The 60,948-nt window shown below is 44.0% G+C and overlaps 1 protein-coding gene across 6 annotated transcripts; it reads right to left on the bottom strand.

Moving 5' to 3' along the window:
* Positions 1 to 565: 565 nt before the first annotated feature.
* LOC135944687 (homeobox protein prospero-like) lies at positions 566 to 56,690 on the bottom strand. Of its 6 annotated transcripts, none has more exons than XM_065491808.1 (8): positions 53,971 to 54,435; positions 50,015 to 50,085; positions 37,121 to 37,178; positions 10,681 to 12,891; positions 9,701 to 10,458; positions 8,560 to 8,832; positions 6,196 to 6,355; positions 566 to 5,414 (listed from the first exon to the last, which is right to left on the bottom strand). In XM_065491808.1, exons 4-8 carry the CDS (start codon positions 12,643 to 12,645, stop codon positions 5,235 to 5,237), a joined length of 3,336 nt encoding a protein of 1,111 aa, XP_065347880.1. In that variant the 5' UTR covers positions 12,646 to 12,891; positions 37,121 to 37,178; positions 50,015 to 50,085; positions 53,971 to 54,435; the 3' UTR covers positions 566 to 5,234. The 6 variants fall into 6 exon arrangements, with proteins under 6 accessions (XP_065347880.1, XP_065347879.1, XP_065347876.1 ...); XM_065491807.1 differs by having other exon boundaries at positions 9,701 to 11,325; positions 11,467 to 12,891; XM_065491804.1 differs by lacking the exon at positions 53,971 to 54,435 and adding an exon at positions 56,043 to 56,690 and having other exon boundaries at positions 9,701 to 12,891.
* Positions 56,691 to 60,948: the final 4,258 nt, after the last annotated feature.

The following is a 60,948-nucleotide window of genomic DNA, read 5'->3' as shown; positions in this document are numbered from 1 at the left end:
TTTTATCGGCAGGATGCCTTTTTATTCAAAAAGAGGGCGACAGATCTGCGGAGAATCAGGTTTTGACGCATGTGCGCGGCTAATGGATAAAAAGTTTATCTGCCGAGATGGCAGAGATGAATATTAATTGCAAAACGCTGTTGAGATTAAATCTGAAATTATGATATTCGCAAATAAAATTTGTTAGCTTATCGTATTTCCTTTTTTATACCTTAAAATAGGAAGCAAATTAATAGTTAATTTTAATTAGCAAATTAAACTCATCTACAGAAAAAATAAACTTTTTGCGAATTGAATTTTTATTTTAATTGAAGTTCAGATTTGTCGCATCAGTGGGCGCGTCAAAGCTTCCTCTATACATAGTAACAGTAACCGCTGTCAAGCGCCAATATTGAATTACTGCATCGTGTGGTTATGACCTCCAATGTAATGAGAGTAAGCGATAAAAGGAACTCGAGATAAAGAAGGAGACGACGTTGCAAATTGTTGCCATGCCGAGTTTGTCACGTCCGCACTTACTGAGCAGGATAATATCGCCAGTGAAAATATTGAAACTGCGAAAGAGTTTGTTTTTCGCATGTGTATGCGCTTTTTATTTCATAGACTACAAACTATCATTACTATTAGAATAATGATGCAATACAGTAATAATTAATTACCTGTTCATATTACAAAGTAACAAAAAGGAAAATGCTCATCAAATCTTCCAATCTCGTGTTTTTTCGTTTTTCATTTCAACAAATCCTCTTTTTGGTTCACCGTTTCATCGAGTGAAGTTTTCCTTTATATTTTCTGTTCATTCCGTTTGCCTATTTTTCTTCCCTTTCGTATTTGGTAAATCGGTAACACGAAAACATTTCAATAATTGTGGTACACAGCGTTCTATTTCTTAACAAGAATTGCGTGCCGTCAGGGCAGCGTCGGAGCGGCTCGAAACACCCTCTAGCGATGGACCAAAAAACTTTTAAGTCGTCAGATCGAATCGCGCCGCGTGCTTTTGGTTGTGGAGTGCTTGGTTCTATGGAAGGGCCCAATTTGTTACTTTTGAAAATAATCAAACATTTTCGTTTTGGAAGGCACTTTGAGTCGGACGTTCAAAAATGAGCCCATTTCTGCCTTTTTGATCTGTGGGTGGATGCGCGCGCGCGCGTCTGGTTCTCACGGGTATAAAAATGTGGTGCCTGTTGTCAAAAGAGTCTTTTGAAGTAATCAATTTCGTCATTGATCGGCCGGTTCTATTGTTCAACTGTAATGCTCGGTGGTTGGTTTCTGGTGTGTCGCCTGTATTTATTAAGTTTCGCAAAAATTGATAGCACTCGGCGTGATTCGATTCTCGTTATTCGGACGAACAAAAAAATATGTGGAGGTGCAAATTAAAATAAAATAACACGGTTTATGGGCTTGTGCAACAAACGAAATGTATTAACCAATAAATACGTGAGAAGTCAAACAAAAGAATAATGCGTTATGGTGAAGCAGCACCAAAGACATCAAATTGTACGAGTGTGGAAACAATACAGAAAGATAGTACATCATGTTTTGCAAATACAGCTTAATTAATTTGGTGAACTTAAAATTAAAATATAATAGGCTATCATAATTGGTGCACAATTCAGTTTTCTTACATCGTACAAGGAATTTTACAAAATGCGAGAGGATGACAATAGATTCTCGGACAAATCATAATATGTTTAAATCAATGGCTCCATCCTTATCGATCGACCTCGAATTTTTTTTTCTTCAGTTAATAATAAAACGCTCATTTCTTATTAGTTCCTGCACAACGACAATAAACATTCTTACATGAATAAGCTACACTGTACACCCAAGAAAAGAATGACTATCATCAATTTCATCATGTGGACTAGATGAGAATTTTATTCCATGTGTTTTTGTTGTGTGTGAGTTGTGTGTTTTGCATCTTATCATCTGGGGGGCAGTAATCAAATCTTGTGATTATTAGATTTGTTATCTTATGATAGGAAATAACCATTGTGGCAAATCAAATCGCAATAATAAATAATAATGGTGGTCAAGCAAAAAATTTTGACAGTCAGCGCGTTGTTCCATTACTGTTGTTGTTGTTGTTGATTCTGTTGTATGGTGGTGGTGGTGGTTTGAAACAAAAAGTCGAGTGTGTGTGTGTGTTGTGTGTATTATGTATGCTGCGGTGGTATGTGCGTTGGAAAATTAATAGCAAAAGCAAAGAATGAGAGAAAGCAAATGCGAAAAATTTTGAACACGAGGTCAAAATTTTTCAAGTCCAAAAGTCTGCGGTCTTTTGCGAAATTTTCGTCTGCTCTCTGTCACTTTTTGTTGTTTAGTTAGTTGACACTTGTTTTTTACAATAAGCATATGTTCTGACTGATTAATCTTCTTTTGTTTTGCTTTAAATTTACATTTGTGTTGTTACTTCACTCTATACGAAAATATATAATAGAATAATTTAAGGCAGATTTTGGTTATACATACATTTATAAGGCGCAAAAGGTGCTTTCTCCGTGTCAAAATGGAAAATAATCCTCTCTTAAGTACCTCTATGTTGTACTTATGACTTTTTAGATTCACTTTTGATGTAAAACTGCGGGGAGCGTGTCAAAAGATGTCGCGAACTTATCGGGTATTTTCGTTTTTGATGCGAGGAATCTAAAAATCCAAAAGTTTTGCACCGTCTGAACAGAATGGAGAGCTAAAAGTCGGAAACAAGAGCATAGTATTCGGGGGGGTTGGAATTAAAAGCAACGAACGCAGCGTTTGAGATTCGCTCGTTCCGCGAGAGATAGTAGTGTGGAAATTAACGAGTGAATGTGTGTGTATACATGTATTTTGTAATTGCAGCTGACGACTGGAACGACTCCAAATATGTGTGTAATACAAGAATAGAGAAATAATGAAGGAGAAACGGCCGGCAACTGCGTGCAGATGCGGCCGCCTCTCGCGCAAAATTTTTCTATCCAAGTTCCAAAATCGAAAGCGCCTCCACCATTATATTTGAACAGGAATTAATTAATCAAATTAATCAATTACAGGGTGATACAGTACTCGTTATCCTAGGGGGGTAGTCCAGTGGGGTGTGGGTTTGGTGTAACAGTCACAATTAATAATTAACATTGTGAGAACGCGGGTTTGGGCAGGGGGGCGGGGCGGGGTTGAAAAGTGTGTGTGTGTATGTGTGTAATGCGTTAGATTGCCTAATAACCGAGCAATTCCAAAAAACAGAGAACATCCAGTCTTTCAGAATCAATAATCAATCAATTAATCAATAATAAACAACACTGGCTTACGACTGTAATACAGTTATTTGTAATATTATAGCGAGAGAAAGAGAGATAATCATGAGTAACACGGCTATGTTATTACTTAATCGTTATAAATTAGTACGCTATGTGTTTGGTTTCGTGAAATGCGTGTGTGTTTTATGTGTATATGTGTTGCTTTTGCTGGTATAATGTGTGTGAGTGTGTGTCTTTGGGATTAGCGGTCGGCTTGCACAATATATATGCCTCCTCTCAACTACGGTTTGGTTCACGCGCTTGCTTTTATACAGAACGAATCAAATCTGTTGGTATTTGATCTCATTTGTCATCAGTGTGAGTCGTCACAGTTTTCTGATTCACCAGTGAAAAATGATCCGCGTGTTAACCGCCGGCCAGACCACCTTCCGCCACATTGTCGTTTTCGGCAGCCCCCGTACTGCTGGGGAAAGTGGCCGGACCGCGGCGACAGTGAGGAAAAATCAAAGCATACAAGAATCTAACGCGTGCGTGTGAGATTGATCGAGTCCAACAGACAGACCTTGTATTGCTTCAACTTTTAGTCATCATCATCATCATCATCATCGTATTCATCATCATCAATAGTCATTGCGTCTTTTGTTATGCGTAAGATATATTTTTACATGCAGCTTTTCATGGACAGACAATGTAGAGGAAATGAAAAACCACTTCAAGTGACTAGATAGATAATCCCTAAACGAAATGGTACAGTATGTAAATATAAAATTAGGAAAACAACAAGTCCATCATCATCTTCATCGTCATCATTATCAGTGTGTGTTTTGGTATCTCCTTTTTTTAAAAATTTTAGCAGTCGAAAAAGGACACTTTGGTTCTTATAATTTTCTTTTGTGTTCTAAAATGCCAACTCCATTGACCGACAAATCAAGAGCATCCTCGCTAATTTTGCTTCGAGTAATCGATAATTATATTTGATATTTACAAACGGAAGGTATACTCAATTTCTTTTCCTTCGTTTAAATAGTCATAATGCAATCTTTTTAATATATTAGACAGAGAAATTTTGCATCATTTTTGTGTTTGTTCACTCTGCTGCACTCTTTTTAATTAATTTTATGCAAGTGTAAAGTTAATTTTCATCATCACTTTCATTCAATGCTCAAATGTTCGTTGGTCTTCAGATCATACCCATCTTTTTAATTATCTTTAGTTAATAATAATCAACATCTACCACTTTGACCATTTTTTAAATCGTGATTATTGATATTCAAATGCGAGTTTCATTATACTTGGATCAAAAATTTGAGCAGGTTCTTTTGCTTGTCTACGATTTATTAAATAAATTCTTGTACTCTTCATTATCTAAAGTTAAATACTCTCATTTGTTAGATTTCAATTTATGTAAACACGACAATCAAGAAAAGCTGTAATGTGTCGGCGTCCGTGCCGACACACCCAGGAGTGAGTAAAACGGGATCGCGTCCGACTCCGCGAGTTCGAGCCGTCGGCTGCGTAGGACGTCGCGGCCGGACGAACACGATTCCCCATGAAAGAGAACAGCATGTGAATAGGAAAGACAGCAGATTGACATTTAAAATTATTAGTTGCTACATCAACAACTTAAGAACATCGTTTTCCTCTCTAAACTGCTAAATTCTCAGCTACGAAAAGGTCAGAGCCGCGCCTTTCAGGCCTAACTCCGTGACTCCTTTTTTTTGTGTAAAATCCGACGCAGATGATGAATCATGTCAAGCCCTTATTCGTGATAGTATTTACACGGTTGCATAGACCGGGCGGTGGCCCGGGGGTGCCGGCCGACCTTTCGTGGCGACTGTTTTTCGGGGTCAGTTCGCCGGTCGGCCGGGCCCGGGGTCAGTGCGCCGCCCGCCTTGCGTTTAGCCTCCCTTAACAATTAAGATATGCTTATTGTGTGAGAGATCAGTGTGTTTGTATTTTTGCTGTCTGAATTGTAGGTATTTACATGCGACGGGGCAGTATTTACTCGAGCTGCTCCAGGAAGTTAGGCGTCTTGAAGTATTCGGGCACGGGGTCGTCGAGCCGCGAGATGACCTTGTAGATGGCCTTCTTCCACGACTGCTCCGAGTCCTTGCCCGTTTGGATGGCCTTGTAGAACTCGCGCAGGGTCTGTTCGACCACGTAGCGGAAGTTTGGAGGAACCTGAGAAAATTTTCGTGGGTCAGACACAGGTTTCCGAGTTTTCGAACGCAACAAAACAGTTCTAAGCAGGCGTTGGTGATTTCAATCCAGCCTGCTTTGCACACTGTTTCGCGCGCTGCACCGCTTTGCACTGGAGGTTGGGAGGAGCCGAGCGAGATGGCAGTGAGTGTGCGAATTTTCGCGAGGAGAGGATGTGAGCACACTCGGCGCATGAATGCGATTTTTTATTCTGACGTCTACGACTGGGTAATGAGATTAATTAATTACCAAGTGAAGAGCAGCGGGGAAAAATGCTTGCTGTGCAAATTGCGCCCTCTTTGCGATAAATGAGGGATTATACTCGAAATACCGAATGCGGCAAGGGGTTTTTTGTTTCCCTGCCGCCGTGGAATCCGCGAATCAGTGCCGTTTAATTAGAGTAATGTATGCGTAAAACGGAACTTCTGGAAGGAAACGTTTTCCACGATTTTATCCGATCGGAACAATTTCAAATTCTGACACTCACGTTTTAAATAAAATACCATCTTAACGCCCGGATGGTTATGCAACTGGGGGGACATACACGTAAAGCGGTCCAGTATATAACTATGACTACCTTCATGCTGCGCATATCAAAAACTCCACCAAATCAAGAACTGTTTTTTAAATATCTAAATTGAAAAGTAACATATTTTTCAAGTGGAAATTTTTGAAACAAAAACTCGAAGCGTTTATTTTTAATATTGAAATTAAAAATTGTTAAGAAGCACACTGATTACAACGGGTGGAGTGAAATGCGCACCTGAGGTCCGCATACCTCAATGTGGTTGTTGCGGTTGTAGTGCAGGTTGAGAACCCTGTAGATCTCAGAGTCGAGTGACACGTGGATCTCGTCGACGCTCTTGACGCCTTCAGTGATGGCCTGGCGGGCATACTTTTCCATCTGGATGTAGTAGAACTCCCTGAGAACAAAACGCAAAAGTTGAGTCTGGAAAGTAAATCAATCGACGGGGGGCGAAAAAGAACTCGCGGCGGAGGCGGTCGGGAAAATGCACGCGGATTTTTCGCTTGCTTTGCATTTGATGATGATGAGGATGCCAAGTGAATCTCTGCTCTTGCGAGTCAAGAGAGCATTTTGCCAAGTTTCGAAATACATGCCGCGTGGAGAGCCGAGCCGCCGAGGAATTTTTCAACTATCGATTTTGCGTGTGCACACAGTCATATATATTTCCGCAAAGAAAGTTGGCAAGTCTGAGAGCTCCGTTTAGGCGAAGAGAATGAGCGAGAGAGCAAGCGGGCGGGCGGGCGGCCTGTGAACGAACGAACGAACCATTTTTCCTATCTTTATTACCATGCCATATGGGTGGGTGCAAGCGGGCAGATGGCAGTTTGGTTGCCGACCGAGTGAAGAGACTAATCGGCCAGAGTCTGCCGCTTTTCCCCGGGGCATCTTTTTCAAGCGTAATATGCGCGTGATCAATGCCGGGGGAGGTGGAAATTGAAGAAAATCACTGGCTAATTCGAGTTATCATTAAATACGCGTTAGCACTTCGCCAGATCCATTAATTTATAAGGTATGCAACCTGCGAGACGCCGGTGTCGTTGAAATTGCCTATTTTCTCAAAGCAGGTAAAATTTCACTGCAAACTTGAAAAAGGCCTTTAATTTAAATGTAAATTTATTTATAAAAAAGAATTTTCACAAATTTAATGTAAAGACAGGACAAATTTGTCTACGTTCCTCAGAAATTATGTGTTGCTTGCTCCCTCAAGTGCCATAATCACCCTGCTCGACACGCCGCGCGGCAATCGGCGGCAAGGCGTGGTGGTGACGCTACTTTACCGTTATCACCTGCCCTTTCCCCCTTCGCGTGGCGACCAGGTGTGCAGGAGAGCGAGTACGCCAACGTCCCCAAACATATAATTCCGACGCGACTTGTTGGCTGGCGTGCATGCATTATGCGATTCATACACATACACACGCTGTTTGTTTCAATTAAAGCCATCTCGCGCGCGCATTATTTTTCTGCCGCGCGCGAAAACTTATCTCGCCAAGGAATTGAAGAATGCCGCCACCGCCGCCGCCGCCGGCGGCGCAATAATATACGTGTGCATGTTGTGTATTTTTAAGTAAAGAGCTGCTGCTGCTGCGACGTCCTCGAGAGGTTTGAGCGTGATATTTTTCCCGAATATCATTAAAATCCGCGATACACATGTACACTAACAGCCGGGAGACAATGGCACGGCATTCTCGAAGGAGCAAACAGAGGGATTCGCGCGCTCGCTGCCAACACGTTCGTCGTGTCCCGCGGGACATTCGGCGACAAGACGAACCAAGTGTGAATATAATATTGCGCGCGAGGAATATACAAAAAGCACCGCGCACAAAACAACACCGCTTCCATCAAATCTTACTTAATCAAAAACAAAAAGCTGAAAGCTCACTTCGAATCGCTGCCGCGGAGATTTACAGCGAGTGAAGAATATGAATTTATGAAATAGCTCGCATAATTATTTACTGATAAATTTATGCGATGTATGCTTGTTGTATTTTTTGAAAAAACAAACAGAGTTTTAAAAATAATAAGCAATAACTTAAGCACGAAATATTCGAAGGTTGAAAACCTGCACAACGAAAGTAAAAATAAAGGATGAAGTTATTTTTAAGGGATGAAAGCGTTTTCCTTTTCAAGCGAGGAGGCGCTGGTAATTGCGATTGTGTGCGGCAATTAGGACGGAAGAAGCGCTAATTAAGATTGTAATTAAGCGTGCACGGAATGAAGGCACGCGAGCACGGCGAATGCGCTGCCGGTTGCAGACTTTACGGCTCGCAACTCGATTATGCTGCTCATTCTCTCTCAAATGCTCATTTGTCCGTGCATGTAAAAAAGTTTTATTACCCAGCCCGCAGCATAAAAACTGCCCTTTCGGCTGAAGAGGGCGAAAGAGAGAGAGAGAGAGAAACTTGGCTGCTCGCAGCCGCCGCAACTCTGCTGCTGTTGTGTGTTTGAACGCGGAAATTTTTCTCATTAAAATGAGCTTTGCACTCGAGTAAAAATAATTCAAACTTCCGATTGCAGTCGGCGTGCGCTTGGTGGGGTCGGATCGGGATCGTCGGTTCGTCGGCCGAGGATTTAATCGGCTCGATTCACGGATTCCGCACTCACCTGAAGTTGGAGAACCATTTGACGAGCTGCGCAGTGTTGTTCTTGTTGAACTTGATGTCCGGGAAGTACATCTTTAGCACTGCCGAGCTGGGGTACCGTACCCAGAAGAACATGAGCTTTGCCTTTCTCAGGTGCATCGGCGTGAGGGTGGAGGAGAACGGCTCGGACAACGAGCCGAGACTGTCCTGCTTGAGCAGACTCAGGTAGTCGCGGATCGACTTCTTGCCTGAGTCTCGAACCGGCGAGGTGAGTCTGGTAGGACACGGGAACCAACTAAATTAGGACAGTATGCAAAAAGACACGTCAAAAACAACGCTACTGGCTACCATACAAGAGGTAAAAATGTAAAAAATGTCACCAAGATTAAAATAAACGGTCATGCGGCGCAGGGAGAATAAATTGCGGGCTCGAATATTCTGCGAGATCGATCCTCGTGAAAACGTTATGCAAATCAGCGCGAGCGTGAGTGTATGTGTATGTGGATGCGCGCCAAATTAATCAGATTAGGAATGTTGCGGTGTAATATAATCTAATAAAAGGGCCTGCTCTCGGCAGCAAAAATATTTGGCTGCTTTGCTTGCTCTTTGGCGCCCTAAATAGGTAAGAAACACGTAGAGAGAGGGTTTACGCGCTTTGTTTTCCGTTGGGTAAAGACAAACAAAGACTCTTTGTATGGTTTCTCACGCGTAATAAAAATGATATCTCAAAATGAACAGCTAGGGTTTCTAATTCAATTCTTATTGGCGAAGCCCCGCGCTGATTATAAATCGGCGGCGAAGCCAGGCAGCCAAAGTGCGAGAAAAAGACATGCGATGCCAGCACAGAGAGAGACAGCCAGCACCCTTCGGGGCGGATTTGCACACGGAATGAAAGAGGATATCCAATCAGACTAGATGAGAGTGGGAGGAGAAAATCGGAGCAACCAAATTAAAAACTCAAAAAGATACAATTATTTATTTAGAAATAAAATCTTGTTCTTGGATGCAATGCTAAAATTCCCAGTTAATTTTCACTTGTGAATTGAAAATATAACGAGGCACTCGAGCAAAGCCATTTAAAATGCTTCGAACGAGTTAAATAACTAAATTATTTATCTTTGAAAATTAACAAAATAATAAATTTGGGAATTAAGGATACTCACCGCGAGTTGGAGAACGAGAGAGGCGGTTGCATTCCGTCGAAGGGGCTGTCGGCCTGGTCGAGGCCGCGGTCGTCGGCTTGCGAGGCCGAGTTGGGCCCGGCGGCCAGGCGGCCGTAATCGGGCGTGCCGTGGGCGGCCAGGAGCGCTGGGTGGAGCATCGAGGGCGGGTGGCTGAGCGGCGACTCTGCGTCGCGTCTGTCAGGTGGCGACGACGATACGTGCTGGCCGTAGAAGGGGCTGTAGGGCGAAAAGACCTGCGACTCGTGCAGGCTGGGGTTGGGGATGGCCACCGAGGTGGGCAACGATACGGGCAGCATGGGGGGCGGCGGCGGGTGGTAGGGCCTGGGCGAGGGGCTGTTGCTGCTGAGGGTGCTGGCCGACGTGGACGGCACCAGGCCGTACTTGGGGTCCATCATGGCGGCGACGCCGCTGGGCACCGGCGTGGTGGCGCCGGTGCTGCTCGGCGTGCCCGGCGGCGCCTCCTGCGACAGGATGCGAGAGACGGTGCGCGGCGTGATGCGCGTGTCGGTCACCTTGTGTCGCTTCTTCTTGGTGCTCACCACCAGGCTGATGGCCTCGTTCTGCTCTGGCAGCTCCGAGGGCTGGTGCTGGTGGTGTTGGTGGTGCGGCGCCGACGGCTGGTGCGGCGACGGCGAAACGCGCTGGTCGAAGGGGCCCGCGAGTGGCCTCATCGGGAACGGAGACGAGGTGACTCCGTTGATGGAGACGGGCATGGCTGCTGCACTGCTTTTCTGCGGCTGGAAGGATGAAGACTGAGTGTTTACTGGGGCTCGCATCATCTCGCTAGGGTTAGAAGGGGTGGAAGAAGGGAGGGAATTTGCCACGAGGTTGATTGGGAAGGCAGTACCGTTTACTCGCGCTGCGATACTGCCACAGCCTAGCCCGTTTCCCGACCCCGAGGGGCCGGCGAGGGTGCCCGGGGGTGGGTTACCACCGGCGGCGCCGCCGCGGTCAATTACCTTGGTGCGCGGTGACTTGCGGTCGAGCAGCTGGCTCGCCAGCAGCAGGTCCTTGTTGAGTTGCTCCTCGGCCTGCTGCTTGTTCGGCCCGGTGAGGAAGCGGCGCTGCTGCGCGTACCGCGACACGATCGTGTCGATCAGCAGGTTCAGCGAGGCGCTGATCTCCGACTTGAGCATGTCCGCCAGCCCGTCCAGGTCCGCGGGCATCGGCGGGTTGCCGGCCCTGAAGAAGCCCGGGAAGCGCTCGTGCAGCTCAGCGTTCTTGGCCGCGGCGGCGGCCGCCGCCACGGCCAGCTGGTGCGACGACGGGTGGGCATGGTGGTGCGGGGGCGGTGGAGGCGGCACGCACGGGTGGTGGTGCGGCGCCGGGGGCGGCATCGGCGGCTGCTGCTGTTGTTGCTGCTGCTGCTGTTGCTGCGCCGCCTGCTGTTGCTGCTGCTGCTGCTGAAGCTGCTGTTGTTGGTGCTGTTGGTGTTGCTGCTGTTGTTGTTGCTGCTGCTGGTGATGGTGGTGCTGCTGCTGCTGTTGGTGGTGGTGGTGCTCGGCGGCCTCTTTCAGCCGCTGAGCCTCCTGCTCGAGGAACATCTTGTGCCCGACGCCCAGGTACATGGCGGCTGCGGCCGCTGCGGCTGCTGCGGCTGGATTCTGCATGGCAGGAGGAGGAGCAGCGTGAGAATGCGGCTGTGGTGCAAAGGGGGGACCGCCACCGGGAGCTACGACTACCGGCGGCGCCGCTGTGGGCGCCGCCTTACTGCCCTTATCAACAAGAGTGCATTGTTCTTTTACCGTTTCTGGTTCGGCCGTCGGCGTCGGCATTTCCAGGTCGACGCTGTTGTCGTCCTGGCAGTCCGACTCGAGCTCCATGCGGTTGCACAGCTGCGCGTACTTCTGCTGCATTTCGGCCAACTGCTCCTGCATGGTGCGCAGTTGCGACTTGAGGGCGTCTTTCTCCACCCTCTTCTGCTTGAGCACCGGCGGCGCGTCGTCCTCGGCGTCGTCGTCGACGGCGGCCGCGGCGACGGCGGCGGCGCCGTAGCGCGCGCTGTCGTGCTGCTGCGGGTGGTACAGCTTTCGCTTTTTACAGCCGTTCACCTGCACGGGCAGCGAAGGCGAGGCCCGCATCGACGACACAATGTTCTCCACTCGGGCCCGCTTCATTTCACTGCTGGTGCTGCTGGACGCCTTTTCTTTGCTCTCGGCCTCCATGCAGTCCTCCTTCGAGTTGTTGGACGAGTCCGAGTGATACGAGTCCGAGTCCTTATTCTTTTTCCCGTCGTCGGCGTCACTCATCTCGTCCTCCTCCTCGTCGGACACTTCCCGCTCTTCACCTGCGGCGTGCGCCGGCCCTGGCGAGTTGGCCGGGCTTCCTGCCGAGGCGCCACCCACCTCGTCGGCCCCACCTTGCTGTGATTGCTGGTCCGACTTGATGTCGTTGTTGTTGTTGTTGGTGGGAGAAAAAGTGGCCTCGGAGGCTGCGCGCAGTTCCTGCTCCAGGGCATGGATTTCTTTTTTGCGGCCCTGCAGAATTTCGCGCAGCATATTCTCGTTACCTGCCACTTGATCCATGTCGAAATTATTGCCGTTCAATTTGTTGTCTTCCACCGCACTGGCCATCAAACACTCGGCGCCGTCGGCTTGCTTCATCTGCCGTCCGAGCAGCTCGTTCAGCATTTTGGAAGGTGCGAAACTGGAGCCACTCGTGTTGGCAGCGCAACTGTTGGCAGGCGGCGGCGAACTGTGCGGCCCGAAGATGCCGCCGAACTGCTGCTGCTGCTGCGGGCTGAAGATAGCGCCGTATATTCCGCCGGCACTCATGAAACTGGGACGCGAGCTGAAATTCGGGATCGACGAGTAGCTATTCCTTGGCTCGCCAGCGTCAACACGCTGTCTGGTTCGCTTAGCCTTCTTCAGGAGTTTTTCACCGTACAAACCGAAGCATTCAGTCTCCTCCTCAGATGACATCATAGAGTTCCCGACTCCGATTGGACGATTTTTCACCTTCCCTCTCCACTGCTGTGTGTATGTGTGTCTGAGTTATAATTTAGTTCCTATTGTTGGTAAGAAAAGTGGGGAACCGAAGGGGGAGGTCAGCTGCTTAGGGAGGGATACACCGCTGTCTGCCTGCGTGCTGTATGAACGATCTACTTCCTTTCGCTGGCTGGCTGCACGGATCGCTGCCTCTATATTCCGCTGCCACCGCCGCTACTGCTCCTGAAAAAATAAAACAAGGTGGACACGTGAAATTAAAATACGTGCGAGTGCAGGCGGCCGGCAGCCCGGCCGCAAAATACATGAAAATGGATATATTTTAGCCATCTCTTGTTGCTTCTGCAGCCCTTTTCAGAGGGTGGCATTTTAGGGGGAGCCGATCGGAAATATATACTGATAAAGCCAAGCGCGCATGCATAATATTATTTCCAATTAAAACACCCTGTTGACTTTTTAAAATCGTGCGAACTGTTGAGTGCGACGGTCAAGCAAATTTCTCTATGGTCAAGTAATTTCAACGCCTGCAACGGGAATTGGCCAGCTGGAAAATCAGCCTCATGATGAGCGGCGATGAGTCACTTATTTTCCAGAATCATCTTTCTGTATCACGAGACACTTATATTTTCTGTTCATAAAAACGGAAGTGGATTGGCGTGCGAATCACCAGCAGCCACCCCCTCGGCCACGTCACCCACCCACCCACCCACCCTCTTCATGATCAATCACTTTTTTAGTTTCACGCTCGCCGTATATATATATCGAGGCCGGCCAGATCCATCATCTTATCGGGGGCACGGGGATGAAATGAGAAAGAGACCCTCTGCGCTCGTCCGTTACTGCACAAAAGTGCACACACACACATTAGGGGGAGTAAAAAGCGTCGCTTTACGCATTACGGTAGGTCGTCATTTCTCGAATTACAAATTAAACGACTCTAGGAGGCTGATTGATTGAAAATATTTCTCCCGCTGCTCTATGGCGCCCGGCCGTTTTCGTTTTCTCGCTCGCTCGGTCAGATTACTTTTTTCGCTTCACAAAAGAGCGCGCGTGCTGAGTGACGGCTGTTTTGTCTTATTTTCTTTTCATTTCGCACACATATCCACACATCTCGGCTGCATTAATTGCAAGAACACATGCACACACAATGTTGCTTCATTGTATCCTCGGCTGTCGCTGATAATAAGTCATTTCATGCGCTCTTTTGTTTTCGAAAATGCAAAACACACACACAGAGTGCGGCGGCGGCGGCGGCGGCGGCAGCGACGCCGGAGCGGGGAAAATTTATTAATCATCATGCCGAGCTGCTCTCTTTTTCCCAAGTCACGACTGCTGCTGTCACGGAACAACACAACAAGAAAATAAGTGCGAGAATAATAAGGAGGCGCCTGCATATGTCACATGCGAATGTGTGTGTGTGTGCGCGCGTATGAGCAAAGAGAAAAGAGCGGCGGAGAGAGAGCGAGCGCTGCCGCCGAGTTTACATACCACCCCAAATTACTTGAGGCGAATTTAACTTTTTCGCCGCTGCTTTTATTCATAATATCACACATACACACTTCAACGGAGCTGCGTGTGTGCGTGCGTATGTACAGAGCATATTATTAAGCAACTAGTGAATGACATGCCGCGAGAGCCTTAAGCCAAAGATATTCACAATAATGTGTGTGTGCGTGACGCGCGCTGCTCGGGAAGAGTCACAAAAGCCTTATTCATTAAGGCTCGCAAATTAAACCCTTTCCTCTCAAAACCGAAAATATGTCGAGGGATGAGACGTACGTCGCACAAAAACACAGCACAACCACCACAAAAACATTTCAGATCTGTTTGCTCCGCTTTTATTATTATTTTCGCTGCCGCGAAATTGGCCGCTACTTGCACACTTTTCAGCCTTGATTCTTAAATCACCCTATCAGTGTCTGAATTTATAATAAATAAATATTTATTTATACCCGATCTTATATGTATATTAAAAATTGTTAACCCATGGGAATCCCAGCTTTTTTCTTTACTCGACCTAACGACGAATTCCTTGCATTGAGCACAAAATATACCAAAGACCAAAAGTGACGTTTCTCAGCCTGTTCAACTGGCTTGCATTGTTATAGATTTTCCAGGAATGTCAAAGCAATTGGGGATATCTGAGTATTTCTCACGCTTATCAATGTCAAAGATGTCAAAGGAATTTTTAATGAATTATAAGTTACTTTTGGTGCAGGTGATGGACCAGTGCTGACCCATGCCAAGTTATATTCTATGCTCTCAAGAGACTGTTATAACAAAGGTTTGGCACTTAAGTAAAAGATTGCTGGTGCATGCATCCGAGGAGGCGAAAAGATGTGTTTTGGGCACAAGCTCCTCTGGGACCTACATATATGTTATCCGCTCAGTCTTATTCATTGTTCATCGGGACACATTGCATACGCACAGGATGTGCTGATCAAATGTCAAGATTTAAATTTATCTTCAAAAAGTGCTTGGCCGGAGTTACGGGCACAAATGTTTTTGACTTCCGAGTAGTGAAATATTGGAACGAAATGCCACATACACTTAAATCTTGTTCAACAGTTCAGTTCCCATCGCTTTGCAGTGCGTATGTGTTCGCAAATTTTTAAAGTGTTGAGAATTCTAGTTTGGGCCCATTCTGACATTGCTCCTAGGAGCAAGTTGTTTGCCAGGAATGGTGCCCTTTCTCACTTCATTTTTTCTACTCCTGACTTGTCTTATTGATGTATTTGTATCAGTGAGAATAAACATCTATATATAAATTTTTCAACTCAACCTGATTTCAACGAATTCTTAATTTGTTAGTAAGAAATAAAATATTTGCTGTAAATTTGTGTTAGTGCAGACACACAAAATTCTGTACAAAAATTGTCCACCTTATATGTGCCATTTAGCAACCAAAATGTACGATGTAAATCTTTTTGGCAGGACAAGAGCGCATCAAATGAAACTGCTGGCCCCATTTGTAACTGTTGAAGTGCCCGAAAACTGTTTTCAAGTGCAGAGCTACCGCCTCTGGAACAATCTTCCGCCGAATTTGTGTCTCAACGGAAACCAAAGAGCATTCTAGGAATTTTTAAAAGAACAGTACCTCAAGAAATATTGAATCACCTCTCTTTTAAACAATTATGTTCAAACTGATATTATTTTGTCTGGATATGGCAATGTATGGGGCAAAATAGCCCTGCAGAACCATAATAAAGATTACTTTGAAACTAAATTTGAGTTGTTGCTCTCGAAAATTTTGGTACATGAGAAAGAGCCATGCACATACCCAGCTTAGTAAATGATAGATTACTTCCTCTATAAACACACACACGTCACAATGATTGGCAAAATAATGATCCGATTCCCATCATGATGTAATATTATTTTGCCATATTTGCACAACCGATTTTCCATTTCTTTCACACAATCGAGTGAAACATTAATCATTTACGCAGCGCCCCTTCATATATCTCTCTTTCATCAAAATTATCGCGCACAGCTCTTTTTGCTGTGCGCACATTTAATGACAACGCGGCCGCTATTGTGCTTAGCCGCTGTTATTTTTTACCCCTTTAGCATGCTTTTTCTTATTATATATATATCGCGCATTTAACAGTCCATCTGGCACCTCAATAATGATCTCTCATTCCACAACGCAAACTCTTCCGCGCTCTCGCTCTCATTCGGTTCTTCGAAATGTGTTTTCAGCAGTGCATTATATATTCAGCCGAGATCTCTGAATATATGTCTCTAGGCGTTATATATTTCCAGCAGCCACCAAACTCCTCTCTCTCTCTCTCGTCACACCATCCGTATTGTTATGAGCCGCCGTGCTTGGATGGATCAAGATTAAAATTTTGCCAATAATTCAACCCCTTTTGTAATAAAAAGGGCGCACAGAAAATTTTCTATGGGAGTAAAAAAGCGAAACGAACGATGATGATAATAACGGAAAAGAGAGAAGAAAGGCAACATATATAATCTCGTATGTGAAGGGTTAAATTAAAACACACTCAAGAGGTATTCTCATGTGAATAATAAAAAATCTTCTTGAGGCTATGCACGCCGGGCCTCCGCTCTCCGTGTGCTAAAATGTGGAAAAGTCAAACTCAAAGTTGAACCGCAGCAGCCAGAGCCTGCCGCTCGGCGGCTCTATATATTCACACACGAATAAAAAGGAGCGAGAGAGTAGAGGAGTGGATATGTGTGTGTGTGTGTTTAAAAACTTCATCTCAACGGCGTTGAAAGTCTAAAATTTAAATACGCGGCACTACAACAGTGATTTTTTTCCTCGAGATGTGTGAAAAGATTTGACCTCTTCTAGCTCCGCAACAGCCGCCCCAGCGCAACTCGCGGCTCTTGCCCATAAAAGTCTTACAAGGGGGTCTTTCTCTCTCTCGAACGCACGCAACCACTGATTTCTAACGGTTTTCCTTTCAAGAAAAATGCAATTCACATTAAAATAAAATAGAGGGGAGGGCTTGAATAGCACGAGAATAAAACGTCTTGAAGGAGTAGATAAAAAGGTGTAGCGGCAAAAACCGGAAGGTAGTAGTGGAGAGACGGGAACTAGCGAGAGCGAGATGTGAATGCAAAGGCAGCAACCCCCGGTTGAGTCGCCCTCCTGCTTCTTTTATCTTGTAAGACGCCAACGGACTTTTCCGATCATAAAGCAGCCGCGCGCGCGCGAGCTCAGTTACCTATATGCTAACGCGCCACGCATAATGTCATTCAAGCATCAAAACGGAAGAAGGAAGCGGCGGGAATAAGAAGCTCTAGAAAACCAGCTTCGCACGTTACCGCGCCGATCTGTTAAATCATTTTTTCTTTCTTTCTTTTGTGTGCTCAAACGGCAGGAGAAGCTCAAGAAGTTGCACACCAACGGACTTTCTTGCAAGACGTAACAGCTCTTTTGAATCAGAAAGTTACATATTTTAATAATTCTAATATTAAATTGGCATAAATTAATCTCCTCTAGTTAGTAATTTTATGCTCTAATAATTTTTATTTTCTGGCATTTATTTGTCAAGCTCCATCAGCTGAAAAAATTAATTGTTATAATTATTTTAGATCCCAATTACGCAGTGGAGGTTTAAATTAAATCGAGCGCAGCTGGATAAGCCCGCATCCAAAGAGGAATTGAGACGTTAAATTATCCTGAAACTTGGGCAGTTTGATTTAGTGCTGCCGTGTCTGCTCTCAGCGGTCCTTCCTCCCTCGATGCGCGCGGCGCGTTTATATACATTAACCGCGCGGGAGGTAATCACGGTTGAAATTAATTTAAGTGCGCCGCTCGCGCTTTGTATATCGCCTCATGAATGGTGTTAAGAACAATTGGCCTGGATTGCGCGTCTTGGTGTGTATCCGGTGTTGGGACACACACACCAGCAGCAGTGTCGCACCGCCGCGCGCGCTTGTATAATGGGCAGGCACACACACTGCATGCACCATGGGAACTTGCGGGGACCTTTTAATATCAAAGCTCCTGCTCTGCGCTCTTGTGCTGTTATTGCTAGTTTCCTCTGCCGGCGCTCAAGTTTAAGTTTAACCCTTTTCCTCTTTAGCGGTGCGGCGTATATACGTATGTGTACGCTTGGGGTGACGGGAAAACTCCCGTCCGGTGCCGGGATTAGCTCCAGCCTCGCCTCCTTCGCGCCAAAAATAATCGCAAGGATGATTTTGCTTGTGTGCTAATAAATTGAGCGGATTGATGTTTCTTAATTAGTGATGTGGTGATCGTAAAAAAACTTTATGCCTGTTAAAAATTATCCAGCCGATCTGAGGTTAATTATAAAAAATGATTATACGATTTACTTCAATGGCTAAAATTTAAATAAGCCCGTTGGCTCGCTTTGTTAAGGCATTCTTCGAAGTGTCAAGGCAAATGGAAGAGGTGTGCAGTTAATTAAGCGACTCGAAATGCTCAAATAGCTCAACAAAAAGCACCAATTGCTGGTTGTCGCACCTTTCCAGCGGTTTTATAGGACAATAAATAAAAGTCAATAAAATAAAAGCGAAAAAAATGCACACATTCGGCCCAAACTACTTTGGGCCCAATATTATTCGCTTTGGGATGTTATTAGGACCCAGTGATATGTGTTGAGCAGAGGCTTTAAAAACCAGACTGTTCGTTTAAACATTTTTCAATCAGCTCAAAAGCAAAATCACGCGTTCCGATCCAAATTTTTGTTCTTAAATGTATAAGCCTTATATCGCATTTTGTATTTGACGTGGTTTAAGAGTTTTCTTATTTTCTTGCTGCGGAATTAACGCAATTTGTGATTAACGGTGGCCACCCTTGGTTGCCGCAGAAGCAATGCGGAGAGACTCCCTCTTTTTCTTGTATTCTCACTCAAGTCTTCTTTGAGGTGAGAAATATTAATTAAAGCAGGAGAGGAGCGGCTGCTGTGTGTATATTGAGTGCTGTGGCGGCGGCGGCCGTTGCTTTAACTTAATTTTCTTCTTTTTACCGTCAAGCAAGAGCCAGCGAGGCGAGAAAAAGGGCAGCTTCTTTTCAAGGCTCGCCTGACCCGGCTTAGAAATTAAGTTGACCCTGCTCAAATACGCCGGCCGCGCGCACTCTCTTTGCTTTTTGACATGTGACTGAGTGACGTGCGACTTTGAATATATGCCTCGTGTACTTAAAATTAAACGTTGTAAGAGAGGCAAAGAAGAAGCGTCCGTGCCGTGCCGTCTCTCTCATCTCTTGTCGTCGGCCGACTGAAATATATATAAATAAATAAATATTCGTCCGGCGCGCTCTATGGATCCGCGGTCGTGATTTAAAGAAGATTAAAAAACGTTTCTCCGCCTCAAGACAAGAGGAAATATTGAGTTGTGCGCCTGCTAAAGGTAATGAATACAAATCACCGCGTGCTGGTGAGATAATAAGGAAATGAGAATATCTGCCGCTCTGGCAGTCAGAGAAGAAAAGACTGCGATGAGAGCAGAGAGTAGCAGGCAATTCTCTCTCGCTCGCTCTCGTGTTGCGCGCCCCGCGGAGAGGGACGCCACCGTGTAACGCATTTGCTGCTTGCTGTCATGTTGCCAATTGTTTACGTTTCCTTATTAAATGTAAGGCACGCTTTGCTAATTTTTTATTTATCCTCCTCCAATTATCTTCAATCAAAAGAATGAATTGAATTGATTCTCTCTCTGCTCCTGCGATGTTGGATGTGCAACGAACGCATCATGAGCAGCGCGCACGCAGGTTTGAATGAGAGAGGAGGAAGGCGATGATTGAGCAGCACGACTCATTCCAAATCACCCACTAGAGATATTTGATATTTTTGTAATTTAAAGACGCCCATAGCTGTCACTGGAGGAGTTATTTTGGTTGGTCAATGCTCTCTGATGGCACAACAAGTATTAATTGATATCTTCACGGTTCCATCAATCATTCATCGCACCGCAGGAAGTAGATTTCGACCCGTGTCCAAGTCACCGGGGACGGACTTGGACCGTGATTATTTGTTTCCGTACATATATGCACACGTGAAAAGTGTTCTCGCCCACACGCACACACACCTCGCTGGGTTTGATCGCGCGCTCGTCTCAAAGCTGCATGACTTTGCGCCAATTAGCTTCCTGTTCAGGCGGATGTCAGGAACCTTTTCTCTTCCTATATGACTATAGTTTTTAATTTGCCCACCGCAAAACAATTCCGATTTTCCAGCCGCGTGTCCAGGAAGATGCAATCCGCCCACCGTGCGGAGTTTTGTCGGTCCTCTTTCCGCTTATCACCCAAATCTAGCCAGTCAGCCCGCTTTGATGAATCTCTCGTTAAAAATATCACCTGAAAATTTGCTGCGTGACGTTTCCGCTATATTTATTTTGAAGGGAATTTCTTCAATTCCTCTATCCCGTTTCAAAATACTAGAGGAATGATACTGCAAAAGCCTGGGAAATGCTTGTTGCCAATGCATAAACTCGTCCCTTAGGATTCAGTTAAAGCCTAAATTGACCTAAGAAGCACTGTAAATTTTTGAGAAAATTGGCTGGAAAGTTGCCGTGCTTTTCAAATGGTAATGGCTGTCTCCTTACTTGAAATCCGATTTCATTTCAAAACCGAGAGTTTCCCCAATAGGTGGCATACACCGTTGGACAGATCTCGACGAGGGGAATCGGAATATGCCAAGAAAATATGTTGAAGCACAGTAAATTTTGGAGAAAATTGGCAAAATTTGAATTTTTATTGTAGGAAAATCCTTTTTAACTATTGCAAATTGTTGAAGAAATTGTTTATCGATCAATTGTTTATGGCATTCAACCATTCAAATAATTTTCAATTGTTGCCCTGTATCATTCCACACGATGCAGGCCCAATTTACTGAACAGCATAATAAAAAAATAACATTTTTCTTAGTTTCTTTTGAAAATGATTAATTAAACCATAAAGAGGCTGAATCAGTTCAAGTGTTCGAGCCGGAAAATATCTCTTTAGAGGGCTTTTTGGTGCACGGAAGATATTAAATGATTTTCGTCTTGAGAGCGGATGAGGCTTTTGCGCACGGAGGATACGCTCGGTTTAGGTGTCGCATTACCATCTTGGAGGATGCGGGCAGCACACCGCACGACTAGCGTGCATACATTATTGTGAGAACGGGCATATCAAGCGAGTTCATCACCCCACAGCGCCGCCTCAATTGGCGGTGATCATTTGGTGACTCACACGCTTTCTTCGCAGCCGTGATTCCAACCCTGCCTATGCCGTTGCAAGACTGACAGTATGGTCGTGTTTATTTGCAGCAGGCGCGGCTGACGGGGTGCAATACTTAAGTGTTAGCCTAGGTCTGCGCGTTTGATGATAATTGCTCGGCTTTGAAACGCACGCAAATCATACACGTTGAGCATAATCAGCACGTTTATGTTTAATTACAAACATAAACCGGCCGGCTGCTTTTCTGTCTGAAGCAGCCAACTTTGGTTCTCACGCAGTCTTGCATGTTCACGTCAAATGCAGCGTTTAAAAATGAGCAGCCAGCTCGAATTGGCGAAATTTGAGCACGAAATTATTTGATTAAATCAATAAAACAACCTCGGAAGTAATTACCGCAGCATTGTGTGCGTGGAACTTCTCGGTTAAATTGTTTATTTCATTCACGAAACCACGGAAGTAGCGGGTGGATATAAAAATTTCAGGTGAATGGAGCCCCGAATGAATGAGAGGGCGTGTGTGTCCTTTTGAGCAGCATCCGTGAAGATCCCGGCGTACGTAAACGCTTGCTGGCGAGACGAAATTTCATTCATTCTCGAGGCTCATTAGCCGTGAGCACACAAACAATATGTCACGCATGCGATGGGCACCGCGATTCCGTCCTAGATGAGCTTCCTCGACCTCGCTCTTGTGTGACCGCCTACGCCAATTGATACGCACCGGCACTTTAAATTTCAAACACATCCTGCCTTATCTTTCCGCACATTGAGGATGGGTACACTCGTATATTAAAGAGCTTTGCGGTTTTGTAATTAACTTAAATTAAATTTAAAATAGCACAACACACAACTTCAATTTTATATCATTTTGTGTTTTACGAATGAAGAAACGAAAGTGAAAACTTGCCCGACCCTCTTATAGATTATTGAAAGATGTGGGTATTATTAAATTCAGCCAATCGTGCCGGCTGGTTAGCTGTGGCCAAAACGATGCGTGCTATTATTAAAGGCCTACCGCAACATGCAGCGGCGGGCAGATGTCTTCAATGATATATATGCGACCGGGAAAACAATAAACACATCTTTGACCGGGCCGATCGTCCCAAATTGGAGAGGAGAGAGAGGGATTAAATGTGTAAAATTCCCTCTCAAGGCCTACCGCACGCAGACTTTTGTTCTGAAGGGCGGCTGCCGCCCCATTGCCATAACCAATTATCAAATCCTCACTGTTGGAGAGAGGAAGAAAATCGATAAACGCGCACATATGACAAATAAAATATTTAGAACTCTCATATTAACTCCCCTTGCTATGCGATGGGTTAAAGCACTCTTCTGCTGTCATCAACTCTCCAATGACAATTTAACCATAAACTCGCTACGGGGAATTTCGTCCAAATTATATATTTTTACCAAGGTTAAATTCCTTACCTTGAAGGCTTTTATTTATTCCACCATCTGTGCCAGTTCGGCACGTTCCGGATCGCAATAAAATTTATGAGATATGCCTCCTTGAATTTCACGGCCAAATTTATCATCCCTTATAACCTCAAGATCTCACTTCTTCAGCTGCTCGTTTTGGCGAAAATTGCCAGGCAATGACTTTTGGAAAAATATGTGCATTCTTTTGCTCAATCCTCACTCGCCATCTGACGGTGGGCTCAAGGCGGCCCGGAACACAAAGGCATTTTTTAATTGCCCCTGCCGCAATTTTTTCTTCTTTTCTCATCCCCGTGCGCGCACATCAGCATAACACACACAGATGATCGATCTTTGTTCCCTTCTCGCGGAGCGGTGAGCATGCACGACTTGCATCTCTCGCGCACATAAGACTAATGACCCTCCTCCCTTTTATTTTTGCGTAATTTTTCTTCTTGTTTAAGATCGCGTACATGCAAAAGGGTTTCTGCTACTTCCTTTTTTGATGCGAATGAGCGAGCAGAGAGAGAGAGAGAGAGAACGAGAACGAGAGACACCCCTTCAGGGTGATTCGCCACCGCCGCCGCCCAGACTTTTCTTTTCTCTGCGAGAATAAGGGACGCTAAATATAAAGTAGTCTTGAAGGGAGAGAGAGCGAGAGAGGAAATGCGATGACGATGAGAGGGAAAATGAAGAAAATTTGCAAACACACACACCACACAAAGGAATAAATGACTGGGGTACAGTAATGGGCAAAAATGAGATGAAGGCGGCGTCGCCGCGCCGCAGTTTTAAGAAGATGATGATGATGAAAATACTCATGGCCGTTCGCTCTCTCGCATCTCCTTATCCTTTTAAATGTGAAGATATCGCAAAAGCCGAAAAGAGAGAAAGAGATTTTTTTTATCATTTCTGCACAACCTCTTGAGGCGCAAATTGCTCTGGGCGAAAAGTTATTTTAATGCGCATCCCTCATTATTTATTGAATCTTAACAACTCGCACAGAAGCTTCGGCTTGTATTTTTTCATTTGTTTCTTCGTTATTAAAAGAAAATGCTTTTTCATTTCAACAGGAAAAATTTCCACCACAAGCAGACATATTATAGACAAAGCGCCTCAAGTGAGAACCACCCTTAACCTGGTCCGCGCAGTTTGTCGTATTTGTTTCTTTATCTCGGCTCTCAAAGAAATCCAGCACAGCCGAGTGCACTGCTTCTCCACACATAGAGTTGCGTTCACCGACGCGGACAAGAATAATTTGCATTCGTTTTTCCGAAAAGGTGCATGACGACGTTCTAATTTGTTTTTCTCTGTGCAAATCTCGGAAAAGCAGGAAGCAGCCGCGCGGAAAATCGGCGTGCGCCCTGTCCGCGAATGCGCGCGCCAAAACAAAATGCTCCACACCGGTGAAAGAGAAAGAGAGAGAGAAAAACTCGTCTAATTGACGTGCATAGTAATTGAGTTGATTCCTTTCATTGAGGAGGCGGCGTGGCGGCTGCAGCCACATATACGCTTTTAAGAGTACATATTCAGCATCCCACCAAGAAATTGGACAGGTTGGGCCGAGTCAGACGAGTCGAGTCAAGTTGGACCAGTTGTGGACGGTTCCAATCTGGTAATAAAACTCGCGTACTTGTCCTGTCCTTCATAAGGACGAGTCAAGTCGAGACGAGTGTAGGACATTTGAAAAAATTGACGGTTTTAATTCAAGATTTTTGTAATTTGAGGGTGGCAAAGTGGTCCTTTTGAATAGTAGTTTAAATTTCAACTATTGAAAAGGTGGATATCCTTAAACTTAAAAGTGGTTGGGACGAACGCGTCGAGTCGAGTCAAGTCCAGTTTAGGACATTTTGAGCGATACCACTTTGGGACGAGTCAAGTCGAGACCAGTTTTAGACATTTGTAAAAAATAATGATTTTAATTCAAGATTTTTGTAATTTGAGGGTGGCAAAGTGGTCCTTTTGAGTAGTAATTTAAATTTCAATTATTGAAAAGGTGGATATCCTTAAATTTAAAAGTGGTTGGGACGAACGCGTCGAGTCGAGTCAAGTCCAGTTTAGGACATTTTGAGCGATGCCACGAGTCAAGTCGAGACCAGTTTCAGACATTTAAAAAATTTGGTGGTTTAAAATTTAAAATTTTAAAATCTGAGGGTAACAATGTGGTCCTTATTATTTTTATTTTAAAAACTGCGTTTGACATTGAAATATGAATTATATTTTGGTACCTTTACCTTGTTTTCAAACTGGTTCATATATATTTTATAACGTTATTGACGAAAGGACAAATCCCTTTATTAACAATAATCAACATTTTAAATTACCAAACTTTAAAGAGGAATGGTTGTGAATTTCCCCGGAAAATCCTTTAACCCTTTAATCGATTTTCAGCAGTTCGGTACGCGGACGGCGGTCGCGCGGGCGCCGTTTCGCGACCTCCTGCGTCGAGCGCCGACCCTCGCAGCCACCCGCGACACCTCGGGGGTTGTTTACATGTGTGCCAGGATGCTTGCGGAGGTAATCAGCGCCGCACCGTAGCGTCGTGCGACGCGCACGCGGTGCCCGAAGTGGCGTGCGCGCGTCGTTATAGTGCGGCACTTGGAAAATTTCGAGACGTGTGCCGCGGTCGCGCGCACGCACTTTCGCGACCTCCTGCGTCGAGCGCCAACCCTTGTAACCACCCGCGACCCTTCGGAGATTGTTTACATGTGTGCTAGGATGCTTGCGGAGATAATCAACGCCGCACCGTAGCGTCGTGCGACGCGCACGCGGTGCCCAAAGTGGTGGGCGCGCGTCGTTTTAGTGCTGCACTTAGAAAATTTCGAGACGTGTGCCGCGGTCGCGCGCACGCACTTTCGCGGCCTCGTGCGTCGAGCGCCGACCCTCTCATCCCCCCGCCACCCCAGAGGGGTAGTTCACCAGAGTACCCAGATGATCGTGGACGCGGTCGGCGCCGCACCGAAGCGTCGTGCGACACTCACGCGGCGCCCGAAGTGGCGAGCGCGCGTCGCATCGGTGAGGCACTTCGTAAATTTCGAGCTGCATCTTCGCATTGGGCCCATAGCAAAGGGTCGTCTCACGCAGTTTTTGTTCTTAAATTTTCAAAATAAATTCACGCATGGTATCATCAGTAATTTTAGATCTAACAAAATCGGTGCTCGCAAATATTTCTTTATTAATTCCATGAATTCAATTAAAAGCTGTTAAAACCAAACAAATTTTTTACTATACAACTCAAAATGATGATACCTTTTTTGCTTTTTAAAGAAGCCCCAGAATTAAACGGTATATAATTAATTCCAATAAATTCAATTTAATATCATAATTTCTTATAACAAAATATAAATTGTTTAGTCTTATTTTATCCTACCGAGAAACGGGCAAATTTGTAAAAGGTCTGGTTATAAAGGACAAAAAGGGGCTAAAAATTAGGATTTTTAGGAATTTTCAGCCTGCTCGCGGTTGCGGCGGCTGCACACCATGCACATGCATGCACGTGCTTGCATGGTATGCCTGCAGTCAGTGTGCTGCTGCCTGCCTCTGTTATGGAGCGGGGGAGAGGGCGGCAGGCAGCAACCCAACGGCCAACGGCAGGACTGGCGAAGAATTCCTTCATCGCCTTACGCGTCAACGGCCGTTCGACACTTCGACAGTTCAAAGTTTAATCAATTAGTAATGGACAACGGACGCCGCAACTCGAGAGGACAGTGGACAAAGTCAAGGATAAGGACAAACGGGCGTCCCGTGGTTCGAACGGATTGCCTGGATCCTACGATCAATTGGGTGAGTGTTGTTCATGTTTGTTAATAATTATCTATCTACATAAAATAGATTATCGTCAAAAGAAATCCTACAAGATCATGCGCTATTGCTTATGAATGAATAATTACAGTTTCCGCCGCGTTACACACATTATTATCTAGCCCGTTCTAATGAGAATCCCATTAATATAAAAATATGGCTGGCGAAAACTGTGCAAGTCGCAGCGAAAAGTGTAATTCCTCCACAATTTTTTATTTTATTATGCTGATGAGAATTTTTTCTATAACATTCTTAAATAATTATATTGCACAGTTATTATTATTTGCTCGCGTTTACGTACACAATGTACATATGTAAGGCAAAGTTACAGATTCTGCCGGGTTACAAATCTCGCCAGTTCTTATGAAAATCCATTTATTTTATACAAGTAGGGGTGGCGAAAACTGTAACTCGGCGGTTGGAAACTAATTTTTCCATACATACAAAACCTTTTACCGATTTCACTCTCACTCCTTCATGCATATGTATTCATAAATAAAAATTTAATGATTGATTGTTGTTTGATATCATGCAATAATGAAATTCATAAAGTAATATGAAAATTAACAGGGTTGCATTTTGTATTTGCTTACCACCTATAATATTCGTAATATTAGTTTTTTTTCATGAATGTAAAATTGCAGTCAAAATAAATGAATGTTCCTTGGATTCTTTTTAATTGCTTACATATATGGCCCTTCCTCTGTTACGAATTGACACCATTTTAAATAAATGTTTTCCATTTAAACTCAACCCTATTGATTTATTTATCGATACTTTTCCATTTTTCAGCTGTTAATTAACCATGATGATGAGGAGCAGCAACCTGTTGCGGTAGGTGGACCCTTAGGAATTGGGCTTGGCCTTCAGGAAGCTGACCAAATCGCTCGAGACCAGACGCACAGGAGACCTCAACCCTCATCCCTCATCAAAGACTAATTATTGTAAGCTGCAAGAAGTGAAGTGAGTGCGACGCAGGTGTGAGTTTCAAAAATTAGAGGTCCATTGTATTTGGGAAATATTCGGTTTCCTGGGAATTCCCAGGAAATTAATTTAGACAATGCCATTGGTAGAACTTGACATAAAGAATTGAAGGTGGTATTAGGAGAATAATTAGAGCCTGGGTGAACATAACTATTTGTATGTTTATTTTTATATGTATGGTTTTAAATAATTTTTTAGGTTTATTATCCTATATTTTCAAGTATGAGTCTTTTAAGTTTTACCTGGAGTCTATCTTTACCTGTATGAAAAACTTTAATATTTTATGGCTGCATTAATAATACTCAACACATATTCCCACATTTCATGCCTCAGGGCACTCCGGGAGTGCTAATACCATTATTTATGGTTTTGTATTGAAACAATTAGTAAAATGTAATTCAACCACAAACATAAGCTGTTCAATTCTCTGCTAATATAATTATAGGACATTTATTGATAATTTTAATGGGTAATACACCCTTAGAAGTTTCATAGTATCTCTTTTGATTTTGGGTCAGATTGGTTAATTAATTCCCTGGAAATTCGGATCCCGAGCTGAAGTATAAGTGGTTATATGAGAATCGGGCCAGGCTCAGGTATTATTTTCGGGACAGGAATCCCGATGAGCAGCTCCAGGGCTGAAGCAAAGCCGCCGTGGATATAAGGGATATAAACAATCATAAACATATCCGACATATCCATGAAAATATGCGGATTCGATCTCCAAATTTTGGATGTCTATTTAAGGGTTTTTTTGGCATCAAATTTTTAAGGAGAAACTTATGTTTGCCTAAAAGTACTTGTAAAATAGATCGAGAAATGCCAGGTTTGAAACTCAGGAATGGGGGACGCGGTCTAAGAGCTACAGTCCACCTTTCATTCACAGATAACTCGATTTTCGGGGATTTTAGAAATAACGAATAAATAGGGATTCTCGAGCTTCAAACCTGGAATTTCACCATCTTTTAAAGCAATCAGTTTTTTCCAATTTATTAAGCAACTTTAAGTGGCAAGAAAATAAATAATCAAAATTTTCTTGCTTCCCTCCCCTGGTGCATGTTATCAAATTTAGCCATCTTGCAGGCAGTTTCAAGCGAATTTTGAAATTTGATGGGCGATAAGTACATTGGACGGGATTTTCAGCGTGGAAATATTTTCTTGCCACTAATAGTTGCTTAATAAATTGGAAAAAACCTGATTGTTTATAAAGATGGTGAAATTTCAGGTTTGATGCTCGATTGCTCGGGAATCCCTATTTATTCGTTATTTAAAAATACCCGAAAATCGAGTTATCTATGAATGAAAGGTGGACTGTAACTCTTAGACTGCGTCCCCCATTCCTGAGTTTCAAACCTGGAATTTCTCGATCCATTTTATAAGTACTTTTAAGCAAACATAATTGTCACCTTAAAATTTCGATGCCAAAATATCCCGTCCTATCGACTTTAAAAATTTGAAGTTCGAATTCGCCTGGAACTGCTCATCGGGATTCCTGTCCCGAAAAAAATACCCGATCCTAGCCCGATTCTCATATAACTGCTTAATATTTCTGCTCAGGATCCAAATTTCCTGGGAATTCCCGGATAACCAAAAATTTCTCGATCTCAATGGACGCTCTATTAAGTGTCATACAGTAGAATGTTACCCCTGGCGCCAGTGTATTGCCGGCGTCGAAATCTAAGGACTGATGAATTTAAAACCGTTTTATAACGAATGAGGAATTTAAAAGAATTGTTTTAGGAATAATCCAGTGATGATATGCGATGACACACGATAACTTAATAATATAAATAATATTTATGTAGGGCTGTGGTATGAACCTGCTGATGGGTCTTTGAAAACAGTAAGAAATAAATATGATGAAATTTCAGTAATACTAATGAGCTCATTTCATTTTGCTATTTTACCTAATTTTTTAAGGTTGGGCGAAATTTGTGCAAAGACTAAGCTTAAGAAAGGCATTTCTGGCTAGGGTCTTTGGACAAGTTACATCCGTTCCCAGATAAGAGCCTAAAATAGGCCTAGCAGGGCTGCAAGGCCCAGCTGGGCCGCGGGGGGCCGTGCGGTCCCAAATGGTGTAAAACCCGTCCCACTCGTCTCGACCAAATCCCGTCCCACTCGTCTCGACCAAATCCCGTCCCACTCGTCTCGGCCAAAACTTGACTCGTCCGTCTCGACGGTAATAAAAGACGTCATAAAAGCGGTCAGAATAGAAGTCTCCAGGACCAGTGGACGAGTCACGTCTATGACGTCCAAAGGACGTCTCTTTTCTTGGTGGGATGACGTTTGCACATAGAAGAGAGGAGGCGAGAGCTGCAGAAAACTCACTCGACCAGGCTGGCCGACTATATATATGCTGCACACGGCAGATCAACAACAAAAGGCGGCGGCTGGGCACGTGGGGTGGCATTTATCAGCAGGCACAAGATTGATCGCGCCGCATCTGCAGCTGCGAGTTAAAAGAAAGCCCCCCTGAGTCTATTGATTACAATCGACGCTCCCCGAAAATCGGATACAAAACTAGCCAGCAGAGTGATCATCCTTCGCAAAGCTGTGAAAACTGTATCTATTTCCTCCAAATTCCGAATTAATTTCAAGAAGAATTATACCTAACTTTTAAATCAATTAATGTAATCTTTTCCAAACGGCGGATTTATCGAATTAAAACATTTTTCTCGTGCTGGAAGAATCTATGAAAGTGAAACGTGTCATGCAGCAACGCTTTTTTAAGCATGCGTTTCATTTTATTTACGAGGCCGCCGCGCTTTCCTGTCTGCAGTCTGTGCGAGTTTGGTGCGTGTCAGTCACGTAAGCTGTGTGGGATCTTGGTGGCTGCGGTTTAAGGGGATAAAAAGGAAGTGCTCAGGTAGAGAAGAAAAGGAAGACCCTGCGGTCGAGGGTATCACTCTTGAATTAGCAACAGTTTAAACGCGGATAAAAAGCTCAATTTTCTAGACATTAAGGCGTGCGCGCGCGTATATAGGTCTTCCTTGTTTCCACAACAATGGGGGAGCCGGCAGACGAACTGCCGATTCCAATTTTGTTCGTTTTGTTTTGCTGCTACTATACACAGCAGATATCGCCCCGCAACGGCGGCAGCTTTGGAGAAAAGATCCTTTCCCTGGAGAGCAGGATGTTATTTGTGTTCCGCAGCCGATCGCAATTTTCAAGGGGTTCTTGCCAAAAATTTCTCATGTGGAAATTTATGAATTGAAGTGCTCTTCGCTTTATTAAGAAATATTTTTTTCCTTCGCTCTGTAATTGGTTGAAGATGAACCGTTCTTAAAGCGGGCATATCGAAAAAAAGGGGTCACTTATTCCACTTTTAAAATTATCACTCTTGATAACTGGTGCAATTAAAAGTAAATTTTCATTAGATATGTTGATAAACTAATAAATTTGCTAGTTCCAGCTCGTTAAAGTATTTTTCCGGCGTGAGTTGAAATTTTCACGCCGCGTCTTCAAGGTGCGAGGAGCGTGTTAAATTCCGATTTCCTTTTAAACCTGCTGCACCTTCACTTATGCATAACCCAGCTGTGTTTGTGAATGGCGCGGCAGGTCTTACACAAATCTCCCCTGCTTGAGCAGTTGAATTTTATTTCCTTCAAGGTGCATGCAAGTAGTCTTTTCACGCTGCCGCGACGTCACACGTACACGCCATATACATAGGGAGCAAGCAAGCGTCGGTTCTACGTCACCGATCTTGGTGAAAGAGCAGCTGCACGAAACCAGAAGTGCAGTGGCCAAGGGCGGGAATTCTGCGCGCCAAGAAAGGGTGTTTTTCAGCAGGGGTCGACGCTAGCCTGTATTTTTAATGCGGCCCCCTGCTTTATAAATAGAATTCCGACTTTTTTTTATTCTTTTCGCTGCGAGCTGAGTGACACGCGGCTTGCAGACGAACACGCTCGCCCCTGTTCTGCAAGTACCTCCCCCCGCTCGTGCAATTACTACACCGCGCGCGTAAGTTTTTCAGCTGCAAATCTCTATTGAAATAAGAATAAGTGTAAGGGGTGGTATTAAATAAAAAGAAAGTAGCAACCCCCTAGCTGCACATACACCACACCCCAAAGCAGCTGATAAATGGAAATATAGGCCAGCTGATCGGCCGCGCGTTGTTATTAGTACACACAGCAGCATCTCACTTTTCTCTCTCTCTGGATGGCTGGCTGGCACACTTCTGAAGGGGTGGTTGGCTCGATTCTTTTTATTTATAAGGCGCATTGTGCCCCCCTAGTTCCATTCATTTGGCACACACACACGGCGTATAATACGGGCAGATGTTATGGAAGCAATTTCCAATGCGATCCTTGAGCAGCCACGCTACAACTCCTCCACCCGTTCTGCCTGTTTGACACGTGCTGCTTATTTCTTTTTTTCCTCCCATTTGCATCTGCCCGATGCCTGGCTGCAAGACAAACACCGCCGTCTAATTTTCGTCGTGGACGCGAGCCAAATTTGCAGCGAACACAAGAAAATGATCATAATTATTGCAGTGTATACTCGAGGTCGTGCATGTAAGAACTGCAAAGCGGCGGCGGCGGTGGCGGAGGCCGACTGCCACCCCTTTTCTTCTGCAGCAGCAGCATCCCCCGAGGCCCCGTGCCAAATGGTCTTTTTATTATAATGTTTTTCTGCAGCGCTACTGTGTATATAATAAAAGTATCCAGAAGGATGTGCAGCCACATGCAGTCGCCGATTTTATTAGCGGAGGAAAGGATAATTCTGATTTATTAGACGGCACTCGCGTTTTTCTTCTTTTATTTCCCGGCCCGGTTTGTGCGCGGCAAAGATTTGCACATTTGCTCGCTCTTTTGTGAAATTAGAAAATCATCGCTGTGCGGCGAATGTTCGCGAAGAGGAGAAACACCCACAAAGAATGAAGAGAGAGGAGAGCCGAGTGCGGCATCACGATAGCTGCTTTTGTCGTTAAATTCTGCAATTTGCTCAAAAATTATGACATCTGAAAACAATTTCTTTCTCCTTTCATCGCCACTTGACGAAAAATAATAAAATTGAAAGGAGGCAGTGACCCAGTTTCATATTATCTTGTGGCATCTGCTTTTCATCTCCTCATAAGGACGCATCACCCAGCCAATTTCACAGAGCATCACGCTTTCTCCGAGATTGCGACTCGCCCCCCTGACAGCGGAGATTGAGTTTCTTATACGCACACACACGTCACGATTTAAAGGCCTTTTCACTCAAGATCAACATATGTTCTGATGACGTAACGACTCGATTTACCTGCTTCCTCCCCTCGCAGCTTACTTAGAAGAAAAGCGGCTGCCGCCTCTCCTGCTTGCCTGCTTCTTTTGCATTTTTATTTTTTCGCAACCCTTCTTTGATCGAGGCACAAAGCGCACCGCGACTGAGCGAGCGTACGCGTTGTTGTGATGTTGTGTGTGTGCCTCGCGCGTTCTTTCAAATTCAAAAAAACATCACACAGGCTGCAGTTTTCGCTCTCGTGTGTGTATGTGCGGCTGCATTGTTTCCTGCTGCTGTTATATTAACACCTAATTATGCTCGCACTTTACATGCCCGGCGCGCAAAAGGAGCGCAAACCGCGTAAGAACGCGCGCCAGCAAAGGAGGCTCGCTCTCTCTCTCTTGCACTCTCGTGGAATTTCACGCCGGGCCGCGTTTTTAATTTACTTGAAAACAAGACCGATGCTTTTTAGCACCGCAGCAGCAGTAATTAGCATTAAAACATCAAATGAAAATGGAAAATTTTGTTTACCACCGTTTCTTTTGTCATTTAAGCGCCGTATTCCTGCAGCGTTGTGTTGTTTTACATTTTTCTCCACGAGGTATACAATTCGCCAAGAAAGCTATAGCTGGCTTTTCAAAGTCTTATTCGGCTTACAACTAGCAGGCTTCCATTTAGAATTTTCATCGAGGGACGTTCACTGCAGTTAATAATAATTGCTAAAAAATCCTTCATATATATACATTTTTATTTTTAAAATTGGAATAAGTCTCTGCACAAACAGAACTAAAACATGGATTTAAAAACTCTCATCGAAACCTGCGCTCCAGCAAAATTGTAAGATCAAGCTTTGACAGATCATGGTGAATATTCGATTCTCCAAACTAACAACAATTCCTCGATATATGCAACTGAACTGGAAGGAATTTACTCTGTTCAGGTTCCTTACCCTTTGTATTGGCGTGGGAAAATATTTTAGATGAGTTTCGGCCACTTTTTCAAAAAACCCTTCAGCGTATAAAAGAGTCACATTCTTGGATGACACACACACACACACATATATATACTTTCAATGGAATATGTTCCAATTCTGGCATCGCTTGACGTTAACATTTTTACTATAACCATGCAAGAAATTAAGATCAATCATTTTTTTGTGAACAAATATAAAATAAAATCAGTGAATAGATACCAGAATTTATTGGCGCGTGTTCAGTGTTTAACCTTCTCAAAGCGATTATACTGTATAGTGTGTGGAAAACCGTAATCTTTATATTTTCGCTTTCCATCCCTGGCGGTGCACAATATTATTCTTTCTCTTGGCTTCCGCCTCTAATTTCTGTGTGCGCGTTTGAGGGCCCGCAGCTGCCTGTTTGTTGTAAGCAGCAGGGCACGTTGGCAACAAAGGACAAATTATGTCGTTAAGAAAAATAAAGGAGCAGCGGAGCACCATTGCGCTGTTCTCTTTCATGCGCCCGCGAGATCTCGCAATTTTTCATCAATAGTGCACGTCGTACAAAACGGCAGGCTGCTCTTCTGCTGGTGAATTTTATGTTTGTGGCTGCAGGTGTTTTTTGTCCAAGACATATGTCAGTATAGGAAAGAAGATACGCAGGCTCTGGCTCGCGAGGGGCGTATTAAGATACACATTAAGCAGCTTGTTATGCGATGGGGCGTAAAAGAACATTAGCTGCAGCGATAAAGAGCCGTCGAGTGTATCAGCGGCAGCAGCGGTTCTTTGACACGAGAGAAAAGTAAGACGTGCGCGTGGAAGCAACTTTGATTAATATTAATTATGCATCAGCTCGGCGTCGGTGCTGAGGTTTAATTAAATAATTACGCTGGATAAAATTGCCAGCGGAAGATGTCTGCGAATTCTCTTTGATATTAAACTTAATTATTTTAAAGACGGAGAATGGAAGGAAGGAGTTTTCTTACAAATGGCAGCACACATCAGGTGACATATTCCACAAAGTTCAAGCGAGGGCAAGTTCTTATTGAAAAGGCAAAAGTTCAAGCAATCTATTTTTCTCACAGATGGAAACAAGTCAGTCAAGCGTGAGAAAAAAATTCATCCAGGTATTCTGCACCCTTTTGAGTACAAAACATATCCGCTTCTCCATCTTTTCTAAAGAAAAGGTTTTTCACCTTTGAGAATTCTGCATTCAGAGAAAAAAGTATCTATTGAGGTTTGCTTCGCAGGAAAATAACAATCGAGATGGAAAAGGAGGCATATATACCACCTGCCCTTGTTTGTGGGTCTTCTTGACCAGCGTCTTCGTTCTCTCTCTCTCTCAATGCCCCGGGCCCAGGGCCTCAAGGGAAAAAGGGTGACAGCTGCTTTTCTATATACTGCGGTGCTGCTTCCCGCTGAGAAAACTTCAATTATAAGAAACGAGATGATTGTATGCAGCGAACGGCCTGATTGGGTTTGCTCTGATCTCGGGCTGCATGCTCAAAGGATGATGGTTTTGCTGCTTATGAATTCTAATAAAGCGAAGCACGCTCTTCGCGTCATCTCGGCACACAAGAGCCAAAGTTGTTTGTTTCTTATTTGATAATCCATTGAGTCTATATACAGCCGCACATGTAGGAAACATCAAACGAGATTTTAAAGTGTTTGAGCACATCGTTTAATACAAAGCTGCTATGCTGCTGTTATACAAAGCGAGGAAACTTTTAATATTGCGCGCACAGAGCTTCAAAACCGCTATCAAACTTTTCTTATTCTCCAGCAGCAGCAGCAGCAGCAGATAAAAAGCCCACACATGTATCAAGTGAGAGTCTAGCTGCACTAATTTGCTCCATCTGCTCAAACTTTTTATTAAAAAGTAGTTACAGAAATTCATAACGTCCCAACGGCCAAAGTCAAGATGACCCATATCGAAAGCCGAGCTGCTCGCGCACGCCTCTGTTCTTTTTTCACATATATATAATTGCTTGCGCCATGCATCGCGGGCGAATCCGTTAAAAAACGGCCGGTTCATATTGTTCTGCGTGAGATATTACGAGCGAGCGCATGTGTCGTGTTTAAGCAGGTGATCTTGAAGCCGCTCGCAGCCAGCCACCCCCTACAAGAGCCGTTTAAGGTAAATTAAAATGCAGGTGAGATATCCATATGGTGTCTTATGAGCAGCGCAAGGAAAAAAACGCCCACTGTTTCAACGAACGAGCCGACCGACCGACATACGCCCATAATGACTCGGCAGAGCAGGCCCTACGAAATTTAGACGGTATTGTGCGCGCGTTTCAGCGGCCGTCTGGCACTTCTTCACGCTTGTAACTCTAATTTGCTCCCAGATGGCAATTAGACAGAAGTGTGTGGGCAAACGGCGGAATAAAACTCGCGATGAATAAACGTACTTAAAGAGTATAATAGTCTGTCTGCCTCTTTTCAATATATTATACGTGCGCATAGGCCGCTGGGTTGAGTGAGATTTTAAACTTCAATGAAAAATAATAAGCATTACCGCGTTTTAATCTATTAGCTAAAAATAGGTACAAATTCTTTTCCTCGAATTCCCCATTCAGAAAATTCGTTAAAACGTGAGGCAAGATGTTGAGGAATTTCTTTTCTTATATAGAAAACATGTCAATTACACATCAGTTTGTTTGCAGTGTCCCGCGTTAGGGTGGTCCAACATTTTTTCCTTTGTACTTTCAAAATGTATAAGCAACTTGACTGAGTGCCCATCAATCATTTGAAAGAATGCAGGTAAGGTGATTTCCCCAGGTAGCTGAGATCTTGATTTAGTTTTGAGGGCTTTAGAAGCAAAAACGAAAACTTGTGAGTGACTGTTTTTTCTATAACTTTGCCGCCAAACTTGATTTAGCAAATTATGTGTTATTTTTAAATTATTTAATTTCATCTGTGTGTATATTAAAGCAAAGAACACTAAAAATTAATATACGATTAGAGACTAAATAAAAATTTATACTTTCGCACGGATGGCGCAACCTTCGATTAAATTTCAATTCGGCATTGTATGTAAATGCTCACATTTTTGTAAGGCAAACATTATTTTTCTATTCACGCCAAGCGCCATCGATCTTCATCTTGCGTCTTGCATGCTTTTGTGGAGAAATGATGGGATCGAGGATGCCACACACTTGAAAATGGCTCAATTTGACCGCATATAATAGTATAGAAAAGTATCGAGTTTTGCGGCGGCAGCGCGAACAGCGGGGCAGCTGACCTTTCCTGAATATATGCGTGATGCATCTGCGCGCCCTTGGAGGAGGAAAATATTCCTCGCATCCCTTAGTCACGTCAACAATAAAAAAGGCTCCTTTTGCTATACCCTTATATTCCTAAAGGAAATCTTTGAGACGGCAATGCACATTCCGAAGCAAACACAACAACAACAACATATCGAAGGGAGAGGTCAAAGACACTTACCTTCAAAAGAAGCAATGATTTTTTCGGGCTTTCAATGATGCTGCTGCTTTGGCAAAATCTGAAACAGCAGACGAAAATACTGTCGCTCAATACAAAATTCGGATTTAAAATATGTATTTCAAGGTTGAAAAATGAATAAATATTAAGATTACTAATTTATTTGTTTGCGCAGCCTCCCACGACTTGAGAATGATGCTGCGTTTTGAAATATATCGATGAGATATTTGGATTCCAATGTTTCTATATTGCGTTTCCCCCGCTTGTTTCTTTGCCAAAAGAGATGTCTGGAAACTACCTGCATAAATTAGCACTGTCTCGCACCCCAGCTCGTTATTTTCTCCTTGCAAGGGTTGCTTTGCTTGGCCTTCTCATGATATATATATACGCACATTCTTTTGTTGCCGGTCATTGCATAATTTAATGCCGAATCAATTCGCAAAAACTTTTCTTGTCTCCCCCGCGGCTCCAGGGAGCGGCACGACTTCCCCCGGCCTGCGTTGCCGTATATTTTCATATATATTTCACTTGCATCCCGTCGGTCTGCAGCAGTATCATTTCTTTTTCACCCTTCATCTCTCGCTCGCTCTCTCTCATTCTTTCTTCCTCTTTCTACCCCCTTTTCGAGCAGCCCTTTACTTTTTTCAAACGCACATATAAGATGCTGCTAGTGTTTCTTGCTCTTCCACCCCGAGCTCTCTCCTCGTCTTCCCCCAGCGCAGCGCGGCGGATATATGCAACACACAGTGCACACACACACGAGCACGCACATACATTAATATTTCCTTCGTACTCGGCGTAAGAAGCTTTTGCACGAGCGCAGTCTTTGGCGAAATTAGCTTCGTCAAAGATCTCTTTTCTTTCCACCCCTGCCTCCTTACGTGCACGCGTGCATTCAGCTCTATATTCTAATTACTTTCTTTTGATTTCACCGAGAGCCTCCACCCCACAGCTCCCTCGTTACTTCCCTTCACGTCGTGCAGCCAGCCATCGGTTTGCGAATATTTCGAGTATAATGTGTGCCCCCCGCGAATACGATGTCTGGAGAGTTTTCCATCGGGACTACTTAATGCAAAACAATCAAATGCGTGGCGTCCCTCCACTGCCGGCATGGAAATGTTTGCAAAAAGTCACGATTGGGTTTGGCTTTAAATATTTGCTGTTTTTTGCTGTACAATATGAATGAAAACCCTGGATTTAGCGATAAATATGTGTTTTAAGAAGAGTTGAATCTGAAAAAATGACTCTTCACATCATTTAGTCTAAATTGTCACGTGAAAACAAACACAAAATAAAATCACCAGCCTATTTCAATTTGGTTAAATTTGCAATCATTCGACCTTAAATTTGGCCGTCATGCAAACGAGCTTGTGCTGGGGGCTATCGATGGGAGCAAATGTTTGCCCACGCCGACCAAATAATGAAGGATCCACCTGAACGAGAAAATCAACGTTGTCACGAGAGAGAGATAACAAAGTGAGCTTTCGGCCGATCCCCTAACAGTAGGCGGACAAAATAACATGCGAGAGAGCACTGGGCGAGCATCGCAGCCGGAGAAGAAAGCAGAGAATCACGCGCGGAAGGAAGGCAGCGGAAGGGTCTTTGCATCAGCTCGTCTCGGCCGTGCATGTTTTGTCTTCTGCTTTAGCCCCGCCGCTTGTTCTTTAATTCCTTCCCTTTTCTGCGTGCGCGCATTAGCAAATATCCACGACGACGACGCCGGCTAATCTATGACAATGACGGCGAGAGAGAGGGAATAATTATTTATCAAGGCAGTACGGCGCACTAATCACGTCTGCCACAATGGGTGCGGGACGAAAAAGGGTTGCTATGGTCCGTGCATCAGCCGTGATTCTGCTCCTCGCCGGCTCACCAGGGGGAGGCAATGAAATTTCATTTTCTTGTGCAAACACCGCGCCCGCCCGCCCGCTCGCCGGTGTATGTACAAAGCTCTGTGCGCAATATACTCTCTCTCTTTCTACTTTTTTATATTCGCAAGGGAAATCGTTATTTTTTACACACTCGACTCCCCCGCCACCACGACGGCTTCGGGGGCCCTTCATCGTTTTTTGCAATGCGCTTATACTCTTCTTCCGCATCTCCTCTGCCCAATAAATCACTCAGCCGGATGAAATTAGAACAACTACCACACGAGCAAGCGTCAACCCTTTTCTTCGGCTTTTCACAGCATAAAAGCAGCCCAAAGACACAGCAGTTTTAAATTATATTATTTGAAATATTTTCTTTGTTTTGCGAATAAAAAAGAATTTTATTTAAAACAAAAAATCTTGCAGGAATAAACCAACCTCACGTGAACCACTTTTGATATCAAGACCGCGAGCCTCTTTTCTGACTCACAGCTGGTTAACCCATTAATCTTAGCAGGGAAAAGAATAAATCACTCACCGCGCAGCCTGTGTAATCCAGGTGCTCAAGATTCTGTTTATTTAGCGACGCGCGTGTGCCGTTTTTTTATTGCTCTGATCTCCGGGAGTGCAGGTGATAGGTTTTGATGCTTTTAGTTTCCCAGCATATAAATCAATCGCAATCTTTTTAAAATATTCCGCGCAACGTTTTGAGATCAGAGAAGAGAAACGTACACAATCCCAAAGCTCCCATGTTTTTGTGAGCCGACGGCTGTTAAATCTCCAAGGAAAAGCGGGCTGACTTGTTGCATTGCTTTTTGTTCCGCGGAAAAGAATAAGAAAAAGACACTTGTTGTCAGCGCCGCAGCGCTCGGCTTTCACATTTAAGAAAGGCAGCGCGGTGGCGGTTTTTCATTTCGCGTTTTATGCTTCATTTTTCTCCTCGGGGAATTTCACGCTCTGAAGACATAAAGAAGAGCATCATCCCTCTATTTCTTGGCTCGAAAATCACTTTATGCGCATCGTGCAAAGTCAAGAGAGGGCGAACATTTTCTTCTTTTGGGGGAGTTAAGAAGAAACCTGTTGAATGCTCCCATCTTAGCTGCGGCGGGCGATAGGAAGGAAGTTTTATTACACGACTTTGGGGATGTCTTACAACACAAAAGGGGCAGATGCTACTCCCTTCCTTTTACAGGCTTCGCTGAATAATTTCACACTCTAACCGCCGGCAACGTCAATTTAGCTCTGGTGGCGTCAGCAAGATAAATAAATGTTTTTTCTTCGCCTCTCTCGCAAGTTGTTTTAACAAAATCATTTCCGTAAATATAGATTAAAACGCAAGTTTCGCAGACCTCATGATAGAGTGATCGACCCTCTTGACATCATAAATTCGCTCAATTAAATAATTCACCGACAATGCGACACGAGCGGATGGATGCACATCCACACGCCCACTTGAATGAAGCGAGAAAGCCTGCTCCTCTTCATTGAAGACGACAACAAAAAAGGCGATCCATCTCGCGCGACGGACAAAAAAAGCGAAAAAGGTGACACTTTTATTTATGGGCGGGCTGTAAGCACCGCGCTTTGTATGTCTACCTGTTGTTATGTGTTTGTATTTTACTCGATGACGTCACTTTCGTGTCGCCTGCCTTCTTTTAAACCGCGCCGTGTGCGCGCATTCTTATATAGAGCGCCAAGTGACACACTGGAAGAGCTGGAGGGCTGCCGGCTCTCATTCATAAAAGAGGCGGAAGGTGCTCTCAGTCAGCCAGCAGTCAGGCATTGTGGCTGCTACTTGTGTTACATAATATGCAGTGTGATATAAGAAACGGCGGCATGTGGTCTTTGGGGAGCAGGAAAAGAAACACGCGCGGCCACATTCCAGATCGCAATCTTCCTCTTTTGAGCAGCACTTCCGGTGCCCAAGAACATATTAACTTATTGCTGCACCTGTCTGCCTGCTCTCTGTGATTTGATTTTATATTATTTCCGAGTATACGCGTGATTTTTTATTTTTTATAGCTCGATTTCTCGTCCCATTTTCTCTGATATCTCGCCGCGTCATAACTCGAGCGGGCTGCAAATGACGAACGCGCACGCCGGTGTTTATCTTGCAAGGAATATATATAAAAAGGATGAGGAAAGGTGCGGGTGGAGGTGCAGGTGAAGGGCCAAAGATGCAGTCTGCGGGTAGGAATTATGTGCGTGCGCGCTCTCTGTTGTGTACCTCTATTATTTTATTTCTGGCAAGATTGCGAAGATCAGCTTGCCGCGGCAGCTGACGGCAGCTGTCTTTGGCCCAGTCAACAGCCCTCACTGAGCAGTTCAAAGAGCTGTCACGGGTTCCTCAGGGTTATTCACCTATTATGAGCGTGACTTAAAGACGAAAACAGGTTTGAAATCTCTGCTATATAGAGGAAAAATAGTAGGACTTGTCCTCTTTTAAAAATTATTTTACTCCCGTGCGCCAATTTAAAAATTTATTTCGCAATCGAAATCGAGAAAGGAAAGTAGCTATATAACTGTGCGTTTTATTATTCTATATAACAATCAAAGGCTCCAAGTTGTGAACCCCGCATGGAACATGCACTTTCTATTTTGAAGATACCCGTATGATAATAATAAAACCCAAAAACCCGACTTGAGCCGCTGTCACAACGAGAGCACACGCGAGGTGGCAATTTAATTTCCGAACGAAAACACAACTTTCACGCGCCGTTCCCAGCTCTTTAACTCTTGGCTCGGGAGCGAACTGTGTGACATTCCCATATTGCACCATTACAGATTAACGCCGCAGCAAAATTCCGTGAGAGCGGAAGCACAAACACTATGGCATATTGGAGGGCGCCTATGGAAAAAATTCCCTTGGACACAACTGAGTGCGGCAGTGCATGCAGCCCGCGCACTTTTCACCTCTCTCATTAAATTTAGGAGGCACACGAATGAAAAGATATTCACCAGGCGGAACTACGGCCGCTGGCCATGGTGAAGGGGGGTGCCTTATGTCCTGCGAATACTTCCGATATCACGCTATCATGGCGATCAGCTCGCGGATCACACCAGATGATCAACGCCGTCCCTTCCCTCCCGCATATGCACACTAAAAATGAGCATATTGAACTCTTCTGGCAAGTTAGAAAGTCCAAAATGCTTCCACCACAAAAAATAACTATGCAACTTATTTATTTTTAAAGTGGAATGATACTGGGCAACAATTGAAAATTATTTGAATTGTTGGATGCCATAAACAATTGATCGATAAACAATTTGTTCAACAATTTGCAATAATAAAAAGGACCTCCCTACAAGAAAAATTCAAATTTTGCCAATTTACTCCAAAATTTACAATGCTTGAACATATTTTCTTGGCATATTCCGATTCCTCTCGTCGAGATCTGTCCAACGGTGTATGCCACTTATTGGAGAAACTCTTGGTTTTGAAATTAAACCGGAATTCAAGTAAGGAGACAGCCATTACCATTTGAAAAGCACGCTAACTTTCCTGCCAATTTTCTCAAAAAATTGCAGCGCTTCTTAGGTCAATTTAGGCTTTAACTGAGTCCTAAGAGTTGAGTTTATGCATTGGCAACAAGCATTTTCCAGGCTTTTGCAGTATCATTCCTCTTTTTTTTTAGAATGCTCTTTGTTAAAAGTAGATTTTTGAATTTTTCTTTATATTCTCTCATTGTTTGAATATGCATGTTGCACCTTTCCTCTCTGATTTCTTCTTTGAAAGTAAATACCACTATCATTTTTACCTCTTGCTCCTAGCACAACAAACTCAAACACAATTCGGCACTGACAGACATTAAGTGATTGATGTCAACACGAGTTCGCCGTTAAGTGCCGCCTCTTAAAGAACAAAGGCAGCTGGCGAGAGCTGCGTTTTTTACGCTGTTTCACCCAGGTGCACAAAGGGCCCAATGAGAGGGAGGAGGATGCACGGTTCCATTAAAAAATTCATCCCATGAGTGTGCACACCGCGCCGACTTGGCAGCTGAATAGGTTCGATTGCAAAATTGATGCCGTTTCGGATCTTTCTAGGCCGCGTACGTGTGTGCAATGCCGTCGGTCGGTCGCCGACCGGAAGCACTGGCAAGAGATAATGCTGCTTGGCCACAAGGTAGAGTTCCGGTCAGCAGCATCCATCAGCAGCAGGAAAGGGCGAGACGAGATGATTTACCTCTGAAATGAGCTCTCTCTCTCTCTCTCTCTCTCTCGTTTCGCGTTCGTTGCCATCCACTCGGGGCCTCCCATTTTCGAATCTCGCATCAGTTCCGCGGCGGAAAAGGCACAAAATTGCTTTCGCCGCCAACTGTGCAGCCAATAAACCACAGTTTGCGGCTGTGCTGGAATTCCAGCTATATTTTATTGTTTCCCTATAGATTGAACCAAGGAATGATACTGTAAAAGCCTGGAAAATGCTTGTTGCCAATGCATATAAACTCATCCCTTTTAGGATTCAGTTAAAGCCTTAATTGACCTAAGAAGCACTGTAATTTTTTGAGAAAATTGGCTGGAAAGTTACCGTGCTTTTCAAATGGTAATGGCTGTATCCTTACTTGAAATCCGATTTAATTTCAAAACCAAGAGTTTCCCCAATAAGTGGCACACACCGTTGGACATATCTCGACGAGAGGAATCCAAATATGCCAAGAAAATATGTTCAAGCACTGTAAATTTTGGAGAAAATTGGCACAATTTGAATTTTTACTGTAGGAAGGTCCTTTTTTATTATTGCAAATTGCTGAACAAATTGTTTATGGCATCCGACAATTCATATAATTTCCAATTGTTGCCCCATGTATCATTCCACTTAACCATAAATAGAAGTTGTTTTATTTGTAATTAGAAAATTGTCCTCATAATTTTGAAATCTCTCCAACCAACTTAATTCAAAATATTTAAAATATGTTTTTTTTTAAATGGCAACATAACGCAATATATATAATCATGATTTTAGGGAAGGAGATTTATTCGTGCGATGTTGGCTCGTAAAAGTGATCAGAAATCGTGAAGGGACTTTTTGAAACTACGTTGCGAAATGTTTTCCGCACCAGGAAACGCGGCAAGGACGCGAAAGCAGCATCACAGCGAGTGTGCTTTCGCAGAAGCGGGGACGCGAAAAGGGAGCACCAGCAGCAGGAAAGCAGCGGCCCCTCGTAAGGTCAGTGAAACTTGGTGGCCAGCATCACGCAGCAGCAGCAGCAGCACCACACACACCGCTGCCTTAACTTCCGGTGTCGTCGCAGAGATTCGCCGCTTCTATTGTGCACGATATTTCTGTGCAGTTAATGATGATTGGAAAAAAGGGAAATAAACAGAGAGAGAGAAAGAGAGGCTGCTGGGTTGAGTGCGTGATGCAGCATCAAGATAGATGAGAGAATAATGCGAATATACACAACTCCCGCGCGTGAGTGTGTGTGTGTGAGCATATTATAGACATTTATTTATAAAACGCCCGCCGCCGCGGTGATGCACATTGTGAGGCCTTTTGTTGTGCTCACTTATTTTGTGACCACGCCTACGTGGCCGGGGAGGAGTTTTATAGTTGAGCACCAAATGAGCACCACCTCCTGCACCTGGTCTTGCGATGGAGAGCGGAACTTGGTGATGCAGCCAATTTCATCATCGCGCTCAACTGCGATTCGACACTCAGGAGCACTTCGAGCAGAAATATGGAGCGTCCGTGGAAAATTCATATTGGTACAGCAATTATTCGAGGTCTAAAAATTTCATTTGATTTGGTTGATTGTCTAATTATTCTGAATTTTGGTTATATTTATTGTTGGGGGAAAAAGAAAGGGAATGATATAAATACCAAAATATTTTTTACATTTGTTATAAAAGGCATTACTATAGCAGTGACAAGACAATGGGGACATTTTAGCATTTCTGGGAACTAAAAAAGGCTGCCCAGTGTCAGTGGTAATAATAGAAAGTGCTAAAATAGCTCAGCGGGCTGGTAGGAGGCACCACTTGCTGGTTTTCGCACATTTCCAGCGGCTTTAGGGACAAAAATGTTTATTGCGTTTCAATAAAAGACCTCGGTGTGAGGAAACATATTTTTGGCTCCTCTGCGGCCACTCGGACCCATGGGATGTGCTGAGCTCAGGTTTTTTTTTTAAAATAGTAGAAATAGCACATTTCTCTGCTGGTTAGTATATTGTACGTTTTTGGATGCACCAACGGGCCAGATTGCAGATTTTCCCACCAGACCGTCAGACAAAGGCCGGGTATTTCCCAATCAGACGCGATGCGCTTTTCAAACAAACGCCAATTTTCAGACAAACACACGGGAAATTTATACGTGCGTGGCAGTCCATGACTGCAGTTTGACGGCTGGCGGGGGAGCGCATTCGCAAATCGAAATATCAAAAATATGCAAGAGTAGAAATGCAGTCGGGTGAATCGATCGGAAGGGGTCGGCGCAGCCCTGTATACACACACACTCATTATTATACACATATACACATATATATCTCGGCGGCGTCGATAGGCCTAGCCGGCAAACGAACGGAACGAACGAGAGAGCCAACGATGGCTGATGATGATGGATATTAGAGTGAAGCGCATGCAGCCGCAGTCGGCGCAGCTCATTTAATTAGGCACTGCCTGCAAACACGGCGCGGCGGCGGCGGCGGCGGGCGGCGGGCGGGCGGCATTTCAAACAGCAGCAAACTTTTTGCAATCCCCTAGCTCAAATACACAGCCGCCCACCCGCCCCAACACATATAGCAGCATGAGCCTTGGCTTTGAACGCGCAAAACTCCCCATGGCAACCGCATTATGTGGACTAAAATAATAAAATTTTAACATGTCGCAGAAAATGAACGTGTATCACCCGGCACGGAGCCGCCGGCGATAACTAATTGATAACGCCAGCCTGCTTTTCTGGCTTGTGCGGCCGCTATGAAAAATTCGCGCAAAGCTAATTAGAGATAAACCCTTTTTTATTAAAACTTTCCCCCTCATCGTGCAGATACAAAAATATGTATAAAAAAATGTGTGCGCGCCTCTTAAGAGATGAATGCAGTTTAAAGAGTCACGGGCCGGCTATTTCCAATCACGTTGCCATAGAAACCAACGCCGGCAGTCGGCAGCAGAACAGCTCTTTTGATCCTCGGCGCAAAATACTGCTCTCCATACGTACATATCCAGTTTAGCTGCTGAAAAGGGTGAATATGATGCAGATTTGTGTAAGCGCGGGGCAGCAGGGAAAGAAGAGAGCTCATCCGCGCGCCGACGGCTGATCAAATCATCGCATCATCATTCCGATCTACATGCTCCCGCTTTTCTCTCTCTCTCGCTCTCGCTCTGCGCTCAACGGATTTAGGCCTAATCAATTTATAATTCCTGCGTGCTTTTCGAGAGTCGTATTATTTTTTATTTCATACTCGCGTGCACGCATACTGCGCGCAGCCAATGGCCATTTACTCGTGCTGTGTGTGCGATCCGGGGCTGGCGAAGAGTGCTGCTGGCCCTCACTCGCCCGCCCGGCCGCTTGTGAGTTTTCCGTGCAGATGAACCGGCAAAGGGCTGCAGTTTCATGCACTGCTAAATGCACGCCGGCCGAGAGGACCGTGCAAAGCAGCCACTAATTAACTTTGCTGCCCCCTCGCCACTTGCTGCCGCGCGCCCGTGAAGTGCACGCGCAAAGTATTGATTGCGAAATGAGCAGAAATTTCTGCACGGAAGCAAATTTGAGCTGTCGCAAATGATACGAATTTTGTAATTTATTGATATTTTTTTAGTTAAAAAATTCCATTTTGTTTGCTGTAAATTAAATATTTAAAAATATATATTTATTTTATTAGTATAAATTTTGGGTCCTTCCATTCTATTTTTGTATTAATTGGATTATCGCCAAATTTTCTGAAGTATCATTTTGGTAATGGTATTCAATGCACCACAATTCCGCCCAATATCATTTAGGTTTCGGGGATTTTTTGTTATGAAATTTATCCCTAAAAAACGAAAATTGACAGCTACTCTCAGGTTCTATACATATGTTTTGATGAAAAAATATGTTTTAGTGTCCTCTACAACCTCATAGATGTTAAATTAACTTAATTATACTTACTTTTGTACTTAAAAATGAAAAGAAGCCCAATATTGTGTACCTTTTTGTGTAAAAAATTGGAATTTTGTATAGTTTTCCAAATAATTGGCGATTCTTGGAGGCATAAAACCGCATATTGTTTTCGACAAACAAAAATCAGCTATTATATCTTCGTTTTTAAACAAACTATATAAATATATATGCGTTTTGAACCAAATAGTTTGTTTTAACATCTGGTACAACTTTTTCATCTAAAAAAAAACCATGTCAAAAACACCATAACTTCTAATTCCTTAATTATTCCTTAAAATAGAAGCACCCCTTCAATTCAATAGGCTTGCTCTCAAGCTATATACATATTATATAAGGTACGTTTAGTGAAAAATCACGAAGGTTTCCGAGGCTGGAGCGCTTGACACCAATGAATTTATATAAATTTAATGAAAGGACCTAGTATAGACTTGTAACGCAAACTAAATGTTAATTTTATCAGCTATTAATACAATTTAGAATATTATTTTCCTGTATTCTTAATGATAATTTGATTCAAATTTACAGCCGGAACGCTAATTAAAAATAAAATTTCAATTTCGGCAGCGATTTAGTACGATTACACAATTTTTAACAACGTTAAAGGGCAGTTAATTTGTTATTTATAAACAAATAGTTTATTTAAAGTTAAAAATAAAAAGAGATTATATAATATCCAGGATAATAAGAACTCATTGCCATCGGGGAAAGTAGAACGAGCAAGTTTGCGAGAAGGAAGTTGAAGGCTTGGTTATTCGCCAAGATCGCAGCAGTGGTGCTTCGCGCACGTTCCTAGGAGGAGCAAGCGGCGCCTAAGGTAATAAATCTTGGGCGAGCGCTCGCCATTGGCTGCCGAGTTCGCCTTTTCTTGGGAATCTGCGTAAGAAAAGGCGCACAAGGCGGCGCCCATTGGCTGCCAATTGAGCCGCGCGCGCTCCAAATTGGTGCTCAAAGTCCGTGAAGATGGCAGGCGGCCATGGGAAAGGGCCGGCCGCGGCGTGTGTAGTATATACGTGCAGAGAACTATATACAGCTAGATGTAGAGAGTAGCATCCTGTTTGCAGGCAGGAGCCATCGCTGCCGCCACATTAGCCTTTTTATTATTTCCTGCAAGTGGGCCCGCGGAGAGCGATTCGCCGCCGCGCCGAGATTGCTGGCGAGTCCGCTCGTTCGCGGAATTGCACTCGGCAGCCATCATTTGTGATCGCGTTTTCAGCACGAAAGTAGTACACGCGCCGGATGCACGTCTCTGCTGATAAGAGCAGTGACATTTTGCAAAAATTATGAGCCACGGAGAAAAATTACTGGTCACTTAGGACGATTTATGACTACAAGCAGACGTAAAAACAAAATTATAAATTAACAATTAAATCATAGAAATGAATTACTCAAGTCGCGGCTGGTTGTTTTAAATTAAAGTTTATGAAACACATAGGCTTCGATGCAAATTAAAGAAGGGGGAGAAGTCGATGATATAGTCCTGTTGTAAGCATCTGATAAAGGTGATTAGCATTTAATTAATGGCTTTGGGTCACTGCCCCCTAATGAGCGATTATTACTGTTACTTTCCCACCAGCGGAGCCACTCAGCGAGAATTGGCTGCTCCGCAGAGTTATACATTTCTGCGCGCGCTCTCTCTCTCTCTCTCATTTTATTTTTTTGTACACGCAAATGAGAAAAAGATGCAGTGTAATTTTTAATAAGGAGCCGGCGAGATGAAGAAAATCGCGCTCTCGTTACCGCCACGCGCGCGGCCCTCTCCTCCAACTAATTTGCATTTTCGCGGCGTAATTAAAATTCCTTTTGCAAGACAGGACTACATTGTAAAAAATCCTGTTTCCCCGCTAATAATGTCGACAGCATAAAAGACGAATTACATGCCACGCTGTAAAAGAAATCTTCCTCAAACTCTCTTAATTAACTTGTCTTTTCATCACAAGAGAAAAGTTTTTTTTACATTTCCCTCCGTTCGCTCTTATACTCTCATTTTCCGCGCTACAATACGCCGCTCGCTGTCGTCGTCTTCTTCCATTGGAATCCGAGCAAAAGCAAACTTTTTTCCTCCTTTTGATAGCTCCTCTAATTACCCGACGATGTACACGCACGAGCACCACCCCTTTTCGCAAAAGAGAAGACCAAGAAACACGCGCGTGTAGCACCCTCGTTTTTTGCATTATTCCCGTTCCTTGTTCAGAATTAGATTTCCGCACCACCCTTGTACACACACGACGCGTGTGTATGTTGTACACCTGATGCGTTATCTCCAGATCGAGCGAGTTGCACGATGTCTTATCTAAAGTCATCAAAACCAGAAATAAAAAAACCGAGAATAATTCTTTTATTTTTCAGTAAATATGAAAAGCTATTAAAAATATCTCTCTAATTTATTTTATTTAATTTGAATAAATCGTTTGACACTGAAGAAACCCCTGTAATTTCCTTTAATTGGAGTAAAATTAAACCATACAGCATTTTTAAATACAAGCACCAAACATTTGATGCTAAAGCTATTCTAAAATAAGAAGAAGTAAAAATTTGCGTGTCATACCGAGCGATGGGAGAGCTTGCTTTACTAATTTATCACCGCGGACCAATAGCAACCCTCTGCGTGCGGGAACCAACATGATTGCTAAGTCTTGCAACCCCTGTTTGCGAGTGCTCGATTCTCGATGCGAATTTTCGCCAAATTGTCTCTCAATTCATCCACCGCGCGTTTTTGCACCGCTCGTTCGTATTAATTACGCGGCGACGGAACAACAACAACAACAAGTTCTCTCTCTCTCTCTCTCTCCCTCAGACTCTTTTCACTTCGGCGTGTTGGTAAAGCAACACCTTGATGATGCACCCCTGGCGTAAATGAGAGAAAGCCGTGCGCGTCGCGCGATGCTGAATTATGATTAATTAAAAAAAGTAAAAAACAGCACACACGCCACTTACTTTGTCAATGCTGGAGCTGAGTGCTGATGAATCTGCGGTGAATGGGATGTTGCTGCTGCCTTCTTAAACCTCTGCAACACACAACAAACAGCAATTGTTCACTTTACTAATTAATCTGCCAAGAGAGAGTGACAAAAATCACGGTTTCACACAAAAAAGAACGCTCTTGTAAAACGAGTCTCGCTTAATTGGACAGCCGCACGTAGGGGAAATTGTTTCTAAGTTTTGAATTTAATATCATCCAAGCGAGTGCTGCCTATTGTGTCGCAGAACGGTAATTATTTTAGCCCACCTGCTGAGTCGCAGTTCTTATCTTATTAAGTGCAGTAAGAATAGGGGTAATAAATAATGCAGAGAATATCGCATTATTTGTCTGAGGAGAGATGTTAAGCGTTTTAAAAGTGGTCCTTGTATATATGCTTTTGTTGCAGTTTATATATCAGTTGGGATTCCCACAGTCTGTGCGACGAATTAAATATTTAAAAAATTATTCGTCTAGATTTTTAATAAATTATTCAGCTATGGTTGCGTAAGTAAAAATTTTGCTGTCCTTGAAGGTATACTTTGGATATAATTTATTTTAAACTATCAGATATTTCACATTTATACAAAGAGAGACCATTAGATATATTTCACCACTTCCTTTTCTACTCAGAAGTATATATTGAAGATTAAAACATTATATATTATCACTAACACAACCGAAATGCGGGTTCGTGTTGGTTTTAAGTGTTCTGTATTTTGACATTATACCCGCTCGCTAGCGTGTTCAATAAAACATCAGCGAGCATATTAATAGGTCAAGATAAATAGCAGCGAGCGAGCGAGCGCACCTTATGTGCAGCACACACTTTCTTTTCTCTCGCAGTCAATGCGGGCTGCCCCTTTTAGCTTTTTTTAATCTCCGCCGTCGTTTCGAGAGTCATGAGTCAGTTCTATTTAGTTTCTCTTGAGAAAAATCCGTTAGCGGCTAATTTGACTCTCAAGATTGAAATCTCCTCTTTGTAATTGTTAAACGCACAAGAAAAAAGCTTTTGAGCATTTTTCAACAGCGGCTCGACCGGTATACAAAAGAGCGTTTTTTTATTACGAGCAATGCCGGCGGAACAGAGATTTCGAGTCGCAGCGTTTGAAAACAAGCTCACAATTCGGTGAAAAGGGACGCTTCACGTCTTTTTCAATTTGCAAACAACAACACCTCCCGATTTTTTACTCAATTCTAAGAGACATCGTTTCTCTTTCTCTCTCTCTCATGTGTGTGTATGCTCACGTCAAAAGCAGCGCTTTTTTATTTTCGCTCTTGCGCTTTTAATCTTTTAAATATTTGAAAAGAAGCACGTTCGTCTCTCAGCCTGCATATTCCGTGTTGCAAAATCAAAAGCGATGAGGAATGAGACTTTTTGTTGCTCCTACACTCCCGTTAATATAGTATGTATTATATGCAACCAGCAGCAGTAGCAGCAGCAACGTGTGTGTGTGTGTGTGTGTATCGCGGAAAGCAGTCGCGCGCATATTTATATTGAATGCTACCGTCGAGCTGCCTTTTTGATGTTTCATTATCTCTGCGGAACCCTTTCTTCGAAAACCTCAACGCGATTCGCGATTTCTAAAGCACAAGCCGAACGACAAAAGGCAGAAGAAAAGTTAATGCACTTGTGTGTGAGCGCGAGTCGACGCTACTAATTCAAAAAGGCGCACCCATCAGTGCGATTTTCCGCCACAGGTATTTCGCGTTCTATTGAGATTGCGAAATTATTTATAAAAAGGCGTTTCGCTAACAAACGCACACACACACACACACACGAGACGACGTGCAGCTTTGAAAGCAGGCGGCGGCGGCTGAAAAAGCGGCTCGCAATTTGCGGCGCGCCGGAGCAAGCAAATAAAGTGGCGTGCGGGTGCGATCGCAAACTTTAATTAAACTTGCATTCCTCCTTGATTGACCCGGCGTCCCCTCGAAATCGATTTCTTGCCCACACACTTGCGATTAATAGGAAAAGTTGTTGGGCGAGAAAAACAATGACATTTCCAAAGAATCGCCCATCATTGCCGGTTAAACTGGCGCGTGGAAGCGTGCCAAGCGCGGTCTGTTTGCACCCTGGCAGTTATGCCACCCGCTCGACTCGTTCGTTTGTTCGTGTGTGTGTGTTTTGCTATAATTGAGAACTCAACGTAAAAATAATGCTCTCGCGTGAGCTTACCGCGTCAAGCAGATTCCGTGCACAGATTACACACAGCCATCTTCCGGTTCGGAAACGATTCAGATCCGGCGCCACCTTCGTGGAACGGATTTTCAATTTGCATTTTTAATAGTCGTGAGAGTTTTGCATGAATATTTTCGTCCGTGCTTTGCATACAAATGCCTAGAGTGGCAGCAAAACGTCGATGAAAGCAATTAAATGGTTTTCAACGCCATTTATTTTGCTATAAAAATCGTGGTAAAATTATATTCCCAGTAAGAATTTCTAAAGTATAAAGAAAAAAGCGGTGTAAATTTTCCAAATTCCTCAAGCATCAATTTAATTATTCCATTTTCGTTGCATTAACCAGCCCGTTGGCTCGCATTGTTAAGGCACTCTCAGGAGTGTCAAAGCAATGTGAGGTATTTGAGCAGTTCGGAGATCTAATACTGGCTACCCAATGTCAGAGATGGCAAAAAGTGGTTAGTTTAGTGACTCGAATTGCTCAAATTGCTCGACGGGCTGGGAGGCGCACCGGCGCCGACTCGCTACTTGCTGGTTTGCACCTTTCCAGCATGCGTGATTTGGCTTCACGGGACAAATGTCTAGCGTTTCAATGCAGTCCTCGGTGCAGAGGCAAGTGGCCCTTCGGTTGGCTGGGTCCCTGTGCGGCCTGGTGCGCCCATGTTATCCGTTCGCGGTGTTATTGGGACCCGGGTTTCAGCATTCGTGCTAGTGCAGTGCGCGCCCTTCCCGGTCCTCGGACGGACAAGGATAAAAAGAGCAAAAAAAAAAAAAAAAAAAAAAAAATCTAATCGAGGACACTGGTTTTCCACTTCAGGAAAAAACCAGTTTTTCGTGGAGGGGAGTTGTCCACTGTGGCCTTCGGGGGTAAAACGTAAGAGGCCTCAGTAACGGTTGAGCCAGCAGCCGAGAGACTAGTACTAAGGTGTAGTGGTCATCGACGATGCGTAGTTGGCCGCGCCGCCGCCGCGAGGGTGTGGCGCCACGAGCTGCAGAGGCGGTCGTCGTGTTTCCGAGAGTGTCCGGGAGAGTACGCCCCGAGAGCCGTTTTTCCGAGGGGTGGGTGGAAAAAAGGAAGGGTTGCGAGAGCTGGATGCTCCTCCTTGCGCGTGTGCCTTGTGATTTTTGATTTACAACAGGTAAATGACAGGCAGACGGAAAACGAAGTGAAAAAGCGGCCGGGCTGCGAGAGCACAGCCAAAAGACAATTAAGGCAGGTCGCCCGTTTTCACGGCACGAGAATGAGAAAAAAAAACAAAAACAGAATATACGAAGAAGAAGAAGGAAATGATAATCATTGCAAGAGCGTAGACTCTCCAGAGGGATAATTTTAATTTTCTAAATTATTTCCCGACGCCGGTTTTCATTAGTTGGCGAAAAGTGAGTGCCGAGAAATTCGCGCAGACAAAAGACGGCGGCAGCTCGCGAATTATCCGGCAGAATAAGAAAAGAGAACGGGGTAATAGGGGGTGGTTTGATTAAAATAAGAGGCAAGAAAGACCAAGAGTCTGGGGTGAAATCGGCGGCAAGCAGTCGCCGCGGGGTTGCATGCGGGAAAAAAAAGTCGGAAAAGAAAGGCAAAAGCTCCCTCGTCCTTGTCTCTGAACAGCCAAGACAGCGAGCGTGCGAAGAAACGCCTGTGGAGAGCGAGACGTAGGCAACCGGCGCGGCCCGCGAGCCGTGCGAGTTGCCTACGCAAGGAATTGCCGCGGTGACGCGAGAGAAATGGGGAAAAAAGTGGCAAAAACTCACCTCCTCTCTCGGTTGTAATCAGCCCCGTGTGCCTCACACCCGAACCAAGTCGCGCGGCTAACCGTCCAGTGAACAATTTAGTTTTTCGCCACTTCACGTGAAAATCCAACCACCGAGTGCCGACGTCCGCTGGGGTTAAATGGTTACTCCATCGCTAACTCCGATTTCAGGCTAAGTCGAGTGCCGGTTTCATAAAAAGGCAAGTCTATTGTCGTCCTCCTTGAAGTTCTTCCGGCTGACCATCTTCAGCGGTCACCCGACGAGGAGCCAAGTGTGCGAAACTCGCATCGCGGCCGGCCCAACTCGGCGCAAAAACGACAAAGTCCGTGGGTGCGTGCGTGAGGCGCTGCGGGGAAGATGCTTGCGAACCGAGTTTGGCGCCGCGACTGCCGGAAAAAAGTGTCTAGTGAAATTTTTGAATTTGCACTTGCTCTCTCTTTCTCTCTCTCTCCGCGGCTCGCGCTGCTCGCCCTAATGTAATATAAGGACCTGCGCTGTTTTACTACTTTCCATCCCTACTACCAACAAACGCCAACTTTTTTAACCCCACCCTTATACTTGTAGGAGTAGAGAGAATTTTCTACTTTTCCGAATAGAAAAGGCAAAAAATTACCCCCTTTAACTTCCCCGCTAGAGGGAGTAACGTCCATGCGCGGAAGGGTTGGCACTAAAAATTGGGGGTGGATACCAATTTTTGACACTCGTCCCGACTTTTCTTTTTTTCCCCGATTCCCGCCTGCCCGCCCGACTACGGCAAAAATACGCGTACACGCTCGCTGCTCATTTTACTTTTGCTTTCTGCCTGCAACAACAAAACAAAACTCCGGCACGACACCTCGAAAGGAAATTTTCGCCGCTTTTCCGATCGCCTTTCCCAGCAATAAAGGCACACGCGCGCATCACCGATTTCCCCTCTCCCCAGCAGTAGTGCAAAATTCTGCCCGCAAGCCAGGGCTAACATGCACAGTGCCAACTATTTTGCTATAAAATCCTTCGTTTTCGCACAAAAACTATATACAAATAGTATAATTCCCTCAAAATTAATGGATAGATTGAACAAAAATGTTTACAGAATTATTAAAACTAGCGTGACCACGAAGGAATTAGAATTATCGAAATAGATTCGCAATTTAATGGTTTGGGAGTGCTCTGAACGGCTTGTTCGGCGAAATTTAAAGCCTTTATGTGCAAAATAATTTTGATTTCACACTAAAAACTCGCAATATACAAAGGATTGGATGCTTTCAACCGAATGAGTTGTCCTAAAAACTAAAATAATTCGATGGACTACTCACAATTAGCAAATAATCGTTTCAGTTTGAGGGAAATTTCAATTTAAAACACTTCACATCTGCATGTCGAGGCAAGCGTATACGGCAGTCGCGGGAGAGCGGAGGAGAGAAAATTTTCTAAGTCCCGCTGAGCTCGGCTCTGAACGCACGCCAAGCTGAGCGTCCCGGAATTTAAAAATTCTTTCTCGGTTTGAAATTGGAGTAAAATAAAATCGGCAAATAAATATTTTTATTGAAATTTAAAAATTTTGCGATCTTCTCGATTATTTTTTTATCTATCAAGAGTCGCTTCTTAGGAGATTTTCTTTGATATAATTCAAACTTATGGTAATTTTCATTATCAGGGGGTGATAAATCCAGTTTTCTAGCCGCGAAAAGCGGTTTAGAAAGCGGAAAAACCGGCCGAGCGGCGCGGCTGACTGCGAAAAAGGGGTTAAGAGGAGAGACGGAAAACGCGTCTCTCGGGCGAGGAGGGCTCGGCGGCCGGCGAACGGCGAGAAGAAAATCTCGGCGGCGCCGGCCGGGCCAGCGGGCGCGAAAGCAGGTGCCGTGTCACCTGGCGTGCATCTAATTATGCCGACTATGCCATTGACGATGCAGACCGGAAGTGTTCATAACCAATAACAACAGGCAAACATTCCATGCGCATATGAAATTACGGTATACACACACACACACACACACGTACAGTGATGGACCGACGGCGGCGGCAGCGGCGGCGGCGACACACACACATTAACACACACGATGGCGATCACGCTGACGCAGATCGGGACTTACCAGGCGCAGTTCGGCGGCTCGGCGGCCGAAAATCTAGTCGGCGGCCGGGCAAGGCGAAGAAGAAGCAGAGCGCTCGAGGTGTGCCGCTTTTTTGTGCTCGGCGGACATATCCAGCAGAGCGAGCGGAGCACGGCAAGTGTCGTCGCGTGCTGCGAGCCGAGCGTGCGGCGCGTGCGAGCGAAGGAGACGATCTGAGAGCAACGTCTTGGAGTTTGAGTACAAAATGTGGAAAACTACAGAGAGTGGGGCTTTCGCTTAAAAAACACACGGCAGAGAGCGCCGGAGAGAGAAGGGAAAATATAAAAGGTCCTTATAAACATGCGCATGTCTTCCCGTTTAAGTAGCGAAAATCGGGCCCAGGGCTTTGCTGACACCTGCTGTGGAAAACGCAAACTACGCCGCCTCCTTTTCCTTCCTTATATGTGCATTTTCCACACATACACACACACACATGCTGGCCGGCAAAGTAAGCCTTAAGTCGGGAGGGGAACTGCGAGGGCGGAGCAGCCGCGCAGATAAGGGAAAAATCAAAGGGGTAGGAAGAGGGGACGCGGCCCGGCGCACACCACTGATTGCAGCTGCCCTAAGTGGCCGTCGTGCCAACTGCTGCGGCGGCCGGCCCCAGCATCGTGCGCCTTGCCGAGCCGCTCCGCTCCGCTTTTTGCACTGCCTGCGACCGATTGAAAAATAGCCCGCCACCGCCGATCGGCACAAATAATGAATTGCAATGATTGGCGCATGCCCGCGCTTAATTAGCATTCGCACAAATAAACAAAACACACATCGCGTTGTGGCCGCCTGCCGCCGATCGCCGATCGCCCCCCGGCCCTCCTCCTCTTTTCTCTCGGCGCTCTCTCTCTCTCTCTCACTCGATCGTTTGTGCTGCTGCCTCGATCGCACCTGCCAGGTGCGAGGCAGGCAGCCCGCGGCGCACTGCCACACGCCGGTGCAGCATACCCACCGAGAAATCAGGCGATCACTTGTGTGCACTTTCGACACGACACGCTCAACACACTGCTACGACGTGCTGGATGCAAGCCTCAACACCCCAGAATGATGATTTCCGTGTTTTCGCGGAATTAAAAAGGTTTAAAAATGGATTTTAAATAAATTATACAATAAAATATGTTTGCTCAGCGATATTTTTCGTCTTTTTTTTAGCACACTTCAATGTCAAGAAAAATTCAAGTCAAATTTGTCAGTGAATACACAACCGTATTTTAAATAATTAGAAATCCAATATACACATTGGATTGATTTTTTTAAAAAGAAGCATTAAAGCCGAGGTTTTCGAACTGCTCCTAAAAGATTGCTAAAATTGATCAAAATTTTAAAGTATAACGTTGTTTAGTTAATTGGCTTGAGACTATAGATGAGACACGTAGTTATTCGAAAAGAGAATAATTTATTTTATTTTTTGTATCACTCTATTCCTTCTACTATCTCCCTTTTTACACATGAGCTCTATCAAAATTTCCTTTTTTTTACCCGGAAATTTGAATTTCGTGTTGAACAAATTTACGAATCGGATGACCGCAGCGAACCCTTGAACCTTTCATTAGATTTAATTCTGGATTAGAAATCAGTTGGTTTAAGGTTAGAATTTTAATAAATAAGCTGGCATCCTTTACTTCTAACGAAACAATTTGATTAATGGCAATAGTCCATCACAAAAGGTTTAGCATTTTAGAAAGAAAAGATAGACAGATATTGAAATTGATACAAAATAGCCAATGTAACTTTAAAGAAGGGTTGCATCGAGAGAAAATCAAGCTTTAAAATTCAGCTGCTATGAGTGCTAGAGATAAAAAATATTTTCAAATTCGGAGAGCTAATAAAATTTGCATTTTTGCATATTTTCCTTTGTCCAATTTGCTGGAAAATACGTTTAATAAGTAGATTTAAATCTTACTAGGACAAAAAGAGTTTAAAATGGCCAAAATAAAGCTTGATTTTATGACAAATAACTTATAACAAATTTTTAAAAGCCTTTACATGTCTTTATTTCATTTTCCAATCTGTCGGAAATTTTCAAAAAGTATAAAAACCATATATTATTCAATTCATCCTGCTAAGCAGATTCCAAATATGCCGGAAAATATAAATTTTTGAAAGAAAAAATACCAAATTTGTCGAATTAATAGGTTGTAACAATTAATTGCAGGTTGTGCAATATAAAATTAGCAGATAAATGTCGTGTAATGAAGTTAAGGGGCAGATTTTTAACTGTTACAAGGTGATGGAATTTCTAAAAAATGCCCTTCCATATTCGTAACAGTTGTGCAGTCCAATGCTACGCTCGGTTGTCGATCTGCCACGTTTGAAAGGGCAAAAGCCGGAGCTGGAATAAGTATCAGAGGAGCTGTGCTGCTTTTACCCGTCTGCAATGGGTAAACAATGAAACGTTTTATTGGATCTTAAGGTTGTTGATGGCCCTAATAAGGGAGAAAAGACACAGATAGAAAGTGTCGCGTCACGTTAGCTTGAGATAAGACGTGGTCATCCATCGGCTTTATGGCTCGGCTAACGCGATTATGTAACGACGCCGGGCGGGCATCTGCAGTTGTAAAAATAATTATTGCCGCTGGCTTCTGGCTGCCTGCTCGGCCGAACGATATTTTTACGCGATATAAGAAAATAAAAAAAGAGAGAGAGCGAGAGCATGCGAGCTGCGTCGGAGAGTTATTGTTCGGCAGTTATTGCTGCAGTTCGCAATTAAAAACGCTCGCGCGCGCGGGGGAGGAAGGGGTGCGTCCGCTGCCGCCGCCGCCGCTGCCGCCGTTGCCTTTATTCTCCGCGTGTGCAGATGCAGAGGGAGTGCGAGCCGAATGAACGCGCGTACCATGTACAGTTCTATTGGAACAAAAGCGTACTTTCTTTGTTTTTCTTAAGCAGTCCACCGCCTGTCTTAATGAGAGAGAAAAGGTGGCCCACGGCTGCACGCGGTGTCGCTCTGATCTCGCCTTTTTTCATCATCGGCCGGCCCGACGCGTGCATGTGCATCGCATCCCTTTCTTCTCGCTCCATCTCGGGGGATGAAAAGCTAGCGGCAGACTCAGTGCCGATGTCCACTAAAGGGGTGAAATCGAACTGGCTTGCTTGCTAGGGGAAAACTTGCTTAAATTAGTTGAGGACGGGTTTAAAAAGAACGAACGCCAGTGTATAATGTTATAATGTGCCGCTGTTGTCAACATTTTCAATCGAGTCGTGGAATATTCCTCGTTCAAGCCAAAAAACTATTATTGAACTATATAAATTTTAATATTTTTCATTGATGTGTTGAATAGATATTTTCTTTTCGACTTTCCTCAATTCCAGAGCAGAATATCATAAATGTGAGCAAGAAATCTGTCATTATCTTATCATTTTAGTAATACGAAGCATTTTCGTTAAGTGTCATGAAACTCTGCCACTCGGCTTGCAGCCGCCGTCGCAGACAATCCGCCTCGCGGAGCACCAGAAATCAGCTTTTAATGCGCGGATTCGAGTTTATCTGCTGCTGTGCGTATGTTGCGACATTGGCGTGTGATATTCAAAACGCGCTTCGCATTTTATCTATCCAGACAGTAAGGAGTCTTTTTAATGGAGTTTCCGAGCTTCGCTTGTGAAACAGACGAGTTCTCAACTCATTTCAGTCGGAAATGCGAGAACTAAGATCAAGAAAGCTCATGCGTTGCGTGATTTTATAGGGAGAGACGTTAAACATACCGAGACCGAGGGGACAATAATGCAGGCACTCTGTTGATTGCTTGTCTTTAAGATTCAGTTAAGGGTGGATTCCCTTGGGAAATTCTTGTTGATTTTACGAACCTGAGAATTCAGTTAACAAATTTGCACAAAACTCGACTGCTTAATTTTCAGGTATAAAAAATACATGGCGATTCTGCAGCACCATAGCGTCTGCAGTCTTGTCCAGTGTGCAATGTTACCCATAGCTGCATGTTGTCCGAATTCCCTTCTCAAAAGAAAAAGCACATTTAGAAAATAAAATACTGATAGTATATAAAATCCAACTTATTAGCTCAAAAAATTATATTGATCTCCGGCATTTACTATTTAATTAATAAGTGTGTTATCTGTGTGATTATATTGAATATTTATTTATACCTTGTAAATGACATTGCAGAGGAATAAACAATTAATTAACTGTAATGAATTGAATGAAAAATAGGAAAAGTGGCCTAGAATGTGCATACTATCGCGAGTTCAGGGAGGGGTGCAAGAGAGAGCTTATATGCGAAGCTCACACAGCTTGAAGGGAGCGGGCAAGAAGGTGTGCTCGCCGCGTGTGTTTATCTCTGGTCCAATGATTTCGATGAGCCAGATGTGAGGACCGTTTAAAAACTGCTGTTCTATAACGACCTTTTGCTGCACTTGACACTTTTCCGCTGAAATGAGACCTTTAAATTTTAAAATTTAACCGACTTTTTAAATGAACTCTTGAATTAAATTTTAGTTAATTGTTAATTAGTTCATTGCACAGATATCAAAAAATAGTTAAATCAAATTCGATACGTTAATGTTTCTGAAGTGATAAAACAAACTGTTAAAAGTCAATTCAACCCCTGGAATAATGTATTTTAAAAAATAATTACAAATAATTGTTATTTCGGAATTAATTTCGATCAGTTTATTTTAGTATTCCTTTGTACTTTTACTTGAATTACTATCTAAAAATTTAAAAGCTTGCATGCCAATCAAGCATTTTGTCTCCCTATTGTAAAATCATGATTTATTTCTAAATTTAGGGGATGTTTCCTCAAAATTCACACAATGTTGGATAGACTGCGACGAAAAGAATCGAAATCAATCAAAAAATCGTTAACAAACCGTGAAAAATCTGATTTATAACTGTTCCTCGGTCTTGATGTTATATTATTTTTTTCACAAACAATAAACTACTTGC

The sequence above is a fragment of the Cloeon dipterum genome, chromosome 4, assembly GCF_949628265.1.
Source record: "Cloeon dipterum chromosome 4, ieCloDipt1.1, whole genome shotgun sequence".
Classification (NCBI taxonomy): domain Eukaryota; kingdom Metazoa; phylum Arthropoda; class Insecta; order Ephemeroptera; family Baetidae; genus Cloeon; species Cloeon dipterum.
The sequence above is the reverse complement of the archived record's forward strand: the minus strand, read 5'-3'. Positions and strand labels throughout refer to the sequence as shown.

What these genes read in the sequence shown, in the direction of transcription:
- LOC135944687 (XM_065491804.1), bottom strand. Translation starts at nt 12,645, where the DNA reads ATGATGTCATCTGAGGAGGAGACTGAATGCTTCGGTTTGTACGGTGAA. An exon ending in CTCTCGTTCTCCAACTCGCG is followed by an intron (nt 8,833 to 9,700) that starts GTGAGTATCCTT and finishes GTCCTAATTTAG; the next exon opens with TTGGTTCCCGTGTCCTACCA. An exon ending in TTGAGGTATGCGGACCTCAG is followed by an intron (nt 5,415 to 6,195) that starts GTGCGCATTTCA and finishes AAATTTTCTCAG; the next exon opens with GTTCCTCCAAACTTCCGCTA.